Source organism: Pinus tabuliformis, chromosome X (genome assembly GCF_031772625.1).
Source record: "Pinus tabuliformis cultivar Carrire ecotype Pingquan chromosome X, CPIR1, whole genome shotgun sequence".
Classification (NCBI taxonomy): Eukaryota; Viridiplantae; Streptophyta; class Pinopsida; order Pinales; family Pinaceae; genus Pinus; species Pinus tabuliformis.
The window spans coordinates 1,601,575,382-1,601,647,470 of NC_142308.1; the positions used below are offsets into that span (position 1 = coordinate 1,601,575,382).

A 72,089-nucleotide genomic window follows, 5' to 3' on the forward strand; every position below is an offset into this window, starting at 1 on the left:
AAAAAGACAAAATGGTACCCATCAAACCCACAGTTGTAACTGTAAACAGAGAGCAAGTTGGCTAGCGCCACGAGCTTAAACAAGAACATAAACCAGACATAGGACCAGAGACTTGGAAACGAAGACACATAGTCAAAACTACACAGAGCAGAGGCAAGAATGCCACCCGTCGGTGATGAGCCGGCCTTAGTCTGCATGCTGCGGAGAGTCAGGCATGTCCTTATCCACCTGGCTAGATGAAGCGACCCAGGTGACAAAGCCATTGTCATCATTTCCTTCAATGCCGCCTTCAGGAGTAGTCACCAGATTGAGAATGCAACCTGCACGCTGAGACTGCCCGCAGGCCAGAGTTCTGAGTTGAGTCGACCGGATGCAGAGGCTCTTCAGAAACAGGGGTGTCATCCTACATATTGTCCGCGTTAGACACCACCCCGGCCCTTTCCCCTTGAAGAACGCTATCTTCCTGAGATTGAGAGGAAGTAGCGTGAGCCGAGCTGGTAGGATTACTCTATTTCTCAGTGAGTATAACTATGATGCTTGCCATCAACACAGGCCTGTTGAGCCTACTGTGGAAGGTGAACTTGGTAGTCTGAAAAGAATTGTGCGGAAGAGACCCAACTTGACCCGGTGGCAGAGAAGAAGGGGAGGTTGATGCAATGGGAATGACATTCTGCGGAGCAGGCCGAGAGGTTCTTCCTCTGTTCCCAGTGTTGCTTCCTCTGCGCAGGACTCCTCGACGGCGAGGCATACTTAGGATGACAGGCTGACTGAGAAAGGGAAGGAGGCGGAGCTGACGGGTGAGAATTGAGCGCAGAGGAGCCCAATAACATCAATTAACCAGGCGAGCTTCCAAATACGTTGAGCCAGGCAAGGGTGCGGGAAGAACTCCGAGCGGAGGTGAAATGAACCAGTGACAATGGCGTGAATTAGAAACGAAGCCATACATAAAACCTTACACAAATGCTCTTGAACCAGGCGCTCATAAATGCTGAACTGTGTGACCAACATACCGTTCTGCAGCAGATTCAATTCGCGTGCCTTTGAAGGTGTCTACTAGCCCGTGGCGCATGCGATGGGGGCCGTCCGCTAACCAGGTGCAGGGCCAGCTACCTGCTCTATGTGGCCCCTCATAAATAACATTGATTGCCACCCGCATCCGGGTGTGTGTCATCCTCCTGAAGTTTATCCTGTATCACAATTTTCTGGAACTCAGAGAGTTGATCCTCGGAGGCTATGCTGGAGATTGTGCCTGCAAAGAATTCTACCCCAATTTCCACTCCGAGATTAGCAAGAAAATCAGCGAGCTTGTTTCCTTCCCGCCTGGTGTGTCTGAAGGAAATTGCTTGATGCTGAGAAAGCCATCTGTCTATTAGCTCGAGCCTTTGGGCCATCCTCCAACTGTTGCTAATTTTATGTATGGGGGATCCATGCATTAGTTTTGTGACCATTCTTATAATGATTTGCGAATCCCCTTCTATGATAAGCGGAAAGAAGCTTCTGTCTTGAGCCAGGGTGAGACCTCTCCACAATCCCTCCAATTCGGCTGAGTTGTTGGTATCCCAACCTTTTGAGCCCATAAAGATGAGCTGAGGAGTGCCATAGTGATCCCTGAAGACCCCCCCATACCCTGCTTTCCCTGGATTACCCTTTGAGGCTCCATCGAAGTTAAGCTGGAACATGTTACTGGGCGGCGGAGTCCATTTTGCTGATTCTTTTCTCTTCATAGTAGGATTATTTTTTATGATCGTCTGCTGATTTACCTGAATCTTCCAATTGTCCCACACTGTTTTTTCCTGCGGTAATGAAGGGAAATCTTCTGGGTACCAGTCTTTGATTGATAGAGACTCCTTGATATTCTGATGTGTTTTGGTCCATATCTGCTCTAAGGACATAGATTGATCCTTAAAAACTCTTCTGTTCTGCTCTTTCCAGATGTTCCACATCAGTAAACCAGGTATAAGCTGCCATAGAGTGTTGAGGAGTTTGCTTTGGTATGGCTCTTGACTCCAGTTGCGAATAGTAGCTCTTAGATCTCCTTGCACTTTGCCGTCTTTTTGGCATCGGAAGGCCACCTTTTCCCACAACTTTCGTCCTATTTGACAAGTTTGCATTAGATGTATAGTTGTTTCCTCTTCTTGCTTACAGTTGAGACATATAGATGGGCCCGAGAAGCTTCTTTTCCTGAGATTATCCCATGTTAGAATTTTATTATGACATAGGAGCCATAAAAAAGTGGACACCTTCGGCCAGATGGATGAGTGCCAGATTTTATCCCATAAAGTGTCTTTGATTATCTGATCTTGGACTATTATCTTATACGCTTCCTTTGTGGTGAAGTTCCCTTTCCCTTTATATCCCCATCTTAGTATGTCCGGTTCTTCTGAGATAGGGATTTGCCGCTTTTGTAATTCTGTGGAAAGATATTGTTGAACTTGCTCAGAGCTGTGCATTATGATTTGATTTGCATCCATCCATTGTCTATGTCCCTGTGTGGAAGAGGGGTTCCAGAACTGACTAACCTTGGCTAACTGATTGATATCCTGCTCTGGTAATGGAGGGTTAGGGAGTGCGTCCTTTATCTTTGGGAGTTGCTGCCAGGAGTCTTCCCAAAATCTTGCAGTGCTTCCATTCTTGACTTCCCAGAAGCTGTGCTTTTGTATGAGATCTCTGTGTTGAATAGCCGAGTTCCAAATTACAGATCCCGTGCTTAATTCTGTCATTCGAATTCTCTCTTCCATAGGGCAGTTGCTCGCATACTTTGCTGTCCAGAGGGAGGCCCAGGGGGTATTAGGATTTGCTAGCCACCTCCACCAGACTTTAGCTCCCATCGTCCTATTACTGTGCCCAGGATCTCTTAGCCCAATGCCCCCAGCTTTCTTCGGAAGGCATACCTTGTCCCATTTAACCAGAGCCCACTTTCAATTGTGGCTTGAGCTACCCCATAAGAAGTTGCGCTGGAGATTCTTTATTTCCTTGAGAACCCATTTAGGAGATGCAAGAATAGAAAAGAGATACAAGGGCATGGAGTGTAGAACTGCCTTGATGATTACAAGTCTGCTAGCCATATTAAGGGTTCTGTGAGTCCATAGGGTGAGCCAAGCCTCAAGCTTTTCTAGCAAGTTTTTCCATGATGAGTGCTTGAGGGCCGAGGCAATTAAAGGAGCTCCAAGGTATTTGGAGGGAAGGGAAGAAATGGTGAAACCAAGGATACGGGCAATGGCTTTTTGGGTGGGAGCAGGGGTATTAAAGAAAAAAATTTGAGATTTGACACGATTAATAAGGGCTCCAGAGGCTTCAGAGAAGTTTGAAAGGAGGGATTTGAGGAGGCGAGCTTCTTGAACCGATGGATAACCAAAAAGCATGTTGTCATCCACGAATTGCTGGTGGGAGTAAGTTGGGGAATTGTTGAAGGATAGGCCTTTTAGACGCTGAGAGAGCCGGGCTGAAGTTATACTTCTACCTAGTCCTTCAGCCATAATAACAAAAAGAAAAGGTGAAAGGGGGTCTCCCTGCCTGATACCCCTGGAAGGACGAAACATTGCCGAGGGGATACCATTGATAAGAACGGAGAAAAAAGCTGAAGACAAAAGATTAATAATCCATCTGACCCATGACGGGGCAAAACCAAAGGCAGTAAGAATTTTTTGAATGTAAACCCAACTGATACTATCAAAAGCTTTTGATAAATCTATCTTAAGCAGCATACCTGGTTTTTTGGTCTGCTTCAAAGAATGGATTATCTCATGAGTTAGAATAATCCCATCCATTATTTGCTGGCCTTCTACATAACCAAACTGCTCGGGCGAGATTATGAGAGGGAGCAACGGTTTTAGTCTGGTAGCTATAACTCTTGAGACGATTTTATAGATGATATTGCATAGAGCAATCGGTCTGTACTTGTCTGGTGTATTGGATTCTTCCACCTTTGGAATTAAAGCAATGAATGTGGCATTCAGCCCTGGGTACATCCAACGTAATGAGCGGGACTCCTCCACCACTTGCCATACCTCTATTTTAATAAGATCCCAAAACTTATGAAAAATGTTTAATGTGAATCCATCCGGGCTCGGCGCTTTCCCTGCCTTCAATTGATGAACAACATCTTCAACTTCCTGCAAGTTGGTGGGCTTGAGGAGGAGACTATTATGCTCCTCTGTAATTACTTTTGGAATGTCCCTTAGGATCTTGTTTATAGCAGGCATTCTGTCCATACTGGGTTCTTGGTGTGCTTTCTTAAAGTATCTGAGAAATTCCTCTTCAATGCCTTCATGAGTCTCTATTCTATTCCCCTGCTCATTTTTTATATGGGTGATGTAATTGTTCATTCTGTGCTGCACTGTAGTTTTGTGGAAAAATTTTGTATTCTTTTCCCCGTCTTTGAGCCATCTAATCCTCGATTTCTACCTCCAGAGGGTTTCCTCCTGTTGAGCTCTCTCTAATATTTGGGATTCGATGTCTTGTTCCTGCTTGGTAAGTTCGTCGGAGCGTCCTTCAGTGATGATTCTTTGCTGGACCATCTTCATTTCTTGATTAAGAGTAGCCTGAGCTTTAAAAATATTGCCAAAAGTGGTGTAATTCTAGCGTTTGATTTCGCCTTTAAGGTGCTTTAGTTTTTGCTGAAACATGGACATCTTTGTACCGCTGATAGGATTGAATTTGAGCCAAGTTGATCTAACTAATTCATCAAAATCCGGATGAGTTAACCAGAATTCTTCAAATCGGAATGGACACCTGATACTGTTACCTGGCCTGTTCCATTGAAGTTCGATAGGCCAGTGGTCTGAGCCTGAAACAGGAAGGATGGAAGCAATGAATTCCCCTCCCAGGTGAGTTGCATTGTCTGAAATAAGGAATCTATCAAGACGCGAAGCTATCTGTTGCGATCCCTCTCTTTTATTGTTCCAAGTGAAGATGCCATTGCTTGAAGGAACATCTACCAGCCAGTTGGTTTGAATAAAGTCTTTTAGCAGGTTCCCGTCACTGTTTGTTCTGCTTCTGCCTCCTTGCTTTTCCTCCATTCTTGCTATCATGTTGAAATCGCCTCCAGATATCCAAAGCGGGTATAGCCTGTCTGAGTTGAGCTCTGACAGTGTATTCAGAATTTGAGCTTTGTGTGTAGTATCCTGAGGGAAGTATACATTAGTTACATGTCCATGGGTGTTGGTGCCGATTAGATGAAATGTTGCCTGAATGAAGCTCTTGTTAGCATGTATGTTGTTGAGTTGAATGACTCGCGCATCCTAGAGAATTGCCAGTCCTCCCGACACCCCTTGAGCATCAACAGTTGTTACTAGCCCTCCTGGCCAGGCTTTCGCTGCTATTTTTTCCAAAACTGTCGAGTTGCATTTAGTCTCCTGCAAAAAAAGTATACTTGGTTTTTCCTGTATAAGCATATTTTTTAATAGTTTGCCTTTCCTTGGGCCGTTGAGCCCCCTTATATTCCATGATATCAGCTTCATTGAGAAGGATGGGGGTTAGTGTTGAAGTACTTGGTCAGCTTGGCATACCTCCCTGACTCAACTAACACCTTGCCTATCTTGATGGTTCTCTCGAGGGTTGTTTTTCTTCCTCTCTTCTTGTTGTCCTTGGTGATAAACTTGCCATCCCATGGACTTCCTATCTGGACTCCTAAAGAGTATTTCTTCTGTGCCCGATTAAGGACCTCTACCAGGTTGTCCACTTGCCGGTCTGGTATTTTGTCAAAATTCCCTGTTTTGCATGCTTGCTCCAGTCCTAGGATATCCAGTTCACCTATGTCTATATTCTCAGGATCTTCTTCCATGATCTGGGGTTCTTGAGAGGGTTCCTCTCTTTCCTTTGGTGTCTTGGAGCTTGGTTCCGGATTATCAACTTCCATTCCTTGATAATGCCAGGATTGAGTTCTGGTTTGGGATTGAAGGATTGATTTCTTGAATGGGACATCTCCTGGTTGCTGTGAAGTTTCCTCCGGCTGCTCTTTATTAGATTCTTTGTCATTTTGCGGTTCCTTATCAGGATCTTGCATGTCAGTCTTGGCTAGAGCTTCAAAGTTGTTACTCATTGAGGGTTTTGACATGTTGACTGGATTTGTCTTGGGATTGGCTGTCGATTTTTTGTTCCCTCTTCTTCGGTTCGTAACCTTGGTAAAACCATCAGGCGTTTGGTTATCTGAACTTTCTTGAGAAGGGGGTTTCCTATTCAGAGGACAGTCTCTGTAGAGATGCCCTATATCATGGCATTTCCTACATCTAAACGGTACATGCTCATAGTCTATAACTTGAATCCATTCAACATCTTCATGAAAGAAACTTACCGTGTCTGGCAGGGCTTGCTTTAGATCCATGTAAATGCAGATCCGTGCATAAGACATGTATCTGCATAGTTTTGTTTCCTCTGCGACCTTGACAAACTCGCCCAGTGTATTCCCAATCTCCTGAAGAGATTTTTCTTCCCAGTATTCCCAAGGAAGCGAGTACAACCTTATCCACATGGGGGCATAGCTAAGGTCTTCCTTGTCTGGATTGAATCGTTCGACCCACCCTTTGAGATATAATCCTGCAGAATTGAAAAAATAAGGACCCCCATCCAGAATCCTATTGCGATCTTCCAGGCAGTTGAAGACTGCAGTAAAAAACCCCTTTGGCCCTAGATGCAGAGTGATGTGTCCTTTTGGGTTCCATTTGGTGCTTATCCAGCTCCTCAGCGCTCTCTCAGTTGGCCATATTCCAATGAATTTGCCGATCAGCGCGTGATCTCTCATAAACTGTATTCTGGCATTGATACGGTGACTGGGAAATTCCACTCTTGGCCTGTGAGTTGCCACTGGCCTGCATGTGGAGGAACTTGCCTTATTTTTGTCTTCCTGACCTGGCTCCTTGTCCTCTTGCTTGTTGCGTCCCGTATTACCTCTGTTCTGTTCGTTTTCTTTGTCCCATTCTTCCGTCTACTGCGTTTGACTGTCTTTTTTGGGGGGAGGCGCATCGCCCTCCCCCTGAGGGGGTTGCATTCTTCTGTTTGCGTATGGCCGGCTCACATTAACCACGTATCCGCTCTGGTGTCTTCAGTACTGCGCTGTGCCTGTCAAGCCTGCCGTAGCAGGGGTTGCAGAAACCCTAGGATGGGTTACAGAAACCCTAAGTCGCTGATCAGGTTCCAATTTTACCATATGTTACTAAGATAGTAACAAATATTTACTTTAAAAAACTATGAATCGACTTTAAAGTAAAAAAATATGGCTTGGCTTTAAAGTAAATATAAATTTATGTTTTTGAGTTAGAACTAAAAATAAAAAATCTTGCTTTTTTTAAAGTAAATGTTTGTATTGGCTTTGAAGTGAGGTATTACTTGATAAACATGGACATTTTAGAGAGGTTGGTGACTAGAAAAACCCAACCATATAAAAAATGTAGCATTTTCAAAGAGGCAGAAGATAAAATATTGCCTAGACAATCAAATTTCAAAATACATGTGCAGTATATCAGGCCTTAAGGCCTTAAGGAAACTCAAGAAAAGGCATAAACTAAAAAACTAAAACCATAGCATGGGGAGATTAATTAGGAAGAGGGATTTGAATATGTGGCCTTTATCAAAATAGGATCCTTATTGTTTCCTAAAGAGCAACTAGGATCTGGAGGGACGCATATATGCTTTCTAATGCACTCTAGTCAATGATCTAAGATATATTGCAAGTGGTCCATAGAGAGGAGGAGATCTACCCTAATTTCATGCCTATCCAACAAGACTCTTCCAAGCAGATATTTCATGTGTCAGTACATGTCCATCATGTACATTTATTGGTTATACCAACCATGTAGTGTCTTGTGTTAGGAACTCAATATTCCACATCAGCTAGAACTTCCATGTCTGAGAGAAGGTGTCACTTGTTGGAAATATCCCTCTCAACCTAGGTAATTTCTACTTGGATTGGAAGGGAAGTGAGTTCTCAAAACCATATTTTTGAACCTTTAGCTCTGAGTTGAGATCTAGTAGTTACCTGATCCCCACGCTCCTGATAATACGAAGCCCCATGGAAAAAATGAGCACACTAATGGGGCATGCCTATTACACGATGACATAAGGCATCCATGACGAAGAGGATAAAGTCATCTAGAGTGGGACAATGGAGAGATGAGAGTGAGGTGAACAATGTAATAATGACCTAGAGCATGGCCTGAGATTGAAGGGGGAGGCTCAAAGGAGAGCTCGAAGAAATGTGACCCCACAAAAACTAGAGAAGCTCTAAGAATCTCAACCTCCCATATACTCAAGAGGCCCACTATCATAGAAACTAGACTAGACAAAGGGGGAGAGAGATAAAACATAATAGAAACATAACCCAATAACCCAACATGATAGAGAATTGAAACTGCACTAAGAGGGTAACTCGAAATCCCAAGAGAGATGGAGGGGTGGCAAACATAAGAGGAAGGATGTCATCACCGAGGAAGAGAAGGCTCCTAACCCCACTAGAAAGAAACTACTTACTAGTAACCATGAGGTGTTACTCTTTCCTTAAGATGGACTTAGAAAATGGCAATGAATGCAACTTTATGTTGTGGATACAAAATAACGGAGTGATGGAGAAAAACTCTCTTGTAGGCAAGATTTCTCAATTGTGCTTCCTATGGAGAGGGCCAAGGTAAGTGAATGCCAGAGAAGAAGAGAATGTAGCAGGCTTGCAACATACTGATAAATAATTCTAAGAAAATTTGAATATGGTGCATATGCCCCAGGTTAGTAGTATGAAATGTTGCTTCAATCCCGGAGTTGAAATTATAACAATGAACTACATGTTCCCTGACCAGAAGTATGATACTAGAATTTACCACCAGAGGTGACATGAGTGATGGCCATCAACATGGAAACTAAGGCATTCATCAATGGTTGCAATAAAAGACTAGTTGCACTAGGTGACCAAAGTTGTTTAGCAAGTAGGAGGATTCACTGCCAAATTGAGAAGACTCATTGAGGCTTAAAATCATAGGGGAGATGAAGCATGTATTGGGCACCAAACAATGGCATGGGGACTTCCTCCATGCTACTTTCAAATACCATATGGAAACTTGTAAGAAGGGTGTTGTCATGACAACCCACCCCACCATTTCTTGTGTTAAGCACCCTATGTAAAAAGAAATTAAAAGATTGTTTTTACCATATGTTATTCATAATATAATAATAAAATTTATTTTTTACTTAGTCATATAAATTGAAAAAAAAAAAACATTTATTTAAATAATTTGTAATAAAAAAAAACTTATCAGCTAATAACAAAATTAATTAATTAATTAAACTCTACTCAAAATTCATTGCATGCAAATTGTTTTATAATATAACATAAGAAATGTTACCCTATAATAAATAAATACTTATTTACTTAAAATATACAATATTCTAATTCAAAACAAAATGAATTAATGAATTTTATCTATACACGAACCAAAATTCTTTGTTTTCCAAGTTGGCTTTTCTTCCTAGTTAGGATCTGCTTCATCAATTTTCAAGTCACATGCATTGCCTACATAAACAAATGTGTATGCAAACAAAATATTTTCCTTTTACTCACCCCTGTGTGCCTCTGTTTAGTATTTCCCTGAGCAAAATAAATAAATAATTCCTTGTTTTGCATTATAACTTTTCATAAAGAAATAAATAGTTAAAAAAAAAAATCATTCCTGGTTTTTGCATGTATAACATTCCACAAATAAATAAATACTTAAAAAAATTAAATAATTCCTGGTTTTGCATGTATAACCTTACACAAATAAATAAATACTTAGAAAAATAAATAAATAAAAAATTCCAGGTTTTGCATGTATGAACTTCCACAGGCATATTTTCCCATTTTACCTCTTGTTTGTAGCTCGCTGCAATGTAGAGTTATTAATCAAATGGAGTGATGGTGAGGATCACTGGTTTTTAAAAAGCTTCATACGTTATGCATTCAATCCAATTGCTAACATTTCACTTTTCTTGAATCCGATTTAACGTGTAACTTTTTCTTGAATCCGTGTAACAGATTTATAAAGGTGGGATGGTCAGTCTCCTTCTCCACTTATCTCACACAGAATTCGAATTTATTAGTGTACAGAGAATTTGAATTTCAGGCGCCCACGATGGAAAGAAGTAGAAATCAAAATGGTGGAAGATGGCGAGCGATAGGAGTGCACCTGGTGCCCTGCTACTATTTCCTCATCCTCATCTTTATTCTCGCCATGGCAATGGACGAGGACAACCCCGTCCACTACGTGGAATCCCCATCCACAGATCAAGTGTTCGAATCCCTCCTCGCCGCAGGATACGCAGAGATGGCTGCCATTCTCCGCCACGCGGACGCTGCAGGTTTCGACATCGCGACCTGCAAGAACGTAACAATCTTCGCCCCGCCAGACCTCGAACTGTTCCCTATCGTCGGCTCCCCAGCTCTTCCACGCTACATTCTTTGCCACGTTGCAGCGCAGAAGCTTTCGTACGGTGACCTGGTGAACAAGACGTCCAGCGATCGAATCCCCTCGCTGGCCTTGGGCCGCTCCATCCTCGTCACCACGGGACCTCTGACGAACCGGGGATCCGGCAAGTACGTCGTGCTCAACGGCCGCGCCAGGGTCGTTTCACCGGATCTTTACGGCGACGCGAACCTGGTAATTCACGGAATCGATCGCGTTCTTGATGACGGAAAAGATGAGGTTCTTTCAAACCTTGTGACGCGTAAGGCCAAGAAGGGCAAGAAACGGCGCAAGAAATCAGGAAGAAAGGGATCAAGAATGACCTGTGCCTGCCGTCATCACCACGAGATGAGTCCACACAGTCCCCTGGTGGTTTCTTCTCGGCCGCTGGTGGAGGATTTGCATACGCTACGAGGTTCGAACCGCGGGCGGGGCGGTTACAGCAATACGAACAAGTCTCGCGTCACGAGGCGGGCAACGGAGGTCCTGGAATCGATTCCCGCGCTTGACTACATTACAGCGAACCACACAGCAGCCCCAACACCGAATTTCGGTACTCCAGGGTTCAAGATTTCAAAGGAATTAATGGATATGTCACCGTCTGGTTTAGCAGCTCTGCCGTTTGAGGATGATATTGATAAAGATCAAGATCAAACAGAATAATTAATCATTTTATATTCTTATGTTGTTTGTTTGGTGTCATTTTGACATTTGTATTATTCGTGAATTCAAGTACTGGTTGAATAGCTTCAGCAGAGAGTAGTTCTTGATGGACTGTAGAATAGTGTAACAGCAGCTTCAAAGCTTCTTGTATTGTATTTTGCAGAATGGGGTTTCCAATTTTCAGTGCGGCATGGCTGATTATTTCTTGATGTTTCTGTTGTTATAATGGAATAGGATGGAAATTTAGTGCTGTGTCTATTTTATTTGTTGCAATGTAGTTTTGAAGCATTGATATGGGATTAATTGTTCATTCAAGAAAGTAGTCCCAAGAATCTGGGAATAATTTGGGAATTGCCTGAAATCTATAATCCTAAAATAAAAATAAAAAAAGGTTTTGATGAAAATGCAATTGGATTTTTTTTCTTTTATTAAATAAATAAATTAAGCAACGAATCTTATTCAACATATATTTATTGCTGTAATTTTAAGGAATTTCTTGGATTCCATGTTGTAACGTTTTTTCTTATATATCAGGTTGTATAATGAAGACATGCTAATTTGGATCTAAGACGATATCAATCAAGAGAATAAAATAAAGAATAGTTTCCTTAATCTTGAAATTATAAGATAAAGAATAGTTTCCTTAATCTTGAAATTACAGGTAATGAATTGCTTCTAGATTATCTCAATCTTTAATTAAACAGATAAAAAACTAAACCAAATAAAAAGAAAAAATACATAAATTAAATTAAAAATTAAAAATTAAATAAAATATTAATCAAACAAACTAAAAACTAAACCTAATACCTTACCTCATATATGTTTCATGTAAAACAAAACATAGTCTTCATTAAGACCTTGCATAAATGGACACATTTCATAACACCCCTTTAGTAAACACGTTGTCTCTAAATTATAACCCACCTACCCTCTTAGCATTCTTTAATGTTTGAAGATTAGGTTAGGTTACGAAGACATGGAGGGTTTCACTCACATTGAAATTACGAAGTGCGGCACCAATTTACAAGTCGAGTCACTGAAACCGCACCGCTATCCTTGTCGAGACCCTATAAATACAGTGATTGCAGGGGGCGTTTATATCCCCCTGAGGGGGAGAATCAAATCTTTTCTTTGCCACTTGTTGTAGATAGTGATAACTCGTCGTTGGTAATAAAGCCAAAGATGTTGTCATCGTAACCATTGAGTCTTTTCCTATTGAGGGTTTTCTCACGAACGGAAGAACAATTGCGACTATTGAGCAACAACCCTGTAACGAAGAAGATGAGGTTACGGTGCAAGAGGCCGTGGTTGCAGAGGAAGAGCCTTAGCCAAAAACCCTAGTTGATGTGGAAGCTTTGTTTCAAAAGCATTGTATATGTAAGAGTTTCTTTCATATCTCAGTGAAAATGGTGTCTAGACACTCTTTGTTTTTATGGGTGAGATATACAGATCCTATAAGGGACCTCAAACTTTTGTTGGAGCTCAAATCAGGCTTCCTGACGGGGTTCAACGGGGTCCAATGCCTCCTTTATGAAGGTAAGCAATTAGAAGATCCTCTTCCAATCTCCCTTTATCATATTTGTAAGGATTCCATGGTGCTTTTGACTCTTCGTTTGCGAGGGGATGCTTTGGGAAAAATCTCTTCCTCCCAAGCTTTATCATATAAAGATGTAGTTCGTAACCATACTTTTTAGGGTTTTCATCCTCCTTCAACTATCCTTCAAACTCCAAGTAAGCAGTGTCTTCCGAGGATGCACCTAGTCTATTTATTGTGAAAAAATCAAAGGACACTCCCTCCGTTGACATTTCCCATCCAGATATAGGAAATCTTCATGAGCTACTGGCAAAGTGGGGCCTAATTTTTCATTTCAATGGGTTGCGGCCTCGAACATTAGATCTTTATAAATGGATATAATCAAATTGGACCAGTTCCTACAAGGTTATCTTCTGTTATAAGGGCTTCTTCATAGTTATGTTTGCTTGACAAGAAGATTACAAGAGTGCTCTATTTAAGGGCCCATAGTTCTAGGGAAAAGCGGGCTTTTCATGACCCCTTAGTTCTCAGACTTCGATCCCTCTATAATAGTAATCACAAAGCACCCTATTTGTCTCTGACTTCCAAACTTGTCAACTCATCTATGGCATGATTTAATGTTTACAAGCATCAGTAACACCCTAGATCACTTCCTAGCCATAGATATTACGCGAGACCAAAGTGGAATTTATTCTTTTTGTAAGATTTGTGTATAACTCGACATCAGTAAAGGCTTTCTCAACATAAGCAACATGAAAGTAGGTGATTTCCATTGGACCTAGTTCCTAGACTATGAGAACACAACTTTTCGTTGTCGCCTCTGTCATCAAACAAGACACCTACAAAACTCCTGCACTCAAAAGATGGTAAAATGGAAAACTAAATCTAAGGCTTGAAAGCCATGTTGCCCTTCCCCTATGGAGGAAGAGGATTCCTCATCTTCAAATGAGGAGGACAGTGAATCAAATGATGAAATTTTCTCTTCGGATGAGGATTGCAAGGAGAGTAGGGAGAATAAAAGTTTAGCACTTCACATAGGAATAGATAGTACTACTTCTTCATTGGGAGCAGCAAAGCGAGCCCGTCGATCCAGAATTCGAAAAGGACGCAATGACAGCCTATCAGAAAATTCTCCAACAAGTTGTGGCTACTCCTTCACCAAATGAGTAAATAAAAGTAGCCAAAAAAGAAAAAAAATCTAAAAACCAACTCAAAGATGAGTGATACTATTATTTTTTTACTATATTTACCCTAATATCTACTTACAATTTGGTTCTAGTCTCTATGTGAAAACCCACCTTCAAGTGGGTATTGTAAACTCCATGCAAAAAAAATTGATCAATGAAGTCCTATGTATAAATTTACAATCAAACAAAAAAACCTTGCTTTCAAGTTTGGACCCACGAATAATTAAGGTATAATACTTCCCCTTAACTGTGGTTTCCGCCAACATGAAAGATGCATTATTCTCCTTCTTTTATGCTCAAACTTATAGATTCGAGCGAGGCCAAACAACCCATCGGGCTCCGCAAAAGTTTTAACAACATTTCAAGTAACGACCCAATAACAGTTGATCCAACTTTCCTCACTACTAAAATTTCGTCCGAACCAAGTTGCATATTTCCTCCGACAACTTTAAAATGTAATTTTAATTATAGATATATTACCATTGTTTGATGTTCTAATATAATCTATATAACTATACCTTAATATATATAAAGTTTATATAAAAAATATTCATTCTATATATATAGAATACAAGTACATTTATATATATATATATATATTTTTGAAATTGTATATTTATATATATTATATCATTTGTACATCATTAAAATTTATATATACGGTTTATAATATTTAAATTATTTATTTGAAATTTATATCAATATATAAATTTGGAATATATAATTAAATTCATGATTTATATTTAAAACTTAAAACATATATACATTTCAGATTTGTTGTGTTGGATGGAAAAATTGTGCAGCATTTAGTTCATTTGTAGCAGGGAAGAAGTGTTGAGGTTTCATAGAAATGGTAGTGTTTAATATTTAAAAGGAAAACAATATTAAATTTAATATATATTTTTAGATTTTGTGTTGCCTTGAACATTTTTGGAAAATACATTCACATTAAAATATATTTTATAATTGAAAATATTTTATTAGGTTTAACATAAAGTAAAATCAAATTTCAGTTAATAAAAGTACGTAACAAAATTTTATTGAGGTAACCAAATGTTTTATATAGTTGGAAATATTTTATTAGGTTTTACGTAAAGTAAAATCAAATTTCATTTAATAAAAATACATAACACAATATTATTGAGGAGAAAATTATTGAGGGTGAGTTTATAGTTTAATTTTATTTATCAGTGTATTTTATATTAGAGAGTTAATTCTTACCTTTCTTTTATACGAAAAGGATTGTTTAAAGATTTTTTAAGGTGAAACATTTGAGTTGATGAAAAGGATTGAATATATATTTAGTCAAATAACTATTATTAATGTAATTTTATTTGGGAAGTTACGAGAACTAAATGAGAAACTAATTCCTATAAATATAAAAGAGGACATACAAAGTTCGTTTAAGAGTTTTTTTGGCAGATTGAAGGATGGTGGGTTGGAGATGAAGACTTATTATTTTACAACCATAATGTACTTGCTACAGTGGTTCTTCTCATTGTGTGTGATGTTTTTTATTCAATAATATTGTGATTCATTTCATTCTTCATTTCTTTTTTATGTGTTCTTTTAATGTGAAGTTTTATTTACGAGTTCATTGTACAAGGTTATCGATATAATTTGATTATATAATAATATTGAATACAATAATGAATTAAATGTTTGAATACTTGATATTTAAGGGTTTTAAAATCATATTTGAGTTTATTTGTTGCAGGTTGAAATTCTTATGATACATGTTATCTAGGGTTTATTTGCACATTAAACTTAAATGGGAAAAACCAATTTTTTTATTTTTTATTTTATTATTGTTCTTTATTGTATTTACTTCACTAGCACATGCAAATGATTGGGAATACTTTGACTTAATCAGATTCTTAAATCTTTCACACATTAATTTGATGTAATTTTTCTCTAATATTAATTATTAGAAATAATTAAATCAAATATTCTAATTGTTTGTGCAAGATAAATTAATATTGGTACTTGATATCATATTTTTTAACTACAATTTTCAATTAGATAAATTTAAGTCAATTTATTTTAATTTTTTTTTTGTCCTTTTATTTTAAATGTTAATTTGTACTAACCTTAATGTTGTATGTGAAATATGGTATATAATTTAAACCTCATTTAGTCATAAATGATATTTTATGTTAATAAGTTTCATACTTTATGTGTATATCGCTATTCTTTCCCTAAAAACCTTATGTTATTTATAAAACACTCATTATCATTAATCTGGCATAATCATTTTTCTTTTAAAGAAGATTTATCTAACCAACATTAGAACAGGTAATACCCCCTGTGGTGAAAGGGAGGCCAACACTTGTCACCTAAAACGGGAGGATTCTTGGAATCCTCAGGTAATGTCTTCTTGGGTTGTTGTCAATTATCAGGGCAATACTTTTTTTTTTCTAAAACTTGGTAATTACTTCCAAATATGTAGATGATTATTTATCCCTTTGAATGTATCATTAAGCAATTACACATTCATAAATTCAACCATAGAGACAATAGAGCAATAGATCCCAGTGCACAAAGAGACAAGAAGATTTTACATTAGGAAAATTCACTATGGGCGAGAAACCCATCCAACCCTTTGCTTGGAGAATCAATACAACAAGAGATATATCAAATTCAAACTAACCAACAAGATGAAAACCACAAGATGCCTCAATATTCCAAATCAAAGCTTCACCAAAATACTTCAAGATGTTGCTTCACAAGTTCACACTAGGTTTTCAATAGGGCCGAATTTCGGCCTCACCTTTTGCCTCAGATTTCAGACCTTTACTAAAGAAATTTCATATCATCAAACACATGTGTGAGGGTAGCAGAGAGAGAGAGAGAGAGAGATCGCACATGTGAAGTGTCTTCTTCTAGTGCTCGACTTGTTCTTCTTTGACTCGTCATTCTCTTTCGTTGTGCTAGATCAGAAGTATTTTGTATTGATGAGATGTGAATTATGCTTGTAGCGGAGACAAGTGGTCTCTATATATACATATTGGAATGGGTCGAATAGGTGCCTCTTGGACAGGGCCAACTTCATCAGTGGGAGGATGATTTGGGCATCTTGTGTTGTCTAGAATACAATTCAAATTTTCATTTTCCCACTCTTGATAAGTTCATGAAAAACATGCCTTATAAAAAATTATTTTGAATATAAAACAAATAAATATTTTATTTTTCTTGCAAGCATGAAGAAATTACTTCAAATAATTTTTTCTTTTACAAATATAATTTATGTTTCATCATTACAAGTACAAATGAAATATTATGAATATCGTACATAGTTGCAAAATTCAATAGTAGGTGGGGTTACCTATGGTATCTTATATAGTTGTCTACCCAAAGTAATAATAACTCTATGAGGCCTAAATTCATACACATCATGATTCTTTCATAAGTATTTTTGGCCTAATAGAACATTACAAACTTAAAGGGGAGCAACATCACACATTGCCTCATCCTTGAAAGGCTTGATGTTGTAGGGCAGGCAACATTGTTAGCTAACGCAGGGATTTCTCCCTTAGTGGAGCCACCCAATGGTGTATGGCTATGAGTATGGTATCGTCAGAAGACCCAACTTCTTAAAAACCTTAGCTAAGATGAGGCCCTTTTGACTCCCACTATTGACAATGAAACACAATTGAGCACCTTTCATCCATATTTGTGAGTGAAATAGGCACTCACCTTCCTTGGGATCTCCGATATCAATTTATTGGACTTTGGTGGTGGAAATGGTGGCATTGGTTTCTACATAAATGATTTGTGTCCCCTCGTCTAGGTTTGTTTCACAACTAGAACCTAAATCTAACTTTGAGGATTTTAGCTCAACCACCTGCGACTACCTTGCACAACACTTATTGGTGTTATGAGTGGGGCTCTTATTAAATTGACACCACTTTCTAGTGTCTTTCTTTGTCTTCTCATTACCTTTCTTTGTTTGTAGCTTCGATGGGTTCTCCAGGGGTGGTCCACCTTGGCTCTGTCCATTTTTTTGTAACTTGAGGATGCCCTTGCTTTACTTATGTTGTGAATGATTTGCAAATAAAAAGTATCACTTCTTCTCTTTAAAAATTTCTTAACTTTGACAACATCTTGATATGTTGCTCCAAACGAGGAGGTTTCCAAGAAATCCATTTATATTTGGATGTATCTATGCAGACTACCACAGATGTCACTTAATGTCCTTGATACCTAGCTTGTTACATGAGGTATGAAATATATTCGTGAATTCTAGCACCGCTTGGTCCCTTTCATGTCATAGTGTGGTCCATATCATGTACTAGTATTTGTATCTTCCAATAGGGTAATATTGCTCCTTAACAGCAACCCTAAAAGAGTCCCAAGTTGGTGCGACTGAAAATAGTATGGATTCCTCTACAACCCTTTTCCCACAGTAAGTTTCCCACCAATCCTAGGCACAGGGGGTGGCCCTAAGGAGTGTAAAGGTAATATTTTCTCTATTGGAAAGTTTATGGACTTAAAAATACCCTTATAGCATATTTAACCAATGTTCAAGAGCATTTGCATCTATATGGCCTACAAATATAGGAATATCAAAATTAACATGTACCTTAAAGGGGGTAGCACCTCTAAAGTGGCCACTTGATGAAGATGCATCACCTATCAACATTTGTTGAATAATCATGGAAATATTATCCATCATTTCATTCCTTTGTCACTCAAGGGCTTCTTCGAGCAATAGTTTGATAAGATCTCATGCTCCCTCATCTTTCTTTTCTTTGACCATGGGAATCCATCAAGTTTGATGAGGATAGTCTTGCAAGGGCTCAATTGATTTGAGTCCCAACTCTTTATATCCCAACCTCATTGGTGACATGTATTGAAAAATAAATAAAGAGAAAACCACACAGATACCACTAGTTTGAATTTATGAAGGTGTTGATGGTGATGGATACCACCAACATTGTAAGGGGATCTCCTTGATGTGATTCCCAATTAGACCTCACATAGTTTGGTATTGGAGTCCCATCTGGTCATACGGTCTAGCCACCATTGGAAAGGTTTCAAATATATGCCTTGGCTATGAGTACACACAAGAGAAAACAACACCTCATTGTGGTAGCAAGTATGTGAGCTTTGTGAGACACCCAATGTAAGGTGCATGAGGGAACATCCATGACTGGTAAGGAAAACGAGCCACTAGTTAGAAAAGTAATAGTACTATCCTAAAGGGGGACCTAGGAAGGAAGAGAAAGACTTGTTGAATACCTGCAAATTAGTCCACATAATAAACAATAATCATTAAAACATAACAACACTTATTCAATAATAACCATAGCTAAGAAACAAATTAGTTCATTCACTTAGTATGTAATTAAAGAAACATATACCATAAACATAACCAGAATAGTCCAACTATATCTATGATACATGTATGAAGAAGTGTTGGCTCATCAAGCTTCTGATTAAGAGTGAAAGGTCCCAAGTACATTGTTACATGAATGAAACACTATATCCAATAGTGGAACATGAAGCCACAACTTGCTTCTCCAAAGAATGATCTATCTCCTATGTGATACAAGAGAAGCCAAGGAAAGACTCCAAGAATCCCAACATTTAGCTTGAGTTATGAGGAGCTATTTATAACAAATAAAAATGACCTTTCGGTGTCCTCATGACTCTTTGAATTCTATGACTATTCATATTCTATTTATGAATTGTTACATCCAATATGTGACTATTCACATTCCGCATGTGTTCCTTGGACTTCATTACATATTATTTATTACATGAGACAAATTACATATGAGACGGTAGCCTAATAAGACAAAACTAATAATGGGACAAATTCTCATCAAATGGATAAATCATTTTTTCATCATGGAGCTCATTTGTAATGTAAGTGTGCCATGCTCTAAACTTCATTGAGATGTATTTGACTCAAAATGGAAAGTACCCTATATACCACATCTTCACCTCTAGTGCCTCTGTTAGTATGGTCTTGGAGCTTGACTGTACATTATTCTAGAGCCATGACAGTTTCATATGAGCTTTGACTAGTGCAAAATAATATCGTAGAATAATCTCTTTGGTAACCTCCAAGACTTCCTGTTATGTTTCTTGTTTGATATGCTCAATATATAATCTAATCTCCTATAAGAAGACTTCTCTGCCTCTGATCGCTTGAAGTGTTCCTATTGCAGGCATCCCATGATTTTGTGTTAGAGACTCAAAACCATTATGTAGTCGATTATAGGTGAAAATAGTACTAACTAACTATGCTCCAAGATGTGAGTATTTCTATAGGTGGAGTCTCAACTGAACTTTGTCCATTTCTGTGGCAATCTTGTCTTTCTTTTCCAAATGTTGCAGAGCATTCAGAACTTGGCAACCCACTCCTGAATCTGGTTGACCGCTTTGTTTGCTACTTTCAAGAGTTTTACCACTTCCTGTGCTTTCTTCTGGATGTCAACGAGAGGAGACACCACCTATTGTATAGTCACGCCATGGTGTCCTCCATTGGCCCTAGTTCTTCCTGCATGGATGACTGTTATTCTGCGGTGCTGAAACTTTGTGATGATAAATGTTAATTCTTCGCTGTGAGATGTTCCGCTTGTTTCTTCACTACAACAAGTTCTTTCCTCAATCTAGCATTCTCACTCAATAGATATTCAAAGTTATCCTGTGCTATTGTGGAAAAAGTAACTTTTTCAACCATGAATGTTGTAGGATTTCTTTTGATGTTGGCATTAATCACCTTCTCTATATCAACTGAGACTGGATTTTGAGGATCATTGGGAAAGTATCTATGTCTCTACTGCATGATCCTCTTCTTAAGGTGATTGAAAGTTACACTACATACATCCATAACTTTGTCTATCAGTGGAGGCGTGATCCCCATATATCCAAATGGAAGATAACCACTTGTGAGGGTATGTTCCTCTGGAGTACCTGGCTCATCATCTATGGGTTGGATGGTATCTTCCTCCTCCAATTCTCCCTTTTCTATCCCTTCAATCAACAGTTCATCTTCCAATATTTGTGTTGCTTCTTCCTCTTGGGATTGTCTTTGTTGTTCTTCTTCTATAATTTTCCTCTCTTCCTCTTCCTCTTGTTGCTTCTAAAGAAACTAATCCTGCCACCTCTTCTCCTCTTCTTCCTTTGCTTCTCTCCTCTCTCATTCCTCTTGAATATATCCTATGTTCAAAGGATAATTTTTCCACTTCCTTCTGCTCTCACCTGCCAAATCATATATGATCCTCTTCTTAGAAGCTACTTTCCTTACTTGAGGGGTTATTTGTTCCTCCTCCTATTCCTACAAGTCCTGATCTGGTGGATCTTGGGGTGAATTGGTCTCCTTCCTTGGGTACGACATCATGTTTACATTATACCATTTTTTTATCTTCTCATCTTCTACTCTAGATATCGAAGAAAAACCCTTATTGTGATTGATCCTTTCACAATTTTGTGTGCATATTCTCCTAGGATCATATCCATGAAAATCCTTAGTGGATAAGTGAAGGCGATCCAAATCCTATATCTGTGTTGCTTCTGCCTTATGGCTATTGAACTCATATAATCTAATCCTCAACAAGGAGGGCCAAGGGGCTTTCTTGTTCCTATGAAGAAATTCTGACAATCCCTTGTCCAACTAATTTTCCACTTCCTGCATGACCACCTTATTAGTCACATATTACGACACCATATGAGGGGATATATGACAACCTAAACATCTAATGTATGTACCCTCAGGTGTTGCAAACCAATCTGCAATATCTCGTAGTGACTCCTTCACCTGATCAATCATGCAGGGAGAATCAATCTCAAATATCATATGAAAGATAACTACAAAGAAGTTCTCAGTTAATCTGTCATATGCGCCTCTGATTATGATAACACTCTACAGTGAAAGTAAATTAGGAACTTTTTCTTAGATGTCTACTTCTAGTACATTCCTGGGAATGCATATTTTGCACAGGTTCCATCTAGGAGAAAAATAGACATATAAATTTTGGTACTTGGTTCACCTTCAAAGATGCTTTTGGCTGCCCCATGTGACGCTACAACTCAAATGAAAATATATCTACCCAATTGAAAGCTTTACAACATGTTACCACAATATGGAGCATATATATATATGTGTGTGTGTGTGTGTGTGTGTAGAGAGATGTATATACATGTATACATACATACATACATATATAGATATATATATATATATATATGTATGTATGTATGTATGTATGTATGTATGTATGTATATACATACATATATATATATATATATATATATATATATACACACACACACACACACACACACACACACACACACACACACACACACATATATATATATATATATCTAATTTTCCTCAAACACCTCAACGTTCTTGTGCCCATGCAACCGACAACACATGGCTATCAAATACCGATATACATCTTTGAGGATCTTTGTCGGATAGACTACAGATGGGCAATGGCAAAACATAGTAGGCTATCGAAACTGAGATCTAATAATGTCACATGTGTCGAGGTTGTCCCATCTGGTGTATAAGTCATTATTTGCATATTCTATGGGCCTAAGAATTTTTTAGTACATCTGCATGTCTTCTCCGTAATAAGTGGTGAGATAACTGCCACTCTCACTGTGAAGAACAAGATAAGAGTCATCCATGTGTGTAATGATCCAATCAATCACTTTTGCACAAGTGATGACAAGAAATTTGCATGTGATCCTATGCATTTTGGACCTCTTGATATTGATGTATGCATGCACATCTTCTAAGTTCTCAATAAATGTATCCTGCATGAATGTGTTGTATATCTTGCTCCATGTGACCTTTGTATTCTTATCAATAAAGCACTATGTATTTTCATATATTGGAATAGTTGGCTTGGTGAATTCAATAGGTTCCTTAGTTCTTGATTTTGAGGCTTCTTTGGAGGTCACTCCAACAGGTGATGAAAGCGTGAGAATGATATTTATGGTTGGAAATTACTACAAGGGGGGTGAATCAATAATTTATTATTATTATTTTTTTTGCTCAACTTAATCCTATTCTTATGCAGTTAATGATTTATGTTTGTGCTCAATAGTTATTGAATTTAAGTATGGAGGTTTATGCAGTGCATTATATTAGATATCATTTTGGGATTCAACTGTGTTAAGTAAGTCATTAACATATGACCATTTCCATGAGAGGTAGTCGTAACTGACTAATTTCTCATGATTTTTGAATATTTCACTTAGCACTCATTGCATCGGGTGATGATCACAGGGGTGAAGAAGTGGGATTGAAACTAGTGAAATGAATCACATAGCATCAATCATCACTTCTGGGGCTTGCACCCGGTAACTAGGACTTCCCGGGAGGTCACCCATCCTAGATCGCCTCTGGCTCAAGCGCGCTTAACTGTGGAGTTTTCCCCACAATCAAGCCCACTTAGCCTGCTACTTCATTTGCAAAACCTTAGCAAGTATTATGCCTCATGAACTATTCAAGTAGAGATCCCTTCACTCTTTTTGAATTTAAGTATGAGGTTTTATGCAGTGCATTATATTAGATATCATTTTGGGATTCAACTGCGCTAAGTAAGTCATTCACGTATGACCATTTCCATGAGAGGTAGTTGTAACTGACTAATTTCTCATGATTTTTGAATAGTTATTGAATTCCTTTTGCAGATTTCAAGGAGAGAGGTTTGCAGATTTGTTTACCAAGAATTCAAAGAATTCACACAACACGCAATAATTAAAAACATGAAGACTCCAGATATAAGTGGAAACCCCAAAGGGAGAAAAACACGAAATTTAGGCTGAAAGTGATGTGAAGGCAAGCTGCTACTCCTTATTACATCAGATTTTTGTAGGCTCCAACCTACAAGAGGCTGCTACCTCAAAGGAAGCTCCAACTCCCACAAATTTTTTGCAGGCTACAACCCACAGCAGGCTCCTACCTCAATAGGATACAACCTATTCTTTTTCAAGCTGCAACATAGAAAAGAACAAAAAATTTTCAATCACAACATCAAGTCACAAATGCTAGTTACCTCATATACATTTTTGTTGTCAAGTTTTCTGTTGAACTGCTTCTTCTTTTCACTCTTCTTCTCTTCTTCTACTTCTCATCAATTCTATGATGTAGACTCCTTCCACTCAAAAAGAATATATGAACTAATAACTTCAGTAATAATTACAAGAGAAAATTTAGATTTGGATTATCAACATTTTTTGTTCAAACAAATATATGTATTTCAACTTTTGTCTCAATGTTTAGCCTTCACACTGATTAGCATAGCCTTTGCGCTTCACATCACTTTTAGCCTTTTATATTCAACATTCAATATTTATGTACACTTTCCATTCAACATAAATTATCACCAATGTGCTTAGTGACATTTATAACATTTATCGACATTAATCAATCAACTTAACTTGACATTGATGCCAATATTTCCAACAATGTCCCCCTTTGGCATTGATGGCAACTCATTCATCCTCCTCCTTTTGTCCTGAAATATATTTCTCATTATTGCCCATAACCTGTGCCTCCCCCTTTGACATCAATGACAAGGGGTTATAGATGCCTTGTATCCCTTCAATCCACAGTTATCCATTTTCTGTCATTAAGGTACTGAAAATATGGTCTTCAACTCACTCATCTTACTGTAACAGAGTCCTCAATGTAGCTGCCACCAACGCATTGATCCTCTACATCCTGCAATGTTTTGTCTTGTACAAAAAATATTGACACTCTCATTGAATGAACATCACTCTTAATGAAAATGAGGGCTACTCCAGATTGAACACTGCTCCAAAATGAATGTTTCTCCATATGATATATAAATGTTGCTCCAAATATGCTTCAAAATGTATTAACATTGCAAGAGTGTTGCAAAATATAGTTGTGAGAACACTTTGTAAAATATAGCAATTGTATGTATATAAGCGCCAAATAATACTCTCCAAATAAGAATTGCATTGCACATTGTTGTGAGAGGATATAAATACATAAACCATTAAGTATAAATGTATGTGGAGGTAAGATTCTATGAAGATATGAAAACATATAAGATATGAATGTATTTGATAAAATATGGATGCTACCATCACTGCACCAAAACTCCATTGTTATGAAACCAACTCACAAAAAGATAGAAAAGATAGATCAACGCCTTAGAATTCAGCCTCTTCGATGGGGCAACCTCCTTTACATTACATAAATGAACAATTCTTGGATGATTCAAATGACAAAACCTCGTTTCTATATATAGGAGTCTAAGGAGTCATAATATAACCCAGCCGACCTAACAATAATAATATAAAGCCACAAAAATAACAATAGAGGGATTCTATAGGGAACAGTAATAACAATATGGGGACAATAGGGGCACAACAATATTAATGAGGGATACAAATACAATAGTAATGGGGTAATCACTAGTATTATAGGGACCCAACATGCCCCTCTCCTTCAAAAAAGTGTTGTCCTCAACGCTTGAGTAGTTCTAGATGCTTATGTATAAAATTCTCATCCTCCCATGTGGAATCTTCAACGGATAAGTTCTTCCACTTGATAAGATACTCTGAAATTGATCAATTTCGTAGCTGTCAAGTTCTTGTTTTTGTGACTGCTTCCGGTTCCAATATAATTTTTCCTTCCTCATCAAGTTCTAGCAATATTGTTTGAACTGGGAGCTTGTCACCTATAACCTTCTTTAAACATGAAACATGGAAAACTGGGTGCAATCGAGAAGCTGAAGGAAGCTCCAATTTGTATGCCATAGTACCAATCTTTTGCAACACCTTGTACGGACCATAATACTTTGGTGATAATTTATTATCCTTCTTAGCTTGCTTGAGGGACATTTGCTTATATGGTTGTAGCCGTAGGAATACCCAATCACCTACATCAAAAATTCTTTTGCTGCGATGTTGATCTGCCTGTTGTTTCATTCTATTCTGTGCCAACACGAGGTTATCCTTTAAGAGTTGGAGGACTTGTTGTTGATGTTTGATGTGATGTTCCATTGCTTGAACCTTAAAAATTTCTCTTAAATATGATGTGATGGATGGTGGCTGATATCCATAAAGTGCCATAAATGGGGTCATTTTTGTTGCTGTATGGAAGGAAGTGTTATACCACCATTCAGCCAGAGGCAACCATTTGACCCATTGTGTCTATTTATCAGATACAAAGCAACGAAGATATCCTTCCAAACATTTGTTTACTATCTCAGTTTGCCCATCAGATTGAGGATGATAAGATGAGCTATGAGCTAACTGAGTACCAAGACAAGAAAATAATTCTGTCCAAAAATTTCCAGTGAAAATGGGATCTCTGTCACTTACAATAATCTTTGGGTTTCCATGTAGCTTTTGAATTGTTTCCATAAATGCAGTAGAAACTGTACTGGCTTTAAATGGATGTGATAATGCACAAAAGTGTGCATACTTGGTAAGTCTGTCAACTACCACCATGATGACACTCTTTCCCTCAGACTTGGGTAAACCTGTGATAAAATCCATTGAAACCTCCTCCCAACGTTGGCTTGGAATGGATAAAGGTTGTAATAGACCCGATGTCTTAATTGTTTCAACTTTATTTTGTTGGAAAACCAAACATTCCACCACAAACTTTTGAATATCTGATTTAAGGCCATCCCAAAAAAATTCCTTCTTAACCCTGTGGTAAGTTTTTAAAAATCCTGAGTGCCCTCCTAAAGGAGAAGTGTGCAATTCCATAAGAATCTTTTGTTTTAGCTGGGAATTCTTACAGAGGTATAAGCGATCTTTGTACCATAACGAATCATTTTGCCAGCTAAATGTATCAGATGTACTGGAATCTTGTTGTAACTTTTGAATAAGTGCCCACACTTCTTCGTCATTCTTCCATTCCCCCCTTGCTTTGTTTATCCAATCTGGTTGGATAATAGAAATGGTGCACAACAATGCTTCCACATCCTCATCCTTTCTTGAGAGTGCATCTGCCACCACATTTTGCTTCCCTTTTTTGTAGATGATTTCAAAGTCATAACCCAACATCTTTGTGACCCACTTTTGTTGCTCTTCAGAGGATAATCTTTGTTCTAAAAAGTATTTAAGGCTATCATGATCCATTTTTACCTTGAAGTGTCTTCCCATTAGGTAGGGTCGCCATTTCTTAAGTGCATGGAGTATTGCCAACATTTCCTTCTCATAAATAGCTTTGTGTAAAAACTTTCCCTTGATTGGATGACTTTCAAAAGCAATGGGTCTTTCATCTTGCATTAAAACAACACCAATTCCATTTCCTGAAGCATCACATTCCACAATAAAGGTTTTTGTGAAGTTCGGTGTAGCTAAGACCGGTGCTTGGCACATTGCCTCTTTAAGATGTTCAAAGGCCTTTGTTGCTTCTGGAGTCCATGAAAATGCATCTTTCTTCAATAATGTTGTTAGAGGTGCTGCTATTCTCCCATAATTCTTAACAAACTTGCGATAATACCCTGTCAACCCAAGAAATCCTCGCAGATGCTTTATGGATGTGGGGATTTTCCATTCCTTAATGGCTTTAATTTTGCTAGGGTCTACCTTAACTCCTTCATGAGATACAATATGACCCAGATATTCCACCTCTTGTACTCCAAAGAAACATTTGGATCTTTTTGCATATAATTGTTTCTCCTCCAATAGTTGTAGCACCCTGTCAACATGTTCAACATGATCCTTCCAAGACTTGCTGTAGATTAGTATATCATCAAAAAATACTAACACAAATTTTCTAAGGAATGGTTTGAAAATGGAATTCATCAAACCTTGAAATGTTGAAGGTGCATTGGTAAGGCCAAAAGGCATGACCAAAAATTCATAATGACCCTCATGAGTTCTAAATGTTATTTTCGGAATGTCTTCAGTCTTCATTCTGATTTGATGATATCCTGAACGAAGATCCAACTTGGTGAAGTAAATTGATCCATGCAATTCATCCAGTAATTCATCAATGACAGGAATGGGAAACTTATCTTTAATAGTGAGCTTGTTGAGCTCCCTATAATCCAGACACATGCGCCATGATCCATCCTTCTTGTGCACCAATACTACTGGAGCAGAGAAAGAACTTTGACTCGGTTGAATTATACCAGCCTCTAGCATTTCTGCAACCATACGTTCAATTTCACTCTTTTGGGCATAGGGATATCTGTAAGGCCTGATGTTTGGAGGAACACTTCCTGGAATCAGATGAATAGCATGATCATGATCACGAATAGGTGGGAGACCTTTGGGAGTCTCAAATACCTTGGAATGATTGTCCAAGACTTTTTGGAGATCTGGAGAAATAGATGATTCCAATGTGGAAACATCTAGCGAACATAATTGTGCAATTACACCTCTTTGTTCCTTTTTTAGAAGCTTTGTCATACTGTTAGAGCTGATTATCTTTCCTGGTTTCCCTGCAATACCCCTTAATTCAACTTCCTTTCCTTCCACAAAAAATTTCATGAAAAGTTCTTGAAAATTAAAAGCTATTGTACCCAAGGATTGTAGCCATTGGACTCCTAGTACAACATCAACACCTCCCATTGGAATGGAAAGCATTGGGCTAGTCAATACATATTCTCCCATGGATAGCTTGATATTATGGCACTTTCCAGAGCAATTTATTGTTCCTCCATTTGCAACCATCACTTGACACTCTGGTGCTGGATATAAGAAGCAATTCAATTCTTTTGCTACCTTACAATGAATAAAATTGTGGGTACTTCCTGAATCAATCAACACTATTACCTTTTTCTTCTTGATTTGTCCTTCTATCTTGATTGTTTGAGGAGTGGTAATTCCCACCAATGCATTACAAGATATGGTTGGATTCATTTCTTCTTTATCTAGGCTTTGTTCCTGGAGTATATCCTCTTCTTTTGACCTTTCTTGCTCCTTTTCTTCTTCCTCTTCACAATCTATGTAGAATAATTTCTTCTCAGCACACTTATGACCTTTAGTGTATTTGCTATCACAACTGTAACAAAGCCCTTTTGCTCTTTTTTCTTCCAATTGTTGTGGTGTCAACCTTATAGGTTGTGGAAGACTAGGGGCAAAAACACTTCCATCTTTATAGTTGTGAGTGGTATGCTTCCTGGTTGCCATAATTTTGCTTTCCATTTTTCTTGCTAACCTGAATGCCTTCTCTAATGAATTAAGTTCCCAAAGGCGAACATCATGTTGGATATTATCCTTTAAAGTCCCTATGAACACATCAATCCTATGCTCCTCTAGAATATTTTTTACCCTTATGTTCAATTTTTGGAACTCCTCAATGTGCTCCATTATTGAACCCTTTTGTTTGAGACTTATCAATTGGCTAAAAAAAGTGTTTCTTTTTGTATCCTCATAATGTGCTGTCAATTCTTCTGTAAAAATTGCCCAAGTGATAATTTGTTTATGAGATCAAAGCCATTGATACCATACAAACTAATTTGGTTCCAAATATAAATTTGCAATACGTACCTTTTGTGTGTTTTGCACATTATTGAGATCGAAAAATTGCTCCATCTGTAATATCCATGTTGCGGGATCCTTGCCATCAAACTTCCTCATATCGATTTTTGGAATATGGTGGGTCTTTGATCCCACATTAGAGTCTATGAAATCATGATTAACATTTCTTTTGTTCGAATCATGAGTTTCCTTTACTACCTTTTCACCATTAGTAAGTATTTCTTGTAGAAAATTTGTCAAATCTGTCTTCAAATCTGTCATGTTCGTCTTCAAATCTGTCTTCAAATATGCCATGTCTCTCTTCAAATCTATCTTCAAATCATCCGACTTAGCGTCCACGCCCTTTATCTTAGATTCCACGCCATTTATCTTAGCTTCTGTTAGCTTTTGTGCAAGTGACACTTGTTGCACTTGGTCTTGTAATTTTGATATATCAATAACATTTCTTCCTCTTCTTCATGAGTGATGCTAGAGCTTTCAGGTTTCTTACTAGGTGTTTGAATTTTCTTTCCTCGGGGCATCAGTTACCGATAATAATTCTCTACTATACCCTTTGAATTCCTTCAAAATAAATTTTCAAACCAAGCTTAAGCAAAAATTTAAAAAAATCTACACAACTTTTTTCACTTTGTAAGAGCTCGATATTGCCTCTGATGTATCTCTGTAATTTCGGATCATCCAGTTCTGAAATTGCAACCTACAGTATCCCTATGTGTCCTCTTTCCAATGCCACCAATCTGATCCAAATTGGATTCTCCAAGGACGAGTTATGCGAAATCTCCCACAGTGACCTAATTATAGACTAGTTCAGTAGAGCGAACTTGTACGACGTGCCACGAGTCATTGTTTCAACCTTTGGCTCTGAAAATATATACAAGAAACTACAGTATGTCCTCTTTCTGTACCTTCTTAAGAAACTTCAATCTGATGCTTAGAGAGAAAGTTATGACGATTTTCCCCAGGTCACCTGTTTGGAATGTAATTTAGGAGTCTGCAAAAAGACCAACTTCCTCAGATCATATCTCCGAAAATATAGTGCGTAAATCTCTGAAATTCAGACCCAAGGTTCAGTGCAATTTCTTCTCAAATTGGGTTTTTCTTTACCTTCTGAAACGTCGCAAAAAAAAAAGTTATAGCGAAAATTCCACAATGACCTATTTGGAGCAGCGAAACCCTAGAATCTAAAGCTCTGATACCAAATGTTATGAAACCAGCTCACAAAAAGATAGAAAAGATAGATCAAAGCCTTAGAATTCAGCCTCTTCAAGGGGGCAACCTCCTTTACATTACATAAATGAAAAATTCTTGGATGATTCAAATGACAAAACCTCCTTTCTATATATAGGAGTCTAAGGAGTCACAATATAACCCAGCCGACCTAACAATAATAATATAAAGCCACAAAAATAACAATAGAGGGATTCTATGGGGCACAGTAATGACAATATGGGGACAATAGGGGCACAACAATATTAATAAGGGATACAAATACAATAGTAATGGGGTAATCACTAGTATTATAGGGACCCAACATCCATGCTCACAAAATTAATATTATAAATAATATGATATCTCTAACTCCCCCATTTTCAGACTACCCTTATGGATTCTTATCAGCAATCCATGCCGACCCATCCCCAAGTCAATGGTTTATTTCTTATCTAGAATGAGGTGTATGGATGGAGAACCGTAATATAACTATCTGTATATCACTTAAATTACTTATCATGTAAAGGATGTGTGGATCGCCTTCTTTAGAAGATGAGTACATATAGCCACTATGTAATTTCATGGTCAACATTGGAAAGCCCCAATCTCATTCCAACTACTGCAACTATATTTTTTTTTAAACAAATGGGATTATCTCCAATAAAGCCCACATAAAATTTGAATAACCAACCTTTACAAAATTCCATTATATTACACTATAGCTTTGATTGTATTACAAAATTCGAAACGATGCGGGCATAAAATTCGAAATGATGTTGGCATCAAATTATATTACAAAATTCAGAATGATGTTGGCATCAAATGAGATTAAGCGCTAAGGAATTCTTTGTAGGTTTTAACCCCGTACAGAAATTACCTGCATACAAATTCTAAAACACAGAAAATAAACAATGCGAGAGCATAACACATAAAACACATATACAAAGAGATTTTCCCCTGGATCCAAAAACTGGGACTACTAGCTTGATTTTTCATTATGTTCCTTTCAATGTTACAATACATATTTATACATGTCAAAGCATCCAATACCATGGAACGAAAACCATCGTGTTCAAAGCCATGGACCGAAAATCATTACGTCCAAAACCATGTGCGAAAACCATGCACAAAACCATAGGTAGGTCCACCCAACCTAATATAGGGTCCAAAAAAAATTTCCCCGGGGCGCTACCCCTGACCCTGTAGAGGGTGGATACCCACCCCCCCTCTAACCCCTTGATTGACTACGTGGTCTAGTCGTGGAAACAATATAACACAACCCAACATGTAAAGGGTGTGTGGATCACCTTCTTTAGAAGATGAGTACATATAGCCACTATGTAATTTCATGGTCAACATTGGAAAGCACCAATCTCATTCCAACTACTACAACTATATATTTCTTTTAAACAAATGGAATTATCTCCAATAAAGCCCACATAAAATTTGAATAACCAACCTTTACAAAATTCCATTATATTACACTATAGCTCTAATTGTATTACAAAATTTGAAACGCTGCGGGCATAAAATTCAAAATGATGTTGGCAACAAATTATATTACAAAATTCAGAATGATGTTGGCATCAAATGAGATTAAGTGCTAAGGAATTCTTTGGACAACAACCTCTTCTCTTCATCCTAAGCATTAGGGAGAGAAAAAATGAGATCCATTGGAAAGAAAAATTATCCTTTTGGAGCTTGGTCACCATTTCTTTGAGAAAGTTAATGACCCGGAGATCATAAAAATGCTTCTTCTCTGTAGTTATGTGGTACTTCTGCACTTCTCTCCTTCTCGAGTTCCTCTTCAAGCTCCAATTCCCTATGGTGGAATTCATAGCATTGGAAATGCTAAAACCGTGATGCACAACTGTGATTGTGTCAGTCTTGTTGGCTATTGTCTGCAGTCTCTTTCGTCCTCTGTTATGGGGAACCGTAATATGGATGGGGCATAGGTTGGTTCTCTCCTCCATGGTAGATGGGTAAAATTGCATTCTACCATTCAGGTCAATATGCCTTCCATAATACATCTGCATACACATGCATCTACATAGCCTCCAGTCCCCGTCCATGCATACATGCATTACATTCATTCTCTAGCCCCTAGTGCAATTCAGTCAGCCTACACCTGTCAACTACCCTAGTTCATAGAGACACAACTAGGTAGACTCCCTTGGTTGTTAGAGATCTGACTCCTCCCAAATCCTCGCATACATGCCCTGCCATCCATGCATCCACGCTTTCAGGTCAATCTGGAATTGCCAACATTGGGGGGTGATACCACTGCGCTCCCTCATCTTTGTCTGATATGAATAACTAGCCACCAGGCTTAAATGATCATTCATTATGGCCCCTGCTGCATTTCAGGGCATGATTGAGCGTACACAATCAATGTAGGCAGGTAGGAGTCTGGCTCTTATAGCCTCATCTATGATAGAGAGAGAACTAGTGGAAAGAAAGGCATGGTATGATAAACATAGTTAATCCACTATCATTCAAACAAATTCCTTAAAAAAATATTGTGAGATATGACATTGATGCTTCAGAAGAGTGCCTTCTTTGCGATGGGGGTGTTAGGATATTCCGACACATAGGAAATAGTTAAGTACAACTTGGTCTAGTATAGAGTTAGGTATAGAGTTAGGCAAAGTGTGTTTCTTTACTATGTACATTTTGTAACTTACAATCCGACGATCACGATATGTAGTGATCCGACGGTTCATTCTCTCCTCGGTATTACCGACACTTGATCCGTGGCTTAACACCCGATTGGTCCATGATCTCTATTTAAAGAGCATGGAGGGTCATTTGTAGGTTAACCGTTCATGAGAGAAGCTTATGTAAATTTTCATTCTTTTATTAATAAATTGCCTGAAGTGGTCGCGTTGGCTCAGGCCGTGGACTATTTCCCTCTTTGAGGGTTTTAACCAGGTCAAAAGTACTGGTGTATTGATCTGCGATCTGTTTGTGAGCAGTGTCCTTTGGTGTTCTATCTAAGGAACTTACCCTGTAAATTCCTACATGGTATTAGAGCTATTTGAGGGCTGCGTCCGTTGGTGATCCAAATCTGAAGCCGGTAGAATTGCATCCGACTACCATTTCCTAGATCTACTGTTTCTGACTGCTTTCAGGCCGAGAGGACTACTCTGTTGTGTTGGGAGCATCTGTTCCAGTGAGGAACCCCTTTCGTTTCACGCGAAAAGGTTTCTGGTAGCCCTAGCTGTGTCATTTTTAAGATCTGGAGGTATACAGTGTTTATTTGCAGTTTACAGTTATTTTCTCTCTGTTTATTTCGGTTTCGGTTTATTTAGCTTTTTTTAATTACCGGATCTATACCTTTCATTTCTGCGTATGCTCTTTGCCCTACAACTCTGTGCGATCTGGGCAAATCAGAAACAGAAAGGAAGGATTTTTCTCATGCGTATGCTCTTTTCTACTGCGCCTTAGTGTGATCTCGGAAAATCAGAAACATTGAGGAAAATATTTAGTTTCTGGCTAAAGCTAACTTCGAGCCGCAAGGTTCGTTTTTGAAAATATTTAGTTTCCGGGTAAAGCTAACTTCGAGCCACAAGGTTCGTTTTTTTTTGTATGTCCGTGTTGGGTTTTGTGTTTTTTGTTTTGTAGGGAAAAAGAGCTTTCTCAAAGCAAGCACGCAACCCAAAGCATCAACCCCCCCCTCTCTCTCTCTCAAACTTTTTGTATAGCTCACTTGGTGCAAAGCTAATTTATGAGAGTAGAGGTCTTGGGTTCAAGTCTCCATTTTGTGGGGGTGGATTTTTTCATTTCCACACATTCCCGCACTTCGTCGGCGACTTCGTCAAGTTTTTTTCAAAAAGCCATAACTTCTTCATTCAGAAGCCGTTTTCAGAGCCGTTTTTTTTGAAACAGCCTAATTTTTCGAGATCTTTCCATTGAAACACTTAGTTTCAGCATCTATAGCTTCAGTTTTTTTTTTAAATGGAAAGTCCATGCCAAGTTATTCTTGACAGCACCAACTACTTCCAATGGTGGTCCTACATTGTGGATTTACTTAGAAGTAAAGGTCTTTACAGAATAGCCACAGGCCAAGAGACCAAACCGAAAGATGACGACAAGGTAGCTAAATGGGAAAATAGGAAAGACCAAGCACGTGGGTTGATAGGGATGTCTATTTCTCCAGATCTTAGATTCCATATTGCAGAACTTGATACTCCTGATGAAGCACTGTAACAAATTACTAAAGTCTATGGAATTAAGAATGAACTTAAAGCCCATCAACTTGAAAATGAATTGCTTACATTGGACCCCAATAATTTTTCTTGCATTGAAGATTTTTTGTCCAAGTTCAAGACCCTTAGACTTCTCTTGGAAGGTGTTAAGGTTAAGAAAGAAGATAGTAGCCTTATCTACTCCATTCTTACTAAGTTGGGACCAGCCTATTCTGTGTTTGTTTCCACCTTCCATTCTACAAGAGAAGCCTTCATTTCTCAAGGACAAACCTACAAGTCCCCTTCCTTTGATTCCTTTTGTGATTCTTTAATAAGATAACAAGAAAAACTCTTACACCTTGGTCTTCTTCATCTTGGAAACTCTTCTAAGAAAGCGTTAGCCGCCCAGCAGCAACCAAATCCAAAGAATCCTAAGAAGTTGTATCCTAAAAAGAATGGTCCTAAACCAAACAAGGGTCCTAAGCAATTTCAGCCTCAAAATGAAAAATCATTTCAACAAAATGATAAGACAAATAAAAACAAAGGGAAGAAGACTGATAGACATTGCAACTTTTGTAATCGAGATGGCCACTTAGAATCCAAATGCTTTAAGAAGATGGAAGCCTTGGAAGAAACAATGAAGAAGCATAACATCCATTTGGAGCAATCTTCAACTTCAACTTCATCTTCAGGAATGGCACTTTTTGCATGTGGTTGTCAAGCATCTCGGTCTGGCTATGCACTAAATGTATCTTCTTCTTCTCATTCTCATGAGTGGCTCATTGGTTCTGGAGCTTCTTATCACATGGCCAAAAACAAAGCCATGTTTTCTTCTTTAAATGATTGTAACACCAAAAATATATATGTTGGTGATGATAGATCTCTTAGTGTTGTAGGGACTGGAAATGTTCATCTAGACAATGGTCAGTTTAATGATGTATTATGTGTTCCAACCTTATCCTACAACCTTCTATCTGTATATCAGATAACCCATTCAGGTGAAGGTAAAATCGTTGAATTTTCACCTCACGATGTTGTAATTAAGGACCTAAGAGATCCTAGACATATTTTAGCTACTGGCATTGCTGATGATTCTACAAGGTTGTATAAGTTTCACAACTTTGGGTCATCAAATCTTCCCTCAGTATTTGTTGCTCATAATGATGAAGTAAGCAAACTTTGGCATGAGCGATTTGGTCACTTAAACTATCGCTCTCTTCAGAATCTATGTAAAGAAAATATGGTGACAGGTCTTCCAATGGTATCTTGCAGAGATGGTTTTTGTTCCGGATGTGTACTCGGAAAACATCATCGGGACAGTTTTGAAAAATGTGCCTCTTGGCATGTCTCAACCCCTTTACAGCTCATGCATAGTGATTTATGTGGTCCACTTCCAGTTGCTTCATTCTCTGGCTACAAGTATTTCTTAACTTTCATTGATGATTTCTCTAGACGCACTTGGGTATACTTCTTAAAACTCAAGAGTGAAGTATTTAACATGTTCTTGGCCTTTAAGGCCTTTGCTGAAAAACAATATGGACATCAAATTCTTAAGCTAAGATCTGATAATGGCGGAGAATATGTTAAAAACAAATTCATAAACTTTTGCACTGAGAATGGAATTCAAATGCAACATACTGTTCCATATACTCCATAACAAAATGGTGTCGCTGAAAGGAAGAATCGCACCTTAAAGGAAATGGCTAATTGTATGCTTCAATCTAAAGGACTTAGTCTTAATTATTGGGCAGAAGCAATTAACTGTGCAAATTACATAATGAATCACACTCCTACTAAGGTTTTAAAGAATATCACTCCAGAAGAAGCATGGAGCTCAATCAAACCAGATGTAAGTCACTTTCGTGTTTTTGGAAGTGAAGCATGGGCCCATATTCCAGATGAGAAACATAAAGCTTTAGAACCTAAGAGTGAAAAATGTATTTTTGTTGGATATTCTGAAGATGTCAAAGGATATAGACTTATTCCACTTAAGTCCAAAAATGTTATCATTAGAAGAGTTGTAAAGTTTGCTGAAAATATATCGGCCTGCGAGCCTAGTTTGGCGGATGTGCCACCTCTCCCTATCTCTTCTACTTTTGAAAATATTTCTTCTTCAGATGATGAAAGCGAGGATGAAAATCCTCCCCCACCTTCTCAAGATCCTCCTTCATCTCCTCAGCTTCCAAAATGGGTCCGTGCTACTCGGGATGCAACAGGTGATTTTGCCGTGATCCTACAGATCAACGACGTACACATTCTCAGTTCGAGAGAGCCTCTTCTTTACTGGCTCAAGCTTCAGTGAATTATGATCCTGACACCTTTGCAGAAGCTTCAGGCCATCCAGATTGGGAAGCAGCTATGAATGAAGAATATCATTCATTATTGGCAAATGATACATGGGATCTTGTTCCTCTACCAAAGGGACGAAAACTTGTTAGATGCAAATGGGTTTATAGAACCAAGTATGGACCAGATGGGAAAGTTGATAAAAATAAAGCTCGTCTTGTTGCTAAGGGTTTTTCACAAGTTGAAGGCATTGACTATACTGAAACCTTCTCCCCTGTTGCCAAAATGAACTCTATCCACCTTGTTCTTTCCCATGCTGCCTCTTTCAAATTGGAAGTCCATCAGATGGATGTTAAATCCGCCTTCTTGCATGGCGACTTGCATGAAGAAATCTATATGGAACAACCTATTGGATTTATACAAACAAACTCCAGCCTTGTATGTCGGCTTAAGAAATCCCTTTATGGTCTCAAGCAAGCTCCTCGAGCTTGGTATGCCAAAATGGATAACTTTCTTTTAGAAAATGGCTTTTCTAGGTGTCATTCTGACAATACTGTCTACACCAAGAAAGTGGGAAAGTCTCTTATCATTCTTGTTCTTTATGTTGATGATCTTATCCTGACTGGTAGTGATCCCAACCTTATAAACCATGTGAAGTCTAGCCTTAAAAGGAAGTTTGAAATGACAGACTTAGGACACTTAGATTATTTTCTCGGTCTTCAAGTCTTGCAATCCAAGGAAGGTATTTCCCTTTCTCAGTCCAAGTATGCCTGTGATATTCTATGCCATTTTCACATGGAAGACTGTAAGCCAGCCCCTTCTCCCTTTCAGTCTGGAGTCAAGCTTTTAGTCACTTGTACTTCTCCTGAAGTTGATGCTACCTTATACTGTCAAATTGTAGGAAAACTTTTGTATCTAACCCATACTCATCCTGACCTTTCCTTTGCCGTTGACCTTGTTGCTCGATTTATGCAAAACCCACGTGAAAGTCATTGGAAAGCAGCTAAAAGAATACTTCGTTATGTTCAAGGTATAGTTCAGTTTGGGATTCATTACAGTGCTGAAGCATCTCCTCTATTGGTTGGTTTCACTGATTGCGATTGGGCTGGTGACCCTGATGATCGGAAGTCTACTGCAGGTTATGTGTTCACTCTTGGTTCAGGACCTATTACATGGGCTTGCAAGAAACAAGGTGCCATTTCTCTTTCTTCAACAGAAGCAGAGTATCGTGGTGCCATAGAAGCTAGTAAGGAAGCCTTGTGGCTTCGTCAGATCCTGTCAAAGTTTGGCTTTTAGCAGCAGCATTCGACTACACTTTGGTGTGATAATAAAAGTGCCATTCAACTATGCAAAGATCTAGTCCAACATTAGCGTAGCAAACACATTGAACTGCACATGCACATCATTAGAAAGCTCATTCATGACCATGTTCTTGAAGTGCAATATTGTTCAACAGATGATCAAGTTGCAGACATCTTTACAAAGGCTCTCACAGAGGCGAAGTTCACTAAACTTCGATTTATGGTTTGAGTTCAGGAAGTTGTCACTAAGGGGGGATAGGTTCTAGTGCCTCCTTCCTTCTCCTATTGTGTCATATTTGTAAATCCTTCAATCCTATCCCAAATTTTTCTTAAGGGGGGATGTTAGGATATTCCGACACATAGGAAATAGTTAAGTACAACTTGGTATAGTATAGAGTTAGGTAAAGTGTGTTTCTTTACTATGTACATTTTGTAACTTACAATCCGACGGTCACGATATGTAGTGATCTGACGGTTCATTCTCTCCTCGGTATTACCGACACTTGATCTGTGGCTTAACACCCGATTGGTCCATGATCTCTATTTAAAGAGCATGGAGGGTCATTTGTAGGTTAACCATTCATGAGAGAAGCTTATGTAAATTTTCATTCTTTTATTAATAAATTGCCTGAAGTGGCCGCATTGGCTCAGGCCGTGGACTGTTTCCCTCTTTGAGTGTTTTAACCACGTCAAAAGTACTGGTGTATTGATTTGCGATCTGTTTGTGAGTGGTGTCCTTTGGTGTTCTGTCTGAGGAACTTACCCTGTAAATTCCTACAGGGGGCCACATTGTATGTCTTAATTATCACCTATTAAATTGTAACAAAGTTGTGTGGAAGCTAGGGCTCAAAACCCTAATTTGACCTCCCTATGTATATTAATATATGCCAATAGTATAGATGACTCCAATGTTTTTGAATGGAATGTGACAATTATTTGACCTCTGGGTAAAATCTATGAAGGTGGATATTATAGTGTGATCATGGCATTTCCACCTAACTACCCAAATAATCCACCAACAGTCAAGTTTACATCAGAAATGTGGCATCCATATGTTTATCCAGATGGACATGTTTTCATTTCTATCCTTCACTCACCTGGTGATGATCCAAATGGATATGAATTGGCAAGTGAATGGTGGATGCCTGTCGACACAGTTGAAGCCATTCTCTTAAACATCATACCAATTCTTTCTAGTCCAAATGATGAATTTCCTACCAACATTGATGCAACGAAGGAATGGCGGGAGCATAGAGATGAATTCAGGAAGAGGGTCAGCCACATTGTTAGGAAATCACAGCAAATGTTATGAGACTTAATAACTATCTTGGAAATTTGCACTGTATTCTTTGGAATGCTGGCAAATTATTATAGCGCAAATAATCCATATGTACGAATAATAGTTGAACACATTTGTAGTAGTCGCACCACAATAACCTTATATCTACATGTATTAAGAATGCCAATGCCAATGCATAATATCCATACCAACACCAATGGAAAAGAACTTCATTGTTATGTAACTGATTGATAAGTGATTAATGTTGCTGCAAAGTAATTAATGTTGAGGGAATAAAATACAATTTCTCCAATAGAAACACTGCCATCATATGAATGTTGCATATAATTATTCCTCTGCACACAATTATTCTACTACACATAATTATTCTGCTGCACATAATTATTCCACTGCTGCATACATTATTTAACGCTAATCCAATCCACTACCTGTCAATACTATGTATGGTGATGTCTTTCTGTCCTTGTCACCTCTACTCTCGTCTAATTTTGACCTTCATAATTGCAATTAAATGGTATTTTTTTTTGTCCATGTGTTACTTTCCTTCTCACTATTCGTTCCTTATCATGATATAGAGAAATCATTCTGAGTACTTTTTTCTCTTTGATGGATGCAAATTTTCCTCTTTATGCTTGCTTTCTCTGATTTCTTGAGCTTTTATGTATCTCTCCCCCTTTTTTTTCCTTTTAAGATTTTAGTGCAGGAAAATTATCAATGCTTAGTGATGCAGGAGCATTCAACTCAAAAATATCATTGTATTTTAGTAGACATAGGGGGTCTTGTGTTTCAAGGAAGTTGGTTTCCTATGCATCAAATTAATGTAATTATAATGTTTTTGAGTGATTTTATGAGAGTAGGGTCTAATTAAGTATTGAGAGAAATATTATAAATGTTCTCGAATGAAGGGGAACATGAGAGAATCAATATAGTTGAGAGTTCATAGGGATTGATAGATTTGGAAATTAATTGTAGATCTTAAATTAGGAATTAGTTCATGATTTATAGGATTGAGAGGCTTCTTAGGGTTTAGTTGAAATTATTAAGGATATGAACCGAAATGGGTTACATAACCTTTTGTATAAATGTAAGCCCGAAAGGCATAGAGAGAGTTAGTTAGTTAGTTAGTTAGAGAGTTAGCTATTAGATAGAGTTTGATTGTAAGCCTACGGGAAGATAGCGAAACAGAGGCCATTGATATTGGAAATCAGGCCTGAGAGAAGAAACTGTGTAAATACTTGTTTACAAATATAATTTTTCGATTTCAAACCTGTGTGGAGTACATATGTGATTAAATTATAATTATTTATAAATGAAGTGTTTTTGCTTAAGATATGTGTGTGCAAACAAAATCAAGAAGGACAGAGCACCGAGACAGCATACATAGAAAATTGGAGGTTAAACAGTTCCAATGATGGACTGTAATTAAGCTCAGGAAGGAGTCAAACAGAAGATCAACAACATAGAAAGAATTAAACATCAAAGCATGGGAACCGTCGGATCGGCCAGATCGACGGATAATAACGACAGAAGAGGAATGGTGGAGATTAAGCACTAAACCTTTGGTTAAGAGTCTTTCTTAAAGGTTTTGATTTAAGCACATGGGTAGTTTTCCAAAGACAGGAAGTGGTATCTCACGCGGCCTAAAGGCTGTAAGTGGTATTTCAAAATTCTACGCGATAAAACGTGGAGGCGACATGTAGCACACCAAAACAACTTTTCTCGCGTTCTTCCAAAATTTTATCGGCCATGCTAGTTGGAGCGTGAGATTGCGCGATATCCGCTGGATCAAGCAGGATTGATCTATGGTGGATATTTGGCCACACAAAAGTTGAGCAGGTGACGTGATAACCATTGGATCTGAAGGAAGAGAATTAACGGTGGAGATTTAAAGTGCAGGTTGGGCATCGATAAATGTGCAAAATCATGTGAATCGACAGAATGGTAAATTAATGAAGGGTTAAATGGTTTATGTATAATTTCTATTGTACAAGAGTTATAATAGAAATAAAGCGGGATAAATATATTATGGTTAATGTTGGGTTTAAACTAAAATCCAAGTTGAAAGGGTATTATTGATATGCGTGGATAATAATAATTAACCAAAGATTATGGAAGAATTTTATAAGGTTCCACTTGAAGGTTTATAAAGGTTTAGACTTTGGATAATTGAATGAAATGTTTCCGCATAGAGTTTATTTGAAAGAGCATTAAACCTTGATTTAAGAGAGTTTTCCCTAAGTATGAAATTGAAATTCATGGGACATGAATATGACATGCATTTATATGCATACTATGGATATGTGCAGCTAAGGCTGCATCATTTGGTATCATAGCTTGGTTAAAGCTCTTTTTAATTAAAGCAAAATTGTGTAGAATGCAAGTGTGATTGCGAAAGAAAGAGGAGATCAGGTTATTTGAATATGATAAGTAGAAGGCATGACACAAGATGAGAGTAAGTGATACTCTTAAGAAGAGATTGCAGAAGCATAAAGAAAGCACAACGATGTTTGTTTTCTTAAGGAAAATGGAGATTCACTCGAATGTGAAGAGTGGATGGAGACTGCTTGTGAAATCATACAAGTATTGTTTTATTTAACTCTGGTTTGAGTTTTGCAGGTTAAAGACAGAGTAAAGATTGATAGAAGCAGACAGACAAGGAAAGTTGTATGTGTTCTAAAGAACAAAGTGAATGAAAGATTGGAAAAAAAAGTGGCAGTGAACCTGAAAAATCCGACTGGAGGTTGGATAGAGAGGACATGAGTGTTCTTAGAAGGACATTCAGCAGAAGCATTTTAAAGTGGCCATAGAAATTTGGCAGTAGCAAGATTTTGAAAGCTTGGAATGATCTTTGTTTTAAATATCATTGATATGAAGGTAACAGTAATTAGTGAAGCATCTCAGCAAGAAAATCACAGCCTAAAGAGAAGTGATGAAGGAATCCAATTAGTGTTTTTGAGAGAGAGTGGCCAAAACCTAGTATTTCATTTGTGTTTGAAATACAGGAGGACAGTTGTGTTCTCAAAAGTGCAGATGAGTTGAAGTCTAGAGCATGGAGTGCTCATATGGTTCCAGAGGAGAGAACTAGAGAGATTCCAAAAGGCTGAGCTCAAAGGAGAAAAGCTTAGTGAGGTATCATGCAGTGGGGAAGACTTGCTGTTACAGAGACTTGTGCAGCTCATAGTGAGTGGGTGAAGAACTCATAGAGATGGAGAAGAAGATGACTACTGATAGTCATTGTAGAGGTTCAGAGAAAAGCCACAAAGTGAAGAAAAATGATGCCAAAGCAAATGGCATATGGAGATAGATGAATGATGAAGAATATGAAAGGGAGAAGGTTGAGATAATAGTCCATCTTGAAGTACTGATGGGAATGTTATAGAGGAATGAGAAAGACCAGAGGTGTGGTATTCTTATGAGAAGAAAGATAAGGTGGCATAAACTACAGAAGAGGAAAGAGCAAATGATGAATGCTTGACTGAAGGAAGAATTACTCAGAATAAATGAGTATTTGGACGAAGACTTAAAGATTGAAACTTCAAGTGAGACCAAAAGCTCACATGATTTTAAATCTGATAATTTGTGTATGTTTGCAGGTGAAACATGTGAAAAAGGACAATTTGTTGATATTGTCGTAAAGGAGGAAGAACACAGGCATAATCTAAATTCTATTATCAAAGAATATGAGATAGATAGGTCTCATGTAAATGCCCATACATAGTTGGGGAAAAGTTTTACCTTTCAGCATATTTCCAGGACTAGAAGAAGAGGAAGTTTGACTCATGATGATGGCCAAAGCAGGAAGAAGTAGGGAAGGATATCAAGCAACCAAGTGAAGGACTTGAGAAGACTGAAGAGAATATCATCGAAAAATTTCTGAGTCATGTAGGGGACTTGGAACAACAGGAGGATTTGGTGATTGAATCATCAAGTGAGATCATGAGGTCTTGTGGTTTTAAAACTGACAAGTTGTGTGTGAATGCAGGTATTGCAGAAGACAAACCATCCTGTAGAATCTCCAAAATGTATTCAAAATATCATCCACTTTCACCTTTATCACCACCATTTCACTCACATGTCAAAACTCCATGACCATATAACCTTTCATTAGCCTCCATTTTCATAATTATATGGGTTACCTTTGTTTTTTCCAACAGTTAATGATTTCTAGTATTACAAGTGAATTAAATGGTTAAAACTTAGAAAAATGACATATACTTGCTAATACCTAAAAGTGGTTTGAGTTTCATGATATGTGTAGGTCATTTGGAAGCTTCCAAGGCACCCTCATGTGGCCTCCAATACTCAAATTCGAATTATCTTCAAGATATGGAAGAAGATTTGGATAAAGGTCAAAGAGGATATGTGTCTCATCATTACCTATTTAAGTTGTAACTCTATGAGATTTTCTAGGGATCTAGGGAGAGAATAATGGACCTCCATTAATGAGGTAGCTTCTTATGTTTTTTGTAAAAATAGGAGAGCCTTCTCCTTTGAAAGGCATGTGTAAATTTGGAGATACTCAGGTGGAAAGTTAAGATTACTTATGAATGGAATTCAGATTTAGCGCCATGCTCATGAGTGATGTTCACCTTGATTGGTAATGCTTGGACTAGGAGCCTCTCAAATTGCCATCTCTCATGCTTTTGGATTGGCCACCTACAATGTGTGAGATTTATTGTTTTTCATAGATTAAGATTTATTACTTTCATAAATTAAGATTTATTTCTTTCATATCTTTTCCTGTGTGAGAGGTTAAGAGTGTCTGTCTTTATTTTCTTTCTACCTAGAAGTTAAGAGAATTTGTTTTATTTTCTTTCATATCTTTTCCTATGTGAGAGGTTAAGAGTGATTGTTTTTATTTGCTTTCTACCTAGAAGTTAAGAGCATTTGGTTTTATTTGCTTTCATATCTTTTCCTATGTGATAGGTTAAGAATGATTGTTTTTGCTTTCATTTCTGAAAGAGTGGTGTGCTTTTTAGTTCCTACAAGATTGAAATATTAAGATTTCAATTATGCGCGTTGTACTATAATTGTACTATAATTTCTTTTGAATTGAGCGCTGAATTGGTATAGATGAATTTGGTTTGTCATTATTTGGTTTCATAATTAAATTGATCTAAATTGAAAGTTAATTTCTAGCATATATAGTGCACGCATGCTTCGCAAGTTTTACGAAACCTCCGGGTTGACAATTAAATGATAGGTAATTAATTTGCCTCATCATTTTGGTGTCATTGTTGGGTAAGTGTAAATAGGAACTAGCTTTTAGTCTAGAGTTCATTCTTTTTAGTTTTTTCCTAGATACATGATTAAAGCATGTAGATGCATAAATCGTTTAGTTGCATATCATTTTTATAAAAATATAAAAAAATTCGATATTAACCATTTATGGACAAAGGATCTAGAATGCAGATCAAACATTCTTTGGAACAAAAGGAGTACATTGAGGAATGGTATCGAAACGCAATTACGCCATGACATTCATCTGTTCTTCAAGAGATCTTTGCGACAAATCTAAAGGTTAAAACAATTTTTCATGTTCTCATGCACAATCAGGGACATTTTGCAAATTTGGATATGAATGTTCTAGAAAGTTTAATCCGTAAATGGCTCCATTGGAAATATTCATATACTTAAAAAAAAAAAAAAAAAATTCTTTCAAGTAGATAAATTAGAAAATAAAATCAAGCTTGATTGCATTTTTTTTAAAGTTTTTAGACTTTAAAATCTTTTAGATTTTTATTTATTTTCTTGCTTTTTTTTTTATTAACCTCACAAAAATCTTTTCAATAAAAAATCATGATTTGATTTTAGACAATTAAAAAAAAAAAAATCATGTTAGATTTTCATTAAAAATAAAAAAATAAAAATTCATTTTTTTATTTAAAAAAAAAATTAAAAAAAAAATCATGTTTTTGAATAAGGGAAATGTAATTTTTTAAAGAAAAATTATCGATTTTTTAAAGAAAATTGACAAATTGATAACTGGCTCTCGTGCGACTTGTAAAAAAAATAAAAATTCAAATGAATTAGCTTAAAAATCAAAATCCAAAATTCATCATTTAAAAAAAAAGAATAAAAAGAAATAAAATTAAAATCTTGCTTGAATAGGCTTCTATTTGGCTTCCAACAAACCATCTCAGTTGTTCCACAAAGCTTGAGCATGCTAATGTCTCATGTGCATCACGTTGTGCAATACATTGTTTTAAAGTATCTACAAGTTCAGTCAAAGTAACCGATGCACCTATCTCTAGGCCATCCTCTTTGACTCTCAAAATATTTAGCTCAGGTACATGAGTAGCTGCAATCATAACTTGATAATGGATGCTTTTAAACCTTGTTTCTATACCAACTTTCGTATTGCCAATCACCAACTTTGCATCAGAAAACCTTGATTTCAAATCTAAAACATCCTGGAGCTTTAATGGACGAAACCAGGCCATACCTCTTGGACCTATCAAATATAAAGGGTGAGGCTTTCTCGATAAAAGCTCTGGTGGGAAAATGAACTCGCAATTACCATAAAAACTCCCATCAACTTCACTAAATGAAAGCGGCTTATAGATAGGACGAGAAGTTCCAATGTCCTTGCTTTCATTGCCAACCCTTTCCCCACAGTCACAAGGTTTTCCTGTTGAAGGGCAAATGATCTTTGCATCTCCAGATGTATTTGTAGAAGCATTGTAACTGTACAAGGTATTATTGGTTTTGGAAAAAATACAGAAAGCATCAAAGAATCAGCCTGTAACCTGTGCACCGACATAAATTGCCTGCAAGACATTCTTCAATTTGTTCATGACTGGGCGACTCCTTACTAGACCTCAACAATGCATACATGAAATCACAAAGCCTGGAGTACAGAAACTTTCTCTGCCCAGCCAGACAGGATAGGAGCAACATTAGCATTGAATGAGACCACGAACCCAGAAAGCCCAAGTGCAATACTTGCAGAGGAAATGCGTAACAAACTTAAAAATGTCATTTTTGAAACATGTTTTCTGGTCAAATGAAAGATAATCTCAGAAAAATAAAATGTGGGTTTTTCTCAAAACAGGGTTAATTACATTACCCAAGAGCGATTTTCTGAAATTCATAACCAATTCAGAGATATTCCAGGTTCTTTAGAGCCTTATTTTCCAGGTTACGTGGAAAAACGATTTTTACTTACTGCCTTGATCCTGCAAATTGTGGAAACAAATCAAGTTTGATTGAGTCCATTAGAAAGATGTCATGGTGTTGAAAGGAGAGTAGCTTTAGCAAAGAAAACGGTTACGAATTTTATGCACAGTGCCAGCACTTGGCTCCGAAATATGTTGTTGCTAAACCACGTATCAGTGTTGTTACCGAGTCAAAACCATGTATTAGTTCATATCAGTTCACATATTCACTTGCAATGCTTTGAATTTTCATTTTTAACCATGGAAAATTTCATATTAATTTTTTTGTATATGCATATTTTGATGTTAGTGGAATATTGTTTTAATGTTTTATATGTATAATTTTTGTATGTTTTGTATAATATTTGTTTTTATCATTTTTTTTAATTTTCTTTTAATGAAGTGTTTTTATAACATTTGTACATTTATAGGTTTTGTTATGTTTGTTTGTATGTATATTTTAGTTTGTATATATGTTTTTTTGTTATGTTTTTCTTTTGTGTACATCTATTTCACTTTTTAAATTTTGTAAATATTTCATTAGTTTCATTTTTTTTACTTTAAAAAAAAAAAAAAAAATTGCCATGGAAAATTGCTATAAAAATTGATGTGAAATTCAATTCATGATTGGAGCAAAGTAAAAAAAGAAAAAGAAAAAAAAAGGGGAACATTTGAGATGTTTCACTTACACACTTGTGGAAGCAAGAAATAAAAAATAAATAAATTATTAGCTAGTTTTTCTGAAAGAGGCATTGATCAATTTGAAGATTGGACTGGTCATTTGTTCATAACAAAAATGCATAGCTGTGTGTACTTAACTGTCTGTTCAGAATTTTAGCTACAGAAACTGCACAATTCTGCAGCTATGTTTTTAACTCAATAATCTACTTGTCAACAATGCATTCTAATTAGAAAATCATGATCAAAATTTATTGGTTTTGTATAATGATTATGTTTTCAAGCATGATGCAGGAAAGAAGAAGAACTATGAAGGTGCTTCATCTACAAGATCGATTGATGAATTTTTGATCGAAGATTCTTTTGCAGGAATCATTAAACATTCACAAATAATAGTTCTTTATCTTTATGAAATGCTATGATTCAAACATAAATTGAGGAAATTGTGCATATCATCATTTTAGAAATTGGATTTATTATCGCAATTATGAAATTGGACTAACCATTTGAAATGAAGACATGTCATGAACCTGTTAATTATGAAAAAAATTGTATGTACTTAAAGAAATTGATCACTTCCCTTTGAACACAGTTACGTTTGTTGCAATGTTAGTGCCATGTTTGTTTTAAGGTTTCAAGACAATCGAAGAATTGAAGGAGGCCAATTTATGCATGCTTGGTTTTCTACGACCAAACATGAACCAATTGAATCCATTTCTATCATCCATAAATGCCATCATTTTTCTTCTCCAAACTCACAAGCTATCCAAGCATTTTCGCTAAGCATCACCATCACCATTTTCCTTGCAAAGAGTCGCATGTTTCCTTTACATTTTCCATTCACATTTTCCATAATTTCCATTCATTAACCCATTAATAGAGACATTCAGCTCGCTTACATGCTGATTTGTCCTTTTTCTTTCCGTTCGCTTGTTTACCCTCTTGTCAGTTTCCTTTCCATTAAATAAACTTTGATCCACTGCAAAAAATTTCATTCATAGTCCTTCCAAAATCATCATTTCATACTCACGTTAGATGATGGAGGATTCATTAAGGCCTCCCTTCTAACAAGTCTTGGCCTATCGACATCAGCACATTATCTAGGTTCAAGGCTAGAGTCCTTATTAGTACCTTGAGGCTTGTATGCATCAATGACAAGTTCTCTCGCTGAAAATCATGGGAATACATCAATGTCCCTTGATCGTTAGATCTTGCAAGTGGCTCGACATCAACTCATATATTCGCACTTTGCAAGATGTACTTAGGTACCTTGGCACTCATTGACATTAATGGCGAGTTTGCCTCGCATTGGTTAATGAAATTCATCAATGGTCGATAATCCAATGATTTCTCTTCATGCTCGACAACAACACATTTATTCACATGACTAGAATTGTACCATCAAGTTTTGTAGCAGGTGAAGACTATATCATTTCAGCATTTTGCAACAGATACAACAGATTTAGCAGCAGAAATAAAGAATCCACTTTCACCACCTCATCCACCATTTATGCAACCAAGAAGCAGATGAAATTCTACATTCTATTCCATGATCTAGCAACAGCTACAACTTCTCTACATATGCATAGTTTGTCCACTTCCTAGGTAAGTAAAGGTATGTTCTTTCTAGCTTTTAATCATAGAAATCCTTGAATACTAAAATTATAATTTTTGGAAAATACTTCACCATATTTCCTTTCTCATTTGAAAAAAATCGTAAATGCCTTTAGTTGGGGGGAAGGGACATCCATTTATTATCACATCCATATCACTTCATTCCATTTCACTTCATTCCGCCCTAACATACTCGACCTAATCAATTATGATTGCATTATGGTTCAAAAGCTATGTGATTTTCAAATAATGTCCAAATGATGAGCATATTATGTGGCTGACTTAAAGATGCATTCTTAAATATCTTCAATGAATCTTGTTACAACAAAAATAAACAAGGTATTGAAACACAAGAACCAATACCAATTAAGATTTGGTTGTCACACAAGAACCAACCAAACATGTTGCAATTCAATGTATGACAAGGAATACTTTGCAAAACAAAATAAAATTGTCAAATACTATCAAATGCAAAGTTTAAGGACATATGATATAAGCCAAGTTCATTCAAAAGAAAATCATGATTAAAGAAAATGAAGTAGATTGCATGAGGACATGCAATAACGTCAGTTGGGAGGAATGTAGAGTCTCCAAAATGTATTCAAAATATCATCCACTTTCACCTTTATCACCACCATTTCACTCACATGTCAGAACTCCATGACCATATAACCTTTCATTAGCCTCCATTTTCATAATTATATGGGTTACCTTTGTGTTTTCCAAAAGTTAATGATTTCTAGTATTATAAGTGAATTAAATGGTTAAAACGTAGAAAAATGACATATACTTCCTAATACTTAAAAGTGGTTTGAGTTTCATGACATGTGTAAGTCATTTGGAAGCTTCCAAGGCACCCTTGTGTGTCCTCCAATACTCAAATTTGAATTATCTTCAAGATATGGGAGAAGATTTGGATAAAGGTCAAAGAGGATATGTGTCTCATCATTACCTATTTAAGTTGTAACTCTATGAGATTTTCTAGGGATCTAGGGAGAGAATAATGGACCTCCATTAATGAGGTAGCTTCTTATGTTTTGGTATAAATAGGAGAGCCTTCTTCTTTGAAAAGCATGTGTAAATTTGGAGATACTCAGGTGGAAAGTTAAGATTACTTGTGAATGGAATTTAGATTTAGCACCACGCTCATGAGTGATGTTCACCTTGATTGGTAATGCTTGCACTAGGAGCCTCTCAACTTGCCATCTCTCATGCTTTTGGATTGGCCACCTACAATGTGTGAGATTTATTGTTTTTCATAGATTAAGATTTATTACTTTCATAGATTAAGATTTATTTCTTTCATATTTTTTCTTGTGTGAGAGGTTAAGAGTGATTGCCTTTATTTGCTTTCTACCTAGAAGTTAAGAGCATTTGTTTTTATTCTCTTTCATATCTTTTCCTGCGTGAGAGGTTAAGAGTGATTGTTTTTATTTGCTTTCTACCTAGAAGTTAAGAGCATTTGTTTTATTTGCTTTCATATCTTTTCTTTTTTTCCGGAGAAAAAAGCGAACTTTTTATATATAAAATAGATAAAAAGTTACAATCAGATGCAAAGAATTCAGTTACAGTGAGGAAACTCCCTCAGCTGACCCAGAGAAAAGAAGCTCTTCTCTGAAACTATCCAAAGACAACAAAGCGTCCAGGTCCCCTGTTGATGAGAACAGGTCTATCCCTTTTGCAAAAAACAAAAATCACAACGAAGTCTCGGCCTGTAACAAGCACCAAGACGCTGTTCCGACTGAATGAGCCCGTGGGCCTCCATGAGACAGCCCACTAAAATCAATTAAAAACGCCTGAAACACTTGGGCAATGAAGAGGAAAAAACGTATCAACATAATAACAACAGCGATCAAAGCACAGGAGTGGGAATACATGCGCCTGTGCCCGAAGAAGGACTGATAAATCAAAATAGTAAAACAAAATTTAAACATAGGGAGGCAGAACTGACTCCTGAATCTGATCATGAAGCTTTTCAGTCACTTTCCAAATGCCCAAAGCTTGCTGCAGAGCGTCTTTAGATAATTTATCCGCGATTTCATTCCGATCCCTGTATATGTGTTCAATTGAAAAGGCATTAAAAGACTGTTTTAAACTCATAATTTCTTCAAGGAGAGGCCTCAGCATATAATTTTGACATCGACTGTTTCCATTAACCCATTTAACAACATTTAAAGAGTCCCCAAAGATCTGAATTGCGACGATATGTCTGTGAATAAGCCAACAGAGGAGCAACTTAAGGGCTGACAGTTCAGCGAAATTGTTTGAACCGGTACCAATGCCCACCGAAGCTGATAAGGAATGAGATTCATTTAAATGAATGATTATGCCTGCCCCTGCTGTGTTGTTTTGAGAAGCCCCATCAAAATAGGCCCACGGGATGCTTGGTCTGATTTGTTCTTCCCTGCTCTGAGACTTTTTTCTTGATTCCTCCTGTTCAGGGATACTTAAAAAAATGGCTGTGCTTTGAATGGCTATAACTTCAGCTGGGAGAGAAATATCCTGAAATATGTTTCTGTTCCTGGCTATCCAAACGCCCCAGGAAATGATGGGCGGGAGGTTCCTCCAGTTCCCCTCTGAGTTCTGATTCCACCATTGTTCCCATGCAGCCATAATGGAGCCCCCCTCCCATCTAAGCTGCTTCTTTAACAAGACCTGTACCTCTTCCCACACCTTTTTAGTGAAAGGGCAACAAAGGAACAGGTGGAGAATGGTCTCAGAGTCACTTTTGCACAGCGGACATCTACCAGGACCTTGCTTAAATCTAGCTTGGAGGATGTCCCAGGATGGGACCTTCTTCTTCAGCACGCACCAAAAAAACAATCTGGATTTTTTTGGACATTTAAGCTTCCATAGAGATTTTGCCCACCAAGCAGGTTCTTCCCATCCCTTCTTCGTCATTAGAAAACTGTATCCTGCTTTCGGGGAATAAGAGCCTGTATCAGCATGGGCCCAGACTAGCTGGTCAGGTCTATCTTTTATCCTTACGTTGGATCTTGACAGTTCTTGAATAAAAATCTGCCACTCATCCCACCATAATGGGTTGAGATCGAGATCTTCTCCAGATTTCCAAGCTTGCCCCCATATGGAGGAGTGACCTATTTTCTCTATCTGATGCAAATGAAAAATGCCTTTGGAATCCAGATGTCTAATGAGACCCGGAGATAAGGCAAAACGATCATTACAGCCCACCCAAGGGTCCCTGCCTATTCTTACATTTTCACCACTGCCCACCTGCCATGACAGCCCTTGATCTATGACTTTAAAAGCTTCAGTGGTAGCTTTCCATATCACTGAAACATTCCTCCCTTTTTTGTTTGGGTCACGGATCCAATTTTCCAGAGGCATTGGATCTATATACTTACGCTTTACTACTCTTGTCCAAAGGTTCTCAGAGGATATGAGCCTCCAGCCAGATTTAGCTGCCAAGGAGTAACTGAAATCATTAAGATTCTTTATACCCCAGCCGCCCCATTCTTTTGGCCTGGCAATCTTATCCCAGGCTACCCAAGGAAGAACCGAGTCCTCCTTTGCCCCTGACCAAAGAAACCTGCTGCAGATCTTCTTTATCTTATGGAGTGTCCCTTTTGGTATCCAGGTCAAAGCTGCCCAAAAAACTGGCATGGCCAGCAGCACAGAGTTTACCAGTGTCAACCTTCCAGCTCTAGATAACCACTTGAAACTCCAATGGGCAATCTTAGCTTCAATTTTGGCCACCAGCTAGTTCCAGTCTTGCTTCTTATAAGAATTTGGCTTCAGCCAGAATCCCAAATACTTGAAAGGAGACTCCATGTTGTAAATTTCAAAAGGCAAAATAGCTGTGATCTGGGAGCATTCATTCCTGCTGAAACCTTCCATAATAAGGTGAGATTTCCTGTGGTTGATTTGTATTCCTGTGGCTTTCATGAACAGATCCAGGATATTCTTTAGTTCCTTCACTTCATTCAGGCTCCCATTAGTAAAAAGTAAAATATCGTCTGCGAAAAGGAGATGTGAAATGAACATATTTACAGCTACTTCCAAACCTTTAATCAAACATGTTCTTCTTGCTTCCATAATCAGCCTGCTAAGACCCTCTGCCACTAGGAGAAAAAGCAGAGGGGATAGGGGACATCCTTGCCTCAGTCCCCTTTGACCTTTGAAAAAGGGAGACGCTGCCCCATTGATTAGTACTGCAAAACTTACACTGGTAACACATCCCATTATCCAATTGATAAAATCCAGCTTGAAACCAAGATGGGTCAACAACATCCGGAGGTAAGTCCAGCAGATCCTATCGTATGCTTTCGATAGATCTATTTTGATCACAACCCCTTTCTTGATAGTCTGTCTGATGCTATGAATCGTCTCCTGGGCTACCCCTATGGCTTCGTGAATCTGCCTTCCATCCAAGAACCCAAATTGTTCACTTGAGATATTTTTTGACAGGACCGGCTTCAAACGCACAACTATAATTTTTGCTATGATTTTGTAGACACAGTTGCAGAGGGAGATTGGCCTGAAGTCTTCAAAAGAGTCAGGGTCCTCCTTTTTTGGGATGAGGGCAATAAAAGTAGCATTAAAAGGGGGGAGCATCTCACCCTTCCTTCTTGATTCTTCCACGACATCAGTTAGCTCATCACCAATTGAATCAAAGAAATGATTGAAGAGTTCTATGGTCCACCCGTCTGGACCTGGACTTTTATCTTTTGCCATGGATTTAACAATATGCTCAACTTCTTCCTTTGTCACGACATCCATTAAACTTTCATCTTCTTCCTCTTCAACAAACCTTGGAAAACATTGGGCAGTTCTGATAACTTCTGCTAGAGTAATCCCTCCTTGAGCTGTAAAAAGGTTTTGGAAATGGGCCTTTCCCATTCTGGAAAGGTCCTCAAAAGAAGAGGCTTCTCTTCCATCTTGATCCCTTAGCTTCCAAATGGTGTTTGCATTTTTCCGGCCCTTTGCATAGTTATGAAAAAACTTTGTGTTCTCATCACCAGCTTTCAGCCATATAGCCCTGCTTTTTTGCCTCCACTCCTCTTCCCTCTCGAGAAGGATCTTACTTCTTTGTTTTTCTAACATCAGGATCTTGTCTTTTGAATCCTGGTCTTCATACCCGCCAGCCTCAGGCTCCTCTAGATCTCGTAATTCAGCATCTATTGAGGAAAGCGCCTCATTCTGAGACACCTTCCTAGCTTTGGCCCATTCTATGGTAGCTTTTTTGAGCCTTTTTAAATTTTCCCAGAAATGGGCCCCTTTGCTTTCTGACGGAGAGCTGCCCGGGTGTCTCCAAGTATCCCTGAAGAGGATGTTGTAAGATTCCTCCTGCAACCAGGCGACATTAAATTTGAAAGGAGAAGCTGGTTTAGAAGGAGGCTTTTGAAACTCCATTAAGATGGGAAAATGATCAGAATTCCCCCCTTCACCAACCCACTGCCTAAACATTGGGATGCTGTTTATCAAATCTTCGCTTATGAGAAAACGGTCCAACCGCTTTGCCACTCTTCCTTCCCCTATCATTCGGTTCCTCCATGTAGGCTTGACTTTGATTGGATTAACATCTATCAAATTATGTGAGAGGAGAGCATTTGTAAAAAAATCTGATAGCGGATCTTCCCTGGCTGAGGGACCCCAGGCTTCCGCTGACCCAATAGAGAAGTTTAGGTCTCCTCCCAAGATCACCCTCCTGTCTTTTAAAATGGTTTTAGAGAAAAGGTTATTCCAGAAATATTCACGGCCCTGACATGGCCCATAGATATTTAGAATCAAAAAAGAAAAACCAATATCAGGAGAAAAAACCTCCATGCCCAGAACATGGTCCATTCCCCAGAGGCTATTGATCATCATCCTACCATCTCTGACACCAATAGCCAAACCCCCCGAGTGTCCTTCAGCATCTATGGCATGAAAAACCCAACCTGGGAAAGAGGATCTAAGCATAGTTTCCACCTCTAAACTTCTACCAAGGGTCTCTTGTAAAAAAAGGATATCCGGACTGTATCGAGCAACTAACTCTTTTAAAGCCAGTTTTTTGGGTTTACTGGCTAAACCCCTACTATTCCAGGATAAAAGGATCATTTTACAACCAGGTCAGGGGGATTTGTTGCTCTAAGCGCCCCAGTAATGGACATTTGCTTCCCATCAGCTACATCAAACTTCGCTTTGGCCTGTGCTTTTGACAGATTTGATTTCCTACCCCTACCCTTCCTTTTGGAAGCTTGGGAAGAGCAAGGGCCTAATCCACCAATCGGATCAGGGGACTCTATAGATTTACCCTGTCTTTTATCCAGAGATCTCAGATTATAATGACAACACTGATTGGGAAGAACCGGGGTTTGGATATTTTGAGATACATCTTCGCGATTCAGGACGATGGAGGGAATGGCATCAATAAGATTTTCAACATATAACTGATCGGCATTCCTAGATGAGATAAATTCTTCGTTTATAGTATTTTCAGTATGATCAGGGAAAGAAGAAACATTGAAATGATCATGAGGCATCCCAGTAGGTTCCTCCATTACAGTGACGGGATCATCAGCTGGCGGCTCCTTGGCATCCTTCATCGGAGTCTCTTGGGCCTTTGTCTCTTCGGTCATATGATTAATATCCTCTCTGACCGAAGCCTCTTTCCCGCTATTCCTCTCCTCCATAGCCACATCCTTCAGGGGGTCCTTAGCCACGAAGTCCTTTTCCTTCCTCATCTTTTCCTCCCTCTGCTCACCTTGTTTCTGCGGCCTTCTTCTGCGATTGCCCAGAGGGCAATCCTTTGCCAAATGCCCATATTCGTGGCACCTGTAGCACCGAAAGGGAAGGTGCTCATAGTCCAGAGGCTGCTTAAAAACATATTCTCCATACTCAAGGTTTATAGACTCCGCTAACCCATCCTTAGGATTCAATCGAACTAAGATCCGTGCCATTGTTCTTTCGTAGGAGTGAAGGAACGACATATCAGCTTCAAGATAAGTTCCCAACAAATTCCCTATGGATTTAAAAACTGATTCCACCCACAGGAACGGAGGGAAACCAGGTGCTCTGACCCATATTGGGAATTCGTCCGCCTTCTCCCTTTTTGCATCAAAATTCGGCGACCACCTCTGAAACATGATCGGGCGATTTCCAATAGCCCAGTTCCTCTCATCTACCCAATCTGCATCTTATTTCTTATCAAAACTGACCATGAACCAACCCTTCACTAACAGAGCCAGTCTGAAAGAATTTGCCAAGGATTCTTTCCATTGGGACTCCACCCACTGATTCAATGACTTGCCAGATAGGGCCTTCCCTCTGATTCGACCTACAAGGGTGCATTCCGCCACTGTCAGAGCATCCTGAACTTGGACATCCATGCCGAGGACCAGGTTGCCTCCAATAGTCTTCTTCTTTAAGGAAAAATCCTTCTTTCGATTTGCCTCAGTCTTATCCTGTCCACGATCTACATCCCCTCCTAAGAGATTAGGGGTTGCATTTCCTTGAGTTTCCTGATGACCCACCCTGTTATCTACAGGGACTTGACTCGCTGTTCCACCCCGAGCAGGCTGACGACCGGCGTCCAAAACCACCTTCTTAGCTGCCCCATGCCCCGGAATCCCTGTTTCCCTTCCGCTGATTCGAGGTTTCCCCACCTTCCCGGACCTTACCACCTCGCTTCCCTCAGTGAGAAGCCCTTCTAGAGTTAGATTGGGATTGGGATCTTGTTTTAAGGGAGAGCGTCTAATCTCTATATGCCGATTACTCCCGTCTATTCCAGCATTCCCTGACTTCGAAACCCCACTAGCCGATCTCCAGAGACCTTGCTTGGACGGGAAGTTTATAAAGTCCTCGAGCCCTCCTGATAACCTGGCTGGACCTGAGAGAGATCTAAGCTTGCTGCCATGGAAACCGACTGAAACATGGTGCAGGCTTTTCTCCGGGAGGATCGGTGAGAGGATATCCTTCCCTCCTTTGAGGCACGACCCATCCACGCCCGCCTTCACCTCTAGCTGCTCATTTTTCCTCTTGATGTTCCACGCACCTTCCACAGCCGGCTCCACTGCTGCATGACTGCCATCTGACCCGAAGAACTTGACCAAGTTTTGGGCCGTTACATCTTTCCCCCAAACTGATAGTAAATCCTCTGGGGCCGGTTCTAGGTCAACAGATTCGGTAGGATTAAACATGGTGAAAAAAGACAGTAAAAGGCCCAATACCTGACACCGCTAGCAGCCCGTAGCTGTTACTGTCGACACCGCTTCGGAACGTGGAACGCCGGTTTCCCCAAAACAGTAAGTAGCCGCTGCCTCTCCGGAATGATGATTAACCTCGCCGTTTCACAGATAACCTTCCGATTAACCCTTAACAGCCCTTCTAAAGAGAAGCCCTCCGCTGCCTCTCCGGATTGAAGTTTAACCTCGCCGTTTCGCAGATAACCTCCAGATTTACCTTAACGGCCCTTCCAAAAAAGAAACCTTAAGCGACCAACGCCTCGGAATGACCACCGTTTGTCGCTCCCCGATCCGTTGCTGCCGCTTTCTGCCAAAAGCCTGTCTGGAACCTGAAAATGCAGCTACCCAGGCCGCAGGCCTAGGTGACCTCAGGTCGACTCCTGCTGCCTCCGATCGCCTTCATCCTTCCTCCACACTTTTCAAGATTCTTCATAACCTTCAAAGTTCAGATCATATCTTTTCTTGTGTGAGAGGTTAAGAATGATTGTTTTTGCTTTCATTTCTGAAAGAGTGGTGTGATTTTCAGTTCTTGCAAGATTGAAAGATTAAGATTTAAATTATGTGCACTCTACTGTAATTTTACTATAATTTCTTTTGAATTGAGTGCTGAACTAGTATAGGTGAATTTGGTTTGTCGTTATTTGGTTTCACGGTTAGATTGATCTAAATTGAAAGTTAATTTCTAGCATATACAGTGCACGCATGGATCGCACCAGATCAACAGATAATAACGATGGAAGAGGAATGGCAGAGATTAATCACTAAATATTTGGTTAAGTGTCTTTCTTAAAGGTTTTGATTTAAGCACGTGGGCAGTTTTCCAAAGACGAGAAGTGGTATATCACGTGGTCTAAAGGTTGTAAGTGGTATTTCAAAATTCTACGTGATAAAATGTGGAGGTGACACATAGCACTGTTATAGACATTTTTGTGCCTTACAGCATTGAGCATGAAATGTCCATAATCTAAGGGATCCAAAGTCCCTAAACATGTTGTTCCTACCCCTAGAGGAACAAGGCTCACAAACCACAGCAATTCACAGAAGTTCTCCACCAGAAACTGCTCAAAAAACAAGTCAATTCAGGATCATTTCAGTGGCTACACTAGCTGCTTGCGCTGAATGTCAAAGCCAACACTGGCTACCTGCGTTGAATGTCAACTGGAACACTAGCTACCTGCGCTGAACGAGAGTGGACAAGTGGCAGGCTCATTTCTCAAGGTGTCAAAACCCAGGAAGCTTCCAAAATGACACTTGCCTCAGGGAATTCGACTGGTGATGAGTAAGAGGTTCCAAAGCTCCAAGTGGAAGCAAGAACCTCCAAGTGGACTCAAGAACTGACAGAGGGAGAGGACACTAGTTAGATCTCAAGCTGACTCATCCTCTCTCCAAACATCTATATATGGATCTCTCCTCCATGAGATCTAGAGGCTGGAATTTTGTTATTGCAAAGAATTGTTGTTGGTTTGAGATTGGAATCATTGGGTGCTTAATGCTTTGAAGGGGGAAAAGAGAGGAATTCCATTTTCTGGGAAGGAGATGCTGGATTGGAGCCCTCTGGGTTGTATCTCTTCCTGAACCTTGTTATTCGTCAATAAAGCTATCTTGGTTTCTCCTATATGCTGATGTATTTTGATGTATGAATGTATTAGTGTATTTGGTTTATTTCTAATCCTAAACTAGTTATAAATGTGAATATCTGTCTTTGTGTAGTGTTCTTCTCTTGTCGCAAGTAGCTGTTCTCTTGTGATCTTGGAGGAAGTTGAAGTTTGATAAACAAGAAGGCAAGTAGCTGTGAACACCCAAAGAGAATAGAGACCGGATCGAGGGACAAACGGAAGACACCGGTAAGTCTATTGATCTCTCTTCTTTCACATTTCATAAAGGAAGAAACCAGCATAGCTGTACCCGTTTGTTGCTAAGGCACTGTCACACCTTAGGTGGATAGGATCGTCCTGCATAGGCATTTTTCCCCACAACAAATTGGCGACTCCGCTGGGGAGATTTGTTTAGTCATTTTATTTGTGTTTCTATCATTGTTTGCTTCATAGACTTGACAACAACAATCGAACTGCATCTTTCCGGGATGCAAAGTAGACAGTCGTTGCTTTGATCCAATTGCTGGACTTGTCTATGATCTGAACAATGGATTCACAAATGATTTGACAATCCTTGTGATAGATCTTAGTAGCCCTTCAAAGCATCCCTTTGATTGTACCTTGCTTGTTGCTTTTATTTGGCCTGAAACAGTGAATTAAAGAGCAATCTGTGACCCAAAACCTGAGGGAAACGAGAGTTTCTCCTTCAGCGTAGACCCAGTGAAGGGATTCTGCATTTCAACATAGGTCCCGTGAAGGCTACCTGTGCTGAATGTCAAAACCCCTGTGTTGAGGTTGCGCTGAACCAGTTTGTCCTTGTGTAGCTGGGGTTCTCTGCTCTGTTTTGCCTTGTTTTGATCTCTGTTTTTTGCAGCCTGTAACCAGCATAGGTACCAGTCTGATAACTCCTTTTCTCTGCTTAGATTCCGCCTCCTTTTGTACAAAAAGACTGTGAGTGTTTTTATGTGTTTGTGGCATCATTTACAGTTTTCCTTTGCATGAGTGAAATAGTCGTCCTGTAGCCCTTGATTCAGATCTGTTGAATGTGATCTTAGAAGAGAGTTCATTGGCTATTTGCAGATTGATTATACATTTACTCTTGCTTATTCGTTTGAATTTGTCTCTTTTAAGTGTCGAAACAAGTCTTTATTTCGAAAATCGTTAAGTGTTGTAATCTCTTCTACCCTCTCTGATTTCGAAAAAGTAAAATTGTTTGTATTGATCATTTAAAAGCAAATTCAAAGTTGTACAAAAAGCTTTCTTTGTAGGCATCAATACTAAGAAAGCGGAAAACAAACACCTGCATTGTGCATTTGCATTTGATAGTTTGCATGTTGGATTTAGGAAAAGTGCATTAGAGTGTGCTGATTGCTCTTTGAGAAAAGATGGTGTCTTTCTTTTCCCTTAGTAGCTAGGATTTTCAAAGTTGAAAAGATATAAAGCTTGCTTATCATCTTTAGACTGCATTTAGGAATTTGTATCATACATCTCGTGGTGAACCTTGAAAGGCAAACTTTAAAAATATCAACCTAAAATAAATTGAATGAACTTAACAACGCTTTGTAACATAACGCACAACATAGAGGTCTAGGCTAGAGACGTGTTCCGGCGTCGTTAAGCCTGGTGACTATCGATCTCGTGGATGGTGGGTGATTCCTCCTGAGGGACGACAACGCTAGTACGGATTGTGCTCCCACGTACCGTCGCGTATATATTGGGAGACCCCTATAGGAATATAACCTTTATCCTTAGGAAACCGTGTCGGCCGCCCTACTGATCGCAATGCACTGAACACAGCATTCAGGAAGATCGACCGCCCGTACCCTAAAAAGTATTCTGCGGTTTTGCGACAAGTTTGGCACACCCTCTGCCTAGAACTCCAGAGCAGTTCCTTTTGGCCTTTTTCAGACTCTATAACAGAAAAAGTCCATCTGAGCATTTGTCACTTCGGGCTCGTTAAAACATCGAAGGAGACTAGAGTCATCTTTAGCTTTTTCTTGACTCTTTAAAACTGAAAAAGAAAGTTGTGTCTAAAGCGTCGTTAAAATTTATTTTAAACAGAACAATCACCCTTTATTCCTGCATTGATCTTTAGGTTAAAAAAATGGAGCACACCAACCAAGGAATCCCCCTTGGTGGAAATCCTAGTCCCTTATCCTCTTGGGGAGATGTTGGTGCACCCCACATGGCCACATTGTCGCTTCCAGGACTGACAATTGGCCTGCCAGTTTGGCTCTTTTCAACCAATGTCGTTCAGAATACCACAATTCCTGAATAGTCGAGTCAACAGTTAGACCAGACCAGAGTTGCCCACCAGCCTTCTACTTCATCTTCCTCTCCTCCTTCCTCTTCACTTGACGGAACTGGTAAAACAAAAAACCAAGTTCCTAAGGAGAAGAAGGAAAAGAAGAAGAAAGAGAAGAAGAAGAAGGAGCCAAAGGCGACTGGGGGCAAACAAGTGTCGTCTGACAAAAATCCACACACAGCACTGACCAGGCCTAAATCGCCATGTGTCATATGCAAGGGAGACCACTTCCACAGAGATTGTCCCTGTATCCCTCGAATACTAAGGGACTGGTCTCCCCGTTTGCACAATTCGGTAGCATCAACCTCTGATAGCCATGTTGACTGCTCACCGTCAACTAGTGAAAGTGAAGTCACAGGACAGAGAGGGAAATCTATATTTTCCTGCAAACTGTGTGAAGGCGATCATGCCATCCACCGTTGTCCCTTCTTAGACGAGGCTAAAAGAGTTCTGGAAGATCGCCCGATTTTATGAGCGCAACTTCCTCCTGGATATCAAAAACTCCTGCCAAGTCCTTCACTAGTTGATAACCCGGCTGGCCCGCCCAAGTGGTCAGCCGAAGCACCTGTCATTGAAGATGAACCGTCTGGATCCATACCTGACGAAAGTCAAAAGGTTGAGACGGCAGTTGATCCGGTTTTTCCTTCAGAGGCTCTATCTTCGAATGATACCATCACAAAGGAGAATAAAGACGACACCGTCCAAATTCTCTTCATCAACACTGACTCTGATGAACAAGGGGGCAATGCCCCCATTCCTTTATCGCAGGAAGGAAGTTCGTCAGAGCGATATCCGGCCGTTTATTCGGTCCCACCACCAAGCAACCTGGTTGTATCCTTTGACTGGAACCAACTAGGCAGACCCCGATTGCCAGCAAGCATACCATTCAGAATTATCGTTCAAATATACAGAATGGTAATGGCTGGCACTATCATTGATGAGGGGGCATCTGTGAGTATCCTTTCCTCTATTGCTTGGAAAGCGCTTGGTTCGCCAGCGCTTTTGCCTGAAATGAGAAATCTATCAGGCTTTGATAAATGAACCAGTCGACCTTTAGGGATCCTCCCCAATGTGCCCATAACATTGAAAGGGAAGACCGTTCAAATGAACGTGATGGTCATTCAAGGACCCTTGGATTATAACCTACTCCTTGGATGAGACTATATATATTGCATGGGAGCTATAGTCTCCTCACTCTTTAGAGTAATGTGTTTTCCGCATGAAGGAAGAGTGGTCAAGCTCGTGGACCAGCTTTCATTTCCCGGATCACGCATCGCAAATAGTCATTTACCATCCCTAAATGGTCTATTCATGCAAGAAGTGTCTCAACCCACGGTCCATCCTCCTGATGAGCGCGAGTAATCTGGGAGGATATGACTGGAACCCAGGGGGCATGCGTCTTGGTCTACTTCGGCAGGAAAACTTTGGGTATAAGGTAGGTTTCCGCGGGAAATATGACTAGTCCGTACCCCGTCCGTGATTGGAAGAGGGGTTGTTCTAGAATAAGATTCTTTTGTCAAAGTTATGTGAGTTGGTGGGCATCGTCGCTCACCTTTGTCTATTTCGGTAGACATTGCTGAGGAAGTGTTTTGTTTGAAAAGATTAACGAGACAATCTTTGGGTAACCTGAAAGAGGTGAAGTCTCTCTCTTTAAAACAATTGTTTTGAAGGAAGAGAAGTAGAGGTAACCTTGAAATCGTACTTTATACCTGGGGGCATGCAAACCTTTTGGAGTGCAAGCAAAGAGCGGTTATTTATCTGTTTTTTGGGTTAGCCGTTTCCTAACTTGCATAAAGAAAGGATGCGGAGCAAAGCTTAGTGAGATGAAGCTCCATAAAAAATAGAATCTTGGTGAGACACTCTTATCATATGATTGGGTAATCGAGCAGTTTTAGCACAAAGTTCATGCTCGTTAAAAAATAAATGCAAGATCCGAACAGTTTTAGCACATAGTTCATGCTCGTTAAAAAATAAACATAAGTTCGAGCAAATGTTTCCACCCGCGTTTAAGCTCGTTAAAAAAATGAACTATCCCGGTAAATAACCACTGTGAATGTAATATCATCAGCCATTAAAGCCTTGGTCATGTTTGCACCATCACCTCCACTTTTCCATTGGCCGATCGTTCACCTCCATATGTTTGTTTACCCATTTTTAGGAACAGCTGTGAAGAGTGATTTCACCTAGCCATCCTTGTGACACTACCGTGATTGGAAAATTCCAACCTGTACCTGGAATCAGCTGCTATCCCTGTTTATCACTCGTTCCTCAAAAGACGAGTCTTCTTTAAGCTCTTTTCAACTGACTCGTAAAATATGAAAAGATTGCCGAGTCCTTGGCCTTCCAGCTCGTTAAAGGGACAGGAAGAGCTATCCCTCATCTAGATTTTAATCTTTTTGGACCTGAGGGATTATTTCACAAAAAGATCGAGCGCTTGTTTTGTTCGGCTCGTTAAAACTATCGAAAACTCATCCCTTCTGTATTGTTTTATACTTTTTCGGACTTAAGGGATTAGATGACGAAAAAGGAATTTTGGAGTTAACTTTATGTACCTTTTCAGGCTCTCTAAAAATGAAAAGGACCGAGTTTTCCTTGTCGTTAGACTCCTTAAAATCATTAAATAGCGACAAACTTGTCTTTAGACGAGAACGAGTTTCACTATCGCTAGGCTCGTTAAAACATAGCGATGGGCTTGCCCGAAGGGCAGGTTATAGAACAAGCATATGTTATCCTCCTCAAGCTTGACAAAAATAAAGAGGTACTGGTCAGCAATGACTGGGGAAAAATTGGGAGAAACTAAAGAAAACTTTGATGGTAGCAAGTCGCTCTTGAACATGACACTTTTCCTCCGTACCATAATCGGGTTGGGTTGTTTCATTCACCGATCACATCCATGGTCTCTCCATGCCATCCATGTTTGGGGTAATGCTACCGATCCATCGTATCAGTGTCGCCATATGTTCAAGAGAAGTCGTTCAGAAAAGTCAACCGTGTCCCATCCACTGCCATACATTATCCTTCATCCTTTCATGACCGCCACCTTGAATCATATGTCACAGATCGTTATCACCTCCATTAAAATCATTAGCTCCGTTCCGTGTCACTAATGTGGGATTCATTAAGGCCCTCCTTTGATGGATCGCTTCTTGTCGACATTAGCTCATTATCCAAGAAGTTGATCTAGGAACAACCCCTTCAGTACTTTGAAGCTTGCATGCCATAATGGAAAGTTTCTCACTTCCAGCGACAGGTATACATCAATGACCTTCGACCGAAAGATTTTGCGTGGTGTTTGACGCCAAGTCCTTTATTCACACCACGTGAATTGTACTGGAGTACCTTGAGGGTCATTATCATTATCGGTGATTCCTCTCGCGCTTGTTAACGGTTTACATCATTGACTGGTAATCAAGCGATGTCTTTCCATGTTCGACTTCAGAACATTTCTCACATGGATTGACTTGTACTTAGAGTGAAGATAGAACGAGTTTGAAGACCCCGGATCTAGTCTCATCCATCCGGGCTGCGATATATATTCAGGAAAAATAAAGACATTGACATGTACATCATTGCAGCAGATAATCATCCTACTCAAAGGATGATAATTTCATCAAAATTATCAGTCTACCATCAGACGATTGTCTGTTCTATGTACAGAAAAATGAATTTATAAAGCTAAGCATGGGAATGCCCGCCTCAGCTATATCATGAAAGCAGTATGAAAAATAATGTATTGTATTGTATCTTGTTACAGGTCTCCTCCCAGCATTGGATGAACTTCGGATCCCCCTGATAAAGCATTTCGCCCGATAAACAGCCTCATACTTTAGGGGGCAACTGTTATAGACATTTTTGTGCCTTACAGCATTGAGCATGAAATGTCCATAATCTAAGGGATCCAAAGTCCCTAAACATGTTGTTCCTACCCCTAGAGGAACAAGGTTCACAAGCCACAACAATTCACAGAAGTTCTCCACCAGAAACTGCTCAAAAAACAAGTCAATTCAGGATCATTTCAGTGGCTACACTAGCTGCTTGCGCTGAATGTCAAAGCCAACACTGGCTACCTACGTTGAATGTCAACTGGAACACTAGCTACCTGCGCTGAACGAGAGTGGACAAGTGGCAGGCTCATTTCTCAAGGTGTCAAAACCCAGGAAGCTTCCAAAATGACACTTGCCTCAGGGAATTCGACTGGTGATGAGTAAGAGGTTCCAAATCTCCAAGTGGAAGCAAGAACCTCCAAGTGGATTCAAGAACTGACAGAGGGAGAGGACACTAGTCAGATCTCAAGCTGACTCATCCTCTCTCCAAACATCTATATATGGATCTCTCCTCCATGAGATCTAGAGGCTGGAATTTTTTTATTGCAAAGAATTGTTGTTGGTTTGAGATTGGAATCATTGGGTGCTTAATGCTTTGAAGGGGGAAAAGAGAGGAATTCCATTTGCTGGGAAGGAGATGCTGGATTGGAGCCCTCTGGGTTGTATCTCTTCCTGAACCTTGTTATTCGTCAATAAAGCTATCTTGGTTTCTCCTATATGCTGATGTATTTTGATGTATGAATGTATTAGTGTATTTGGTTTATTTCTAATCCTAAACTAGTTATAAATGTGAATATCTGTCTTTCTGTAGTGTTCTTCTCTTGTCGCAAGTAGTTGTTCTCTTGTGATCTTGCAGGAAGTTGAAGTTGGATAAACAAGAAGGCAAGTAGCTGTGAACACCCAAAGAGAAGAGAGACCGGATCGAGGGACAAACGGAAGACACTGGTAAGTCTATTGATCTCTCTTCTTTCACATTTCATAAAGGAAGAAACCAGCATAGCTGTACTTGTTTGTTGCTAAGGCACTGTCACACCTTAGGTGGATAGGATCGTCCTGCATAGGCATTTTTCCCCACAACAAGCACACCAAAACAACTTTTCTTGCGTGCTTCTGAAATTTTGTCGGTCATGCTAGTTGGAGCGCGAGATTGCATAATATCCGTTGGATCAATCAGGATTGATCTACGGTGGAGATTTGGCCGCACAAAAGCTAAGCGGATGACGCGATAACTGTTGGATTTGAAGGAAGAGAATTAACGATGGAGATTTGAAGTGCAGTTTGGGCATCGATAAATGTGCAAAGTCATGTGAATCGGCAGAATGGTAAATTAATAAAGGGTTAAATGGTTTATGTATAATTTCTATTATACAAGAGTTATAATAGAAATAAAGCGGGATAAATATATTATGGTTAATGTTGGGTTTAAACTAAAATCCAAGTTAAAAGAGTATTATTGATATGCACGGATAATAATAATTAACCAAAGATTATGGAAGAATTTTATAAGGTTCCGCTCGAAGGTTTATAAAGGTTTAGACTTTGGGTAATTGAATGAAATGTTTCCGCATAGAGTTTATTTGAAAGAGAATTAAACATTGATTTAAGAAAATTTTCCCTAAGTATGAAATTGAAATTCCTGGGACATGGATATGACATGAATTTATATGCATACTATGGATATGTGCAGCTAAGGCTGCATCACTTAGTGATACCCTTTTTAATGGCATGTATTGGCAACCTCCTATTCAACATTTTATTGTTCTACAGATTCTCTTGGAGTTGAATGCCTAGAAATTGCATCTCAATGCTTATAGAGAATAGGATTGACATAATAATGGATTTAATTGTTTCTTCATTTGTTTGCTATGAGATGTATGAGATTTAATTTTTGAATCTTGTATGGACATGGAAATTGCTTTCTTTATATAATTTCATTTCTTTTTTGTAGGATTACTGACTCTTCATTTACTCTTTCAGATGAAGGAATTTGATCTTCCTCAACTCAGATGATGATGCTTTGCAAAATTTCCTCGATAGATTCACTTTGATCATGTGGCATCAATATTATTTAAATCCTTATGGCAATAATAATGAATCTGAAATGCTGCAATAGAGTGAGGCATGGAGTTTCAATCACCCATGGCCTTCAAATTGTAGAGACATTTTCATAAGTTTTCTTTTATTCTTCAATATAATAAATTTGAACATCGATTTTTGCATTGAATTCTTGAACTGTTTATTTGAAATAATTTTCTCCTAGGGTATTTGATATTGCAGAGTCTCATTTTCTTCAAAAGTCTATCGCTACTTGAGATGTGATTGATGAGCAAGGATAATTTCCATTTTTTTCTTTTTGGAATGGAGAATGATCTCACTACAATTTCTCTGAACTTTCATCTTTTGTTGATAAATTCATTTTTCTTCTTCAAGCATTCATAGTAGTGTTCACAATAACAGTGTTGAAGGATTTAAAGAAATCTTATTGATGCAGTCAAATTTGTACAATATTTGATTACTTGCTGAGATAGAAGTATTCACATGGAGATTTCCAATAATAAGGTTCTGATGTAGATCTCATGATGCTTCATGATGAATGCATCTATAAACCAAACATAAAGATATATAGATTCAGCTCCTCCGCTTGATGGAAATAACCTTTTTTTTCATTTATATATATATATATATATATATATATATATATCTATATATATATATATATATATATATATATATATATATATATATATATATAAATATATATATAAAGTGGGATTTTCTCCTCTGCTTTGATGTCAATGTCTTTGCTTTTGCTTCCATGTTTATATTTGGATGGCTCTCAGGTTTTTATACATCAGATGTTTAACGGGTTTCATCATAATGTACATTAATGCATTCAGAAAATGAAGAATTTTGAGAAAAAATTATGATGCAATTATACAATAAGTTATGCTTAACTTCCAACATGATTTGAATAGATATGCAATTGTCTTAGCAGTACTAGTACTATGTCTACTTGCATAAATTTATTTACATGTTTATGCATCGAATATATACATGTGAAAAAAAAAATTCATTGAAGAAAGGACTTTTTAATGGTGAACCTAATTGATGTTGTTAGCTCTTGGAGAACGTGACTTGATTTCCCACTTTGATGATGCTTTTGTTCTTGCTGCTTCTTTAACTGCTTCAAATTCTTGACATGATCATAAGCTTTGTGTTCCTCTTCATTACTCCTTCTTGCTCCTATAATCTCCCCCTTAGATGGTGCTCAATTTCATATACTCTAGTGTCTTCTAGTTTCTCCTTTTAAAGTCGCATTTGTGAAGAGAGTCTGTAGGTACTATCCCTAGCTTGTTTCTCAGATATTCAAATGGTTATTTAGCAAGGGATTTTGTAAATATGTCTGCTATTTGTTCCCTTATGGGTATGTAATCCATCTTCACTATTTTCTCAGCCACTTGTTCTCTAAGAAAGTGATACTTTATAGGGATATGTTTAGTCTTTGAATGGAGCACAAGATTTTTTGAAATGATTATTTCACTTGTATTGTCGCAATGGATAGATATAGGTTCATTAAAAATTACCTTCATGTCTTGTAGTGTTTGTTTCATCCACAACACTTGGATGCAACAGGTTGCAACTATTATGTCTTCAGCTTCCGTGGTGGATAGAGAAACTGATGTTTTTTGTGCTTATTCATTCTGTCAATGATTCTCCTAGGTAGAATGCACCATCTCTTATACGTTTTTTTTCATCCACATAGATCACCTAATCCACATCTGTGTATACTGTCAAAGTAAAATCCTTACCTTTCGAATACCATAGACCATAGCCTGTAGTCCCTTTCAACTACCTGAATATTCTTTTTGTTGCTAACAAATGGCTTTGTTTGGGTGTTGATTGATACCTTTCTACTAATCTGACTGCCAACATTATATCTGGTCGAGAAGTTGTTAGGTATAACAAAATTCATATAATATATCTATATAGATTTTGATCCACATAAGGTGATTCATCATCTACACATAGCTTACATCCCGTAGTCATGGGGGTTGAGACAGGTTTACAATCTTCCATTTGGAATCTTTTCAACATATCTCTTAGATTTTTCTCTTGAGAAATGAATATGCCTCTAGGGCTTTGTAGGATTTCAAGCCCAAGGCAGAAGGTAAGTTCACCAATCATAGACATTTCGAACTCGGTCTTCATCTCTTCAGCAAACCATTTTACTAGATGATGTTTATTTCTGCCAAACATAATATCATCCACATACACGAGTATAATCAATAACTCATCTCCATCATCCTTTATGTATAGATTACTATCAGCTCCTCCTCTCTTTGACCCCTGTTTTTGAAGGTAGTTGTCTAGTCTAGAGTACCATGCTTGTGGTGCTTGTTTAAGGCCATATAGTGCTTTCTTTAACTTGCATACATAATTAGGCTTATCTGTCAATAAGAAACCTTCAGGTTGTTCCATATAGACTTCTTCCTCAAAATCACCATTTAGGAAATCAAACTTCATGTCCATTTGATACATCTTGAAATCATTGTAGCATGCAAAGTCCAAAAACATCATGATTGCCTCCAATATCACGACTGATGCAAAGGTCTCTTCATAATCAACTCCTTCTACTTGTGAGTAACCCTTCCACACGAGTCTAGCTTTGTTTATAAATTGACCCTGTTCATTCATCTTATTTTTGAATACTCATTTTGTTCCAATGATATTCTTTCTGACATGTCTTGGTGTTAGTTCCCAAGTCTCATTCTTCTCAATTTGATCTAACTCCTCATTTATAGCATCTATCCAACTATTGTCTTTACTTTCCTCTTCAAATTTATTTGTCTCTGTCTTTAACAACTTGGCTATATGAACTTGCTCGGATTTTTCTGCTAGTTTCCTCCTTGTTTGTACTCCTTCACTTTTATCTCCAATAATTTGATTTTCAAGGTGATTCTTTTGAGTGTGTCTTGAAGGTCCTTTTGGATGAGTCTCATTATCTTCTAATTATTCATCTTATACTTCATTCTCCTTACTGATATGATGATGATGATCTGGAGGATTAATAAAACCAGTGCTCTTGCTCTTATTGGGTAGCTCTTCATCAACCTTTACATCTATGCATTCCAAAATCTTATGCAGTCTTTTATTATAACACATGTATCCCATATTTTTTTATGAATATCCCAAAAATATTCCTTCATCAGATCGAGCATCAAAATTTACTAGCTTTTCATCATTATTTTTTATATAACATTTACTTCCGAATACTTTAAATTGTTTGATTGTTGTTGGTTTCCCGCGCCACAGTTCATAAGGTGCCTTATAACAATTTGATCTAAGATGTGCATTATTGAGAATATGTACTGCTATATGCACAACTTATTCCCAATAGCTTTTAGCAATGTTTCTTTCTTGCATCATGGCTCTGGCTATTTGCTGAACATACATGTTTTGTAGATCTGCAACCCCATTCTGTTGTGGTGTGTCTACAATAGTATATTTTTGTTTTATCCCAAATTCATTACATAGCTCTTCAAACTCATCTGATGTAAATTCACCTCCTCTATTTGACCTTATGAACTTTATCTTACACCATGTTTGATTTTCTGCCAATGCCTTAAATGTTTAAATTTTCCAAATGCTTCTGAATTATTTATGAGAAATGACACCCAAGTAAATCTTGAATAGTCATCGATTACTAGCATGAAATATTGTTCTCTTCCTAGTGCTTATGTTCTGGAAGGTTCGCATAGATCCATATGAACTAGATGCAAGGGTTTACTGCTTCATACTTTATCTTTGACTTTAAATGATGTTCGTGTTTGTTTTCCCATTTGACATGACTTGTAGACAATGTTTTGAGGATTTTTTTATTGTTGGTAGATCTTTGACTAATTTCTTCTTTATGAGTTTGATGATGTGATCAAATTTGAGATGCCCTAATATCTTATGCCATAGCCAAGACTCATCTTGTTTTATGATGTATCATTCCTCATTCTCTTCTTTCAAGATGTATACATTATTCTCAATTTGAACTCCTTTAGCTAGAACCTTCCCTATAGATGTTGACATGATTTCACAGTCTTGAGCTCTAAAAAGAACATCACAACCTTTGTCACACATCTAACTTACACTCAAGAAGTTATGTTTTATACCATCTATAAACAATACATCTTGAGTCTTTCCTCTAATTATTCATGCTTCATCATTATCAAATGTGACATTTACAGTTTTATTTTCATTCAGGGAAACAAACTTGCTTTTATCTCATGTCATATGTCTAGAGTATCCACTATCCACCTACCATTTATTATTTTGATCTTGAGTGTACAGAACTAGGCCACACTTGTCAAGTTTCTTTTCTTCTACCTTCTTGCTCCATTGCATGCATCCAATTGTTTTATATATATATATATATATATATATATATATATATATATATATATATATATATATATATGTTAATCTATTGTCTTTAAGTTGACATTCATATGATTTGTGCCCAAAGTTGTGACAATAGAAACATTCAGTGATATCAAGGAGAGGAGAAAATGAATTTTTGTCTAGATTCATATTTGTTTTAACATTTGTGAATCCATTCTTTCTCATCTTAACATTTCCAAAATCAATTCTTCTAACATAAGTTCTACAATTTATAGATTTATGTCCAAATTTTTTACAGCAGTAACAATATCCATAAAACAATTATCTGTACCTGGTAGTGGATGTTGTTTGAGAATCTAGCCATCTTGACATTCAATAATCTTGTCCCCTGAAGAAGTGAGGTTTATGATAGATTGTTGTTTAATTTTCCATTTCTTTTGCCTTCCATACTTTACCAATAGTGTTCTTTTGCAGTTTTTCACTTGATGTTAAATTGTTGCTCAACTTTTTGTTCTTAGATTGATGTGAGTTTTCATCCTCTCCCCTAGCAGCTTTTACAAAGGTGATTGACCTTTTATCCTTTGCCTTAGATTTATTGGATTCTCCTTCATAATCTAACCCAGTATTTATGAGTGGAAGCCTCTGAGAATTCAATATCACATCCATTTTTTCAGATCCTTTTATCTGTTGAATATTTATGTTTAGTTCATTTTGAGCCTTCTCTAGCTTTTTCTTTAGACATATCACCTCTTCCTCCAATATTTCACACTCCTGGTTTTTCTCATTTATATACTTCATTAA

At 38.2% G+C, this 72,089-nt stretch overlaps 2 pseudogenes; one reads left to right on the top strand and one right to left on the bottom strand.

Moving 5' to 3' along the window:
* Positions 1-13,535: 13,535 nt before the first annotated feature.
* On the top strand, positions 13,536-39,551 carry LOC149146155 (ubiquitin-conjugating enzyme E2 7 pseudogene; annotated as a pseudogene).
* A 6,050-nt stretch (positions 39,552-45,601) lies between these two features.
* On the bottom strand, positions 45,602-46,439 carry LOC149146156 (xanthine dehydrogenase 2 pseudogene; annotated as a pseudogene).
* Between the last annotated feature and the right edge of the window lie 25,650 nt (positions 46,440-72,089).